This window comes from Salmo salar, chromosome ssa15 (assembly GCF_905237065.1).
Source record: "Salmo salar chromosome ssa15, Ssal_v3.1, whole genome shotgun sequence".
Lineage (NCBI taxonomy): Eukaryota > Metazoa > Chordata > Actinopteri > Salmoniformes > Salmonidae > Salmo > Salmo salar.
In genome coordinates this window covers 77,501,952-77,574,040 of record NC_059456.1, presented here as the reverse complement: position 1 = coordinate 77,574,040, position 72,089 = coordinate 77,501,952, and the positions used below count along the sequence as shown (strand labels likewise).

The 72,089-nt window shown below is 43.4% G+C and overlaps 2 protein-coding genes, 1 long non-coding RNA gene and 1 pseudogene across 4 annotated transcripts; 2 read left to right on the top strand and 2 right to left on the bottom strand.

Moving 5' to 3' along the window:
• The first annotated feature begins 34,140 nt into the window (after positions 1 to 34,140).
• Positions 34,141 to 37,960, top strand: LOC106572073 (serine/threonine-protein kinase pim-1). The gene is made up of 6 exons (XM_014145875.2): positions 34,141 to 34,560; positions 34,780 to 34,886; positions 35,035 to 35,085; positions 35,455 to 35,821; positions 36,197 to 36,373; positions 36,506 to 37,960. The coding sequence occupies exons 1-6, from the start codon at positions 34,479 to 34,481 to the stop codon at positions 36,682 to 36,684; spliced, it is 963 nt and encodes a 320-aa protein (XP_014001350.1). The 5' UTR covers positions 34,141 to 34,478; the 3' UTR covers positions 36,685 to 37,960.
• Positions 37,961 to 49,464: 11,504 nt separating this feature from the next.
• Positions 49,465 to 50,360, top strand: LOC106572286 (UDP-glucuronosyltransferase-like; annotated as a pseudogene).
• Positions 50,361 to 54,034: 3,674 nt separating this feature from the next.
• On the bottom strand, positions 54,035 to 57,909 carry LOC106572075 (uncharacterized). 2 transcript variants are annotated; one of them, XR_006759246.1, is made up of 7 exons: positions 56,990 to 57,909; positions 56,590 to 56,855; positions 56,351 to 56,477; positions 56,198 to 56,262; positions 55,596 to 55,790; positions 55,013 to 55,492; positions 54,035 to 54,867 (listed from the first exon to the last, which is right to left on the bottom strand). It is a non-coding gene; the product is annotated as an uncharacterized lncRNA (long non-coding RNA). The 2 variants fall into 2 exon arrangements; XR_001321052.2 differs by having other exon boundaries at positions 54,036 to 54,867; positions 56,950 to 57,909.
• A 4,102-nt stretch (positions 57,910 to 62,011) lies between these two features.
• Positions 62,012 to 70,293, bottom strand: gss (glutathione synthetase). The gene is made up of 12 exons (XM_014145876.2): positions 70,110 to 70,293; positions 69,684 to 69,828; positions 66,413 to 66,634; positions 64,734 to 64,873; positions 64,445 to 64,561; positions 64,194 to 64,274; positions 63,928 to 64,005; positions 63,684 to 63,750; positions 63,356 to 63,550; positions 63,148 to 63,229; positions 62,852 to 63,041; positions 62,012 to 62,626 (listed from the first exon to the last, which is right to left on the bottom strand). Exons 2-12 carry the CDS (start codon positions 69,816 to 69,818, stop codon positions 62,503 to 62,505), a joined length of 1,431 nt encoding a protein of 476 aa, XP_014001351.1. The 5' UTR covers positions 69,819 to 69,828; positions 70,110 to 70,293; the 3' UTR covers positions 62,012 to 62,502.
• Positions 70,294 to 72,089: the final 1,796 nt, after the last annotated feature.

Genomic DNA, 72,089 nt, shown 5'->3' with positions numbered 1-72,089 from the left:
CTATGAGGGGTGGCCAGTCCTCTTCTGGCTGTGCAGGGTGGATATTAAAACAGAACATGGTCAAAATGTTAAAATGTTAAAATGTTCATAAATGACCAGCATGGTCAAATAATAATAATCATAGTAGTTGTCGAGGGTGCAACAAGCACGTCCGGTGAACAGGTCAGGGTTCCATAGCCGCAGGCAGAACAGTTGAAACTGGAGCAGCAGCACGGCCAGGTGGACTGGGGACAGCAAGGAGTCATCATACCAGGTAGTCCTGAGGCATGGTCCTAGGGCTCAGGTCCTCCGAGAGAAAGACAGAAAGAGAGAAAGAGAGAATTAGAGAGAGCATATTTAAATACACACAGGACACCGGATAAGACAAGAGAAATACTCCAGATGTAACAGACTGACCCTAGCCCCCGACACATAAACTACTGCAGCATAAATACTGGAGGCTGAGACAGGAGGGATCAGAAGACACTGTGGCCCCATCCGATGATACCCCGGACAGGGCCAAACAGGCAGGATATAACCCCACCCACTTTGCCAAAGCACAGCCCCCACACCACTAGAGGGATGTCTCCAACCACCAACTTACCGTCCTAAGACAAGGCCGAGTATAGCCCACAACGATCTCCGCCATGGCACAACCCAAGGGGGGGCGCCAACCCAGACAGGAAGACCACGTCAGTGACTCAACCCACTCAAGTGACGCACCCCTCCCATGGACGGCATGGAAGAACACCAGTAGGCCAGTGACTCAGCCTCTGTAAAAGGGTTAGAGGCAGAGAATCCCAGTGGAAAGAGGGGAACCGGCAAGGCAGAGACAGCAAGGGCGGTTCGTTGCTCCAGCCTTTCCGTTCACCTTCACACTCCTGGGCCAGACTATACTTAATCATAGGACCTACTGAAGAGATAAGTCTTCAGTAAAGACTTAAAGGTTGAGACTGAGTCTGCGTCTCTCACATTGGTAGGCAGACCATTCCATAAAAATGGAGCTCTATAGGAGAAAGCCCTACCTCCAGCCGTTTGCTTAGAAATTCTAGGGACAATTAGGAGGCCTGCGTCTTGTGACCGTAGCGTACGTGTAGGTATGTACGGCAGGACCAAATCGGAAAGATAGGTAGGAGCAAGCCCATGTAATGCTTTGTAGGTTAGCAGTAAAACCTTGAAATCAGCCCTTGCCTTAACAGGAAGCCAGTGTAGGGAGGCTAACACTGGAGTAATATGATCAAATTTTTTGGTTCTAGTCAGGATTCTAGCAGCCGTATTTAGCACTAACTGAAGTTTATTTAGTGCTTTATCCGGGTAGCCGGAAAGTAGAGCATTGCAGTAGTCCAGCCTAGAAGTAACAAAAGCATGGATTAATTTTTCTGCGTCATTTTGGACAGAAAATTTCTGATTTTTGCAATGTTACGTAGATGGAAAAAAGCTGTCCTTGAAACAGTCTTGATATGTTCTTCAAAAGAGAGATCAGGGTCCAGAGTAACGCTCGAGGTCCTTCACAGTTTTATTTGAGACGACTGTACAACCATCCAGATTAATTGTCAGATTCAACAGAAGATCTCTTTGTTTCTTGGGACCTAGAACAAGCATCTCTGTTTTGTCCGAGTTTAAAAGTAGAAAGTTTGCAGCCATCCACTTCTTTATGTCTGAAACACAGGCTTCTAGCGAGGGCAATTTTGGGGCTTCACCATGTTTCATTGAAATGTACAGCTGTGTGTCGTCTGCATAGCAGTGAAATTTAACATTATGTTTTCGAATGACATCCCCAAGAGGTAAAATATATAGTGAAAACAATAGTGGTCCTAAAACGGAACCTTGAGGAACACCGAAATTTACAATTGATTTGTCAGAGGACAAACCATTCACAGAGACAAACTGATATCTTTCCGACAGATAAGATCTAAACCAGGCCAGAACTTGTCCATGTAGACCAATTTGGGTTTCCAATCTCTCCAAAAGAATGTGGTGATCGATGGTATCAAAAGCGGCACTAAGATCTAGGAGCACGAGGACAGATGCAGAGCCTCGGTCTGACGTCATTAAAAGGTCATTTACCACCTTCACAAGTGCAGTCTCAGTGCTATGATGGGGTCTAAAACCAGACTGAAGCGTTTCGTATACATTGTTTGTCTTCAGGAAGGCAGTCAGTTGCTGTGCAACAGCTTTTTCTAAAATTTTGGAGAGGAATGGAAGATTCGATATAGGCCGATAGTTTTTATAATTTCTGGATCAAGATTAGGCTTTTTCAAGAGAGGCTTTATTACTGCCACTTTTAGTGAGCTTGGTACACATCCGGTGGATAGAGAGCCGTTTATTATGTTCAACATAGGAGGGCCAAGCACAGGAAGCAGCTCTTTCAGTAGTTTAGTTGGAATAGGGTCCAGTATGCAGCTTGAGGGTTTGGAGGCCATGATTATTTTCATCATTGCGTCAAGAGATATAGTACTAAAACACTTTAGTATCTCCCTTGATCCTAGGTCCTGGCAGAGTTGTGCAGACTCAGGACAATGGAGCTTTGGAGGAATACCCAGATTTAAAGAGGAGTCTGTAATTTGCTTTCTAATGATCATGATCTTTTCCTCAAAGAAGTTCATAAATTTATTACTGCTGAAGTGAAAGCCATCCTCCATTTGCGAAGGCTGCTTTTTAGTTAGCTTTGCGACAGTATCAAAAAGAAATTTCGGATTGTTCTTATTTTCCTCAATTAAGTTGGAAAAATAGGATGATCGAGCAGCAGTAAGGGCTCTTCGATACTGCACGGTACTGTCTTTCCAAGCTAGTCGGAAGACTTCCAGTTTGGTGTGGCGCCATTTCCGTTCCAATTTTCTGGAAGCTTGCTTCAGAGCTCGTGTATTTTCTGTATACCAGGGAGCTAGTTTCTTATGACAGATGTTTTTAGTTTTTAGGGGTGCAACTGCATCTAGGGTATTGCGCAAGGTTAAATTGAGTTCCTCGGTTAGGTGGTTAACTGATTTTTGTCCTCTGACGTCCTTGGGTAGGCAGAGGCAGTCTGGAAGGGCATCAAGGAATCTTTGGGTTGTCTGAGAATTTATAGCACGACTTTTAATGCTCCTTGGTTGGGGTCTGAGCAGATTATTTGTTGCAATTGCAAACGTAATAAAATGGTGGTCCGATAGTCCAGGATTATGAGGAAAAACATTTAGATCCACAACATTTATTCCATGGGACAAAACTAGGTCCAGAGTATGACTGTGGCAGTGAGTAGGTCCAGAGACATGTTGGACAAAACCCACTGAGTCGATGATGGCTCCGAAAGCCTTTTGGAGTGGGTCTGTGGACTTTTCCATGTGAATGTTAAAGTCACCAAAAATTAGAATATTATCTGCTATGACTACAAGATCCGATAGGAATTCAGGGAACTCAGTGAGGAACACTGCATATGGCCCAGGAGGCCTATAAACAGTAGCTATAAAAAGTGAGTGAGTAGGCTGCATAGATTTCATGACTAGAAGCTCAAAAGACGAAAACGTCATTGTTGTTTTTTTTTTGTAAATTGAAATTTGCTATCGTAAATGTTAGCAACACCTCCGCCTTTGCCGGATGCACGGGGGTATGGTCACTAATGTAACCTGGGGGTGAGGCCTCATTTAACACAGTAAATTCATCAGGCTTAAGCCATGTTTCAGTCAGGCCAATCACATCAAGATTATTATCAGTGATTAGTTCATTGACTATAACTGCCTTGGAAGTGAGGGATCTAACATTAAGTAACCCAATTTTGAGATGTGAGGTATCACAATCTCTTTCAATAATGGCAGGAATGGAGGAGGTCTTTATACTAGTGAGATTGCTAAAGCGAACACCGCCATTTTTAATTTTGCCCAACCTAGATCGAGGCACAGACACGGTCTCAATGGGGGAAGCTGAGCTGACTACACTGACTGTGCTAGTGGCAGACTCCACTAAGCTGGCAGGCTGGCTAACAGCCTGCTGCCTGGCCTGCACCCTATTTCATTGTGGAGCTAGAGGAGTTAGAGCCCTGTCTATGTTCGTAGATAAGATGAGAGCACCCCTCCAGCTAGGATGGAGTCCGTCACTCCTCAACAGGCCAGGCTTGGTCCTGTTTGTGGGTGAGTCCCAGAAAGAGGGCCAATTATCTACAAATTCTATCTTTTGGGAGGGGCAGAAAACAGTTTTCAACCAGCGATTGAGTTGAGAGACTCTGCTGTAGAGCTCATCACTCCCCCTAACTGGGAGGGGGCCAGAGACAATTAATCGATGCCGACACATCTTTCTAGCTGATTTACACGCTGAAGCTATGTTGCGCTTGGTGACCTCTGACTGTTTCATCCTAACATCGTTGGTGCCGACGTGGATAACAATATCTCTATACTCTCTACACTCGCCAGTTTTAGCTTTAGCCAGCACCGTCTTTAGATTAGCCTTAACGTCGGTAGCCCTGCCCCCTGGTAGACAGTGTATGATCGCTGGATGATTAGTTTTAAGTCTAATACTGCGGGTAATGGAGTCGCCAATGACTAGGGTTTTCAATTTGTCAGAGCTAATGGTGGGAGCCGTCGGCGTCTCAGACCCCACAACGGGAGGAGTAGAGACCAGAGAAGTCTCGGCCTCCGACTCCGACTCGCTTAATGGGGAGAACCGGTTGAAAGTTTCTGTCGGCTGAATAAGCGACACCGGTTGAGCATTCCTACAGCGTTTCCCTCCAGAAGCCATGAGAAAGATGTCCGGCTGCGGGGACCGTGCGAGGGGGTTTATACTAACGTTACTATCTGTACTTACTGGTGGCACAGACGCTGTTTCATCCTTTCCTACACTGAAATTACCCTTGCCTAACGATCGCGTCTGAAGCTGGGCTTGCAGCACAGCTATCCTTGCCGTAAGGCGATCGTTCTCCTGTATATTATAAGTACAACGACTGCAATTAGAAGGCATCATGTTAATGTTACTTAGCTTCGGCTGTTTGAAGTCCTGACGAACCATGTCCAGATAAAACCTCCGGGGATGAATGAAAAAAGTCGATGACACCACCATGGCACCACACTGGTGCTCTTTCCTTATGGTCTCCCACATCGAAACAAAAATAAATCTGGACATGTTTACTTAGGCCCACACATGGAGATGTAATTTCTACTAGGTTATTGAAAGACAAATGAGTTAAAAAAGAAATGTGTATTCACATGACTAGGCCTATATTTTGTTCTCTATTATTGCGTATGACCTTTAGTTACTTTAAACCACAGGCTTCTCACATGCAGTGCCAGTCTGTTCTGGTGGTCTCAGACATAATCTGTCTACCAGACTGCCCTGTCCTGACCTACAGATATCTATTCAGTACTTCTGAATACCTGATCAGTACACCATGCTCAGCGGTAGGTAATAACATTTCTTCCCTTCTATCGTAACTCATTATCTGCTACTGGGGCAGGGGACACCGTGTTCTCATGTACATATCCTCAAAGTCTTTAAAGTGGGAGTGAATGTCTCAGTGTCCAGCCCTTGCCATACTTTCCACAGCAGTGTCTCACAAATACGAGAATAGCTTTCTCTCTGCTTTACAGTGCCAGAGTGTTCTTCATTTGGTTATATAACTAACCGCACCTCTCTATTCTCTGATCCTGCAACGTCAAATTTGTGGTGCACATAAAGGCATGAATGAGAAACAAACAAACTGGGATATAGAAACTTACCAAACTTGCTGTGCATTTCAACTCTGGCAACACTCTTCTTTCTCCATTGAAAGTGACAGTGTCAGGGCGATGCCTGAAGTCCATACATTCTTACAACATACCTGGGGGTGAAAGGTAAATCTGCTCATGCTGCTGTACCTGCCAGCATTCATTATATAACAACTTATCAAATCAAATCAAACTTTGTCACATGCGCCAAATACAACAAATGAAGACTTTACCGTGAAATGTTTACTTACAAACCCTTAACCAACAGTGCAGTTCAAGAAGAGCTAAGAAAATATTTACCAAGTAGACTAAAATAAAAAGTAATAGTAAAAAGTAACACAATAAGAATAACAATAATGAGGCTATATACAGGGGGCACCGGTACCGAGTCAGTGTGCGGGGGTACAGGTTAGTTTGTACAAATTTGTACATATTTGTACATGTTACAAATGTGTACATGTTAAATTTGTACATGTAGCTGGGGGTGAAGTGACTATGCATAGATAATAAACAGCGAGTAGCAGCAGTGTACAAAAGTCAATGTAAATTGTCCGGTGGCGATTATATTTATTGTTCAGGATTCTTATGGCTTGGGGTTAGAAGCTGTTGAGAAGCCTTTTGGTCCTAGACTTGGCGCTCCGGTACCGCTTGCTGTGCGGTAGCAGAGAAAACAGTCTATGCCTTGGGTGACTGGAGTCTTTGACAATTTTATGGGCTTTCCTCTGACACCGCCTATTGTACAGGTCCTGGATGGCAGGGAGCTTGGCCCCAGTGATGCACTGGGCCGTTCGCACTACCCTCTGTAGCGCCTTACAGTCAGATGCCGAGCAGTTGCCATACCAGGCGATGATGCAACCGATCAGGATGCTCTCGATGGTGCAGCTGTAGAACATTTTGAGGGTCTGGGGACCCATGTCAAATCTTTTCAGTCTCCTGAGGGGGAATAGGCTGGGCAAGTCGCGTCTGGGTTTCCCTTTGTAGTCCGTAATAGTTTTCAAGCCCTGCCACATCTGACGAGCGTCAGAGCCGGTGTAGTAGGATTCAATCTTAATCCTGTATTGATGCTTTGCTTGTTTGATGGTTCATCTGAGGGCATAGCGGGATTTCTTATAAGCATCCGGATTAGTCTCCCGCTCCTTGAAAGCTCTAGCCTTTAGCTCGATGTGGATGTTGTCTGTAATCCATGGCTTCTGTTTGGGGTATGTATGTGTAGTCACTGTGGGGACGACGTCGTCGATGCACTTATTGATGAAGCCGATGACTAAGGTGGTGTACTCTTCAATGCCATTGGATGAATCCCGGAACATTTTCCAGTCTGTGGTGGCAAAACAGTCCTGTAGTGTAGCATCCGCGTCATCTGACCACTTCCGTATTGAGCGAGTCACTGGTACTTCCTGCTTTAATTTTTGCTTGTAAGCAGGAATCAGGAGGATAGAATTATGGGCAGATCTGCCAAATGGAAGGCGGGGGAGAGCTTTGTATGCATCTCTGTTTGTGGAGTAAAGGTGGTTTAGGATTTTTTTTTCTCTGGTTGCACATGTGACATGCTGGTAAAAATTTGGTAAAACTGATTTAAGTTTGCCTGCATTAAAGTCCCCGGGCACTAGGTGCGCCGCTTCTGGGTGAGCATTTTCTTCTTTGCTTATGGCCTTATAGAGTTGGTTAACAGGTCTTAGTGCCAGCTTCGTTCTGTGGTGGTAAATAAATGGCTACAAATAGTATAGATGAGAACTCTCTTGGTAGATAGTGTGGTCTACAGCTTATCATAAGGTACTCTACCTCAGGCGAGTAATACCTTCTCTGTTCCTCCGGTGCATGGAAAATTCCGCTAGCTATATATTGTCCGTATTGTCGATGTTACAGTTTTTGATGTCCCGTCGGTAGGATAATCTTAATCGTAGGTCATCAATTTTATTTGCCAATGTTTGCACATAACGGATGGCAGTGGGAGTTTACTCACTCGCCTACGGATTCTCAGAAGACTGCCCGATCTGCGGTCCCTTTTCCTGCTTCTTTTCTTCACGCTAAAGGCCTGGATCTGGGCCTGTTGCAGTGAAAGCAGGATATCCTTCTCGCCGTACTCATTAAAATAAAGGTTTCTTCCAGTCCACGGTGAGTAATCGCAGTTCTGATGTCCAGAAGTTATTTTCGGTCATAAGCAGCAACATTGTGTACACAATAAGTAAAAAAAATAAGTTACATAAAATGCAAAGAAAATGTACAAAATAGCACAAATGGTTGGGAGAATGTAAAATGTCAGCCATGTTCTTCGGCACCATTCTTATGCTACACGCGTTGACAGTATGGTGCTACTACAACATACAGTGATTCCAATCCTTCGAAAATAAATAATTAGACATGCCACAACTGCCATTTTTAATAATAGCGTGTCATTTAGGCGTTAAAGGGGCGCTAAAGTGGCAAGTGGAAATATTCTCTATCAATGCACAGCCCTCTTCGTGATCAGGATAAATGATCTGAGAATATTGAGAGAGAGAGAGAGAGAGAGAGAGAGAGAGAGAGAGAGAGAGAGAGAGAGACTGGAAATGGGGGATGATTAAGAAAGCCGCCAGAGCCAAATGGGAATCTCCTGTGTCAGCCATTGACGTCTGATCATGGCTCAGGTTTCCAGCTCAGCCTGGGCTGACAGCACTGGCCTACTAACTTGATCTCTTTTACGTTCTCATACACTCAAATAATAACTTATTGTTCTCTCTCTCTCTCTCTCAAATGTTATTATATATATATATATATATACAGTACCAGTCAAAATTTTGGACACACCTACTCATTCAAGGGTTTGTCTTTATTTTTGCTATTTTCTAAATAATGGTGAAGATTTCAAAACTATGAAATAACACATATAGAATCATGTGGTAACCAAAAAAGTGTTAAACAAATCCAAATATATTTTTGATTTTTGATTCTTCAAAGTAGCCAAATGAAATCCAATGTTATTTGTCACATGTCACAAAAAATGTTTTATAAGAGTTAAATAGAAAATCGAAAATAAAAGTAACAAATAACTAAACAGCAGAAGTAAAATAACAAGCGAGGCTATATACAGGGGGAACCAGTACAGAGTCAATGTGCGGGGGCACCGGTTAGTTGAGGTAATTGAGGTAATATGTACATGTAGGTAGAGTTAAAGAGACTATGCATAGATTAGAAACAGAGAGTAGCAGCAGCAGCGTGGGGGTCTGGGTAGCCCTTTGATTAGCTGTTCAGGAGTCTTATGGCTTGGGGGTAGAAGCTGTTAAGAAGCCTTTTGGACCTCAACTTGGCACTCCGATACTGCTTGCCGTGCAGTAGCAGAGAGAACAGTCTATGACTAGGGTGGCTGGAGTCTTTGACCATTTTTAGGGCCTTCCTCTGACACCACCTGATATGATGTACTTGGCCATACACACTACACTCTGTAGTGCCTTGCGGTCGGAGGCCTCAACAGTTGCAACCAATCAAGATGCTCTCAATGGTGCTGCTGCAGAACCTTTTGAGGATCTGAGGACCCTTACCAAATCTTTTCAGTCTCCTGAGGGGGAATAGGCTTTGTCGTGTGATCTTCACGACTATCTTAGTGTGTTTGGACCATGATAGTTTGTTGGTGATGTGGACACCAAGGAACTTGAAGCTCTCAACCTGTTCCACTACAGCCCAGTCGATGAGAATGGGGGCATGCTTGGTCCTCCTTTTCCTGTAGTCCACAATCATCTCCTTTGTCTTGATCATGTTGAGTGAGAGATTGTTGTCCTGGCAGCACACGACCAGGTCTCTGACCTCCTCCCTATAGGCTGTCTCATCGTTGTCACTGATCAGGCCTACCACTGTTGTGTCGTCGGGAAAACTTGTTGACGGTTTTGGAGTCATGCCTGGCCATGCAGTTATGAGTGAACAGGGAGTACAGGAGGGGACTGAGCATGCACCCCTGAGGAGCCCCCGTGTTGAAGATCACTGTGACGGATGTATTGTTCCCTACCCTTACCACCTGGGGGCTGCCCATCAGGAAGTCCAACTGGAGGTCCTCAGATCCTCCAGTTGCAGAGGGAGGTGGTTAGTCCTAGGGTCCTTACCTTAGTGATGAGCTTTGAGGGCACTATGGTGTTGAACGCTGAGCTGTAGTCAATGAATAGCATGCTCACATAGGTGTTCCGTTTGTCCAGGTGGGAAAGGGTAGTGTTGAGTGCAATAGAGATTGCATCATCTGTGGATCTGTTGGGGCATTATGCAAGTTGGAGTGGGTCTAGGGTTTCTAGGATAATGGTGTTGATGTGAGCCATGACCAGCCTTTCAAAGCACTTCATGGCTACAAATGTGAGTGCTACGGGTCGGAAGTCATTAAGGCAGGTTACCTTAGTGTTCTTGGGCACAAGGGCTATGGTGGTCTGCTTGAAACATGTTGGTATTACAGACTCATTCAGGGACAGGTTGAAAATGTCAGTGAAGACACTTGCCAGTTGGTTAGCGCATGCTCAGAGTACATGTCCTGATAATCCTTCTGGCCCTGCGGCCTTGTGAATGTTTACCTGTTTAAAGGTCTTACTCACATCACCTATGGAGAGCGTGATCACACAGTCGTCCAGAGCGGCTGGTGCTCTCATGCATGTTTCAGTGTTACTTGCCTCGAAGCGAGCATAGAAATAATTTATCTAGTCTGGTAGGTTCGTGTCACTAGGCAGCTTGTGGCTGTGCTTCTCTTTGTAGTCTGTAATAGTTTGCAAGCCCTGCCACAACAAATGAGCGTCGGCGCCAGTGTAGTACGATTCAATCTTAGTCCTGTATTGACAATTTGCCTATTTGATGGTTTGTCAGAAGGCATAGTGGGATTTCGTATAGGCTTCCGGTCATCTGATGCAGCACTCCATCACTCTCCTTCTTTCTCATACAGCCCTTACACAGCCTGGAGGTGTGTTGGTCATTGTCTTGTTGAAAAACAAATGATAGTCCCACTAAGCGCAAATCAGATGGGATAGCGTATCGCTGCAGAATGCTGTGGAAGCCATGATGGTTAAATGTGCCTTGAATTCTAAATAAATCACTGACAGTCTCCCAAGCAAAGCACCCCAACACCATCACACCTCCTTCTCCATGCTTCACTGTGGGAACCACACATACAGAGATCATCCGTTCACCTGCGTCTCACAAAGACACAGCGGTTGGAACCAAAAATCTGAAATTTGGACTCATCAGACCAAAGGACAGATTTACACCAGTCTAATGTCCATTGCTCATGTTTCTTGGCTCAAGAAAATCTATTTTTCTTATTGGTGTCCTTTAGTAGTGGTTTCTTTGCAGCAATTCGACCATGAAAGCCTGATTTACGCAGTCTCCTCTGAACAGTTGAACATGTTGTGATGTGTCTGTTACTTGAACTCTGTGAAGCATTTATTTGGGCTGCAATTTCTGAGGCTGGTAACTCTATTGAACTTATCATCTACAGCAGAGGTAACTCTCGGTCTTCCTTTCCTGTGGTGGTCTTCATGAGAGCCAGTTTTGTCATTGCGCTTGATGGTTTTGCGATTGCACTTGAAGAAAAGTTCACATTTCTTGAAAGTTTCTGGATTGACTGACCTTTATTTCTTAAAGTAATGATGGACTGTCGTTTCTCTTTGCTTATTTGAGTTTAGCTTTTCTTGCCATAATATGTACTTGGTCTTTTACTAAATAGGGCTATCTTCTGTATACCACCGCTACCTTGTCACAACACAACTGATTGGCTCAAACGCATTAAGAAGGAAATAAATTCTACAAATTAACAAGGCACACCTGTTAATTGAAATGTATTCCAGGTGACTACCTCATGAAGCTGGTTGATAGAATGCCAAGAGTGTGCAAAGCTGTCATCAAAGCAAAGGGTGGCTACTTGGAAGAATCTCAAAAATAAAATATAATTTTATTTGTGTAACACAAGATTCCATATGTGATATTTCATAGTGTTGATGTCTACACTATTATTCTACAATGTAGAAAATAGTACAAATTAAGAAAAACCTTTGAAAGAGTAGGTTTGTCCAAACTTTTGACAGCTACTGTACATACTCTATGTCTCTAAACTGTATCTCTCTCTCTCTCTCTCTTGAAATATATGGTAAGTGCCATAATTTTCTTTGTACAGGAAAGTAAACATGGTTCTTCCTTATGTCCGTGTGTATACGCCAGGCTGTTTACCTGTGCTGACGTCAAGCCGCCAGAATGTAAACATGGGTTGGGACTACTCTGGCTCTCCCACATCTTTGTTTAATCAATGGCCTTTGTTTATGGAAGGCTGCGCACAAGAGGGCATCATGACATATTGAGAATGGAAGGAAAATTACACATCCGTATAAGTTATTGGCATTGAGGCTTAAAGATAACTTATATTCTGTTTAGATTAGGTGTTAGGCAACCTATCCATGTTAAGTAGCACTTAAGGAGCGACTGCCTTTGAAAATCCCTTTGAAAATGGCCTATGTGAAATCGATATGAGTCAGAAACAGTTATTCTAGTGTCAAAATGTACTACAAAGTGTAAATAGGATAATTTTGGTCATGAAGTCAGTCTGGTCTAAAACAGAGTTTGGAACATCCGCGCTTCACAATGGGTAAATTAAGGTTGGGTTTTGATTTGAAGATGTCCATTTGCCCACTAACATGGGGTGAACAGCTGCTGTGATTGCTCTATCCAATAGCATAGACAGTGAGACAGACCAGCTGCGACTTTGTTTACATAAGATAACACGTCGCACATTTTTTTACTTATGAAATACTGCACCCAACACCTTAGTTAGATGTAAAACTGCAACTAAAACATCCTGGGATGAATTACAGATTTTTTTTGTTATCTTAAATTCATTCTGAGGATTTTGAGGAAGTGAAATTGGCTTCCGCATCTACAGTGTCTCATGGGGGACAAAAATCATTAACCAAATGCAGAATTGGTCAGGAAACACACCTCCAAGACTGAAATAAAATGTTCTAATGAAACATGCCAATTGGCATGTTCAGTGGCTCTTTAAGATTTGTGGATAGCTGTGTTGGATCAGTGCCTGTAACACAGTGTCGGCATGGTGGAGTTAGGGAGTTGAGGAGGTACAGTGTAAAGGTTACTGCGACATAGAAGAAGGCAGATTTTTGCAACTCAGGTTCCAAGTGACAGTGACTAATGTATGACTTACAGTTAGCCAGAGCAGTCAGTGTGCAAGGTGCAGTAGAGTAAAATAGCCTAGCTTTGGGACACAACATCGGGAGTCTGCGTATTGGTTGAACTCCCTGAGTTGTGCGTCGTTCTGGTGGGTGTCGATGGAAAATAACACTACCACAATATCCCAAGTGAAGTTGAATGTCAACAAAGGCATATGTATAATCTCTAGGAATTCTATTTATCAGATGTAAAGTGAAATGTGTTCCTCTCTATCAAACAAACATCTGAATCCAACTTTTTTCCAAACCACACTTATTTAAATCAAATCAAAGTTTATTGGTCGCGTACACAGATTTGTAGATGTTATCACAGGTGCAGCAAAATGCTTGTGCTTCTAGCTCTATCAGTGCAGTAATAATACCTAGAAACCAATACAAAAAAATACTCACAAAAGTAAAAATTCATTCATTAAGAAATATCAGAACAAGCAACATCAGAGTCCAGAATATAAACACAGACGTGTTCAAATTTGTTGGTACACTTACAGCTCATTGAAATAATGCTTAATTCCTCCTGAAATGTGATGAAATTAAAAGCTATTTTATCATGTATACTTGCATGCCTTTGGAATGTCATAGAATAAAGCAAAGAAGCTGTGAAAAGAGATGAATTACTGCTTCTTCTACAAAGAGATTCTAAAATGGTCTGGACACATTTGTTGGTTCCCCTTAGAAAATATAATAAATAATTGGATTATAGTGATATTTCAAACTAATTAGTTTCGTTAAGTAGTATCACACATCTCCAATCTTGTGATCAGTCATTCAGCCTATTTAAATGGAGAAAAGTAGTCACTGTGCTGTTTGGTATCATTGTGTGCACCACACTAAACATGGACCAGAGAAAGCAAAGGAGAGATTTGTCTGAGGAGATCAGAAAGAAAATAATAGACACGCATGGTAAAGGTAAAGGCTACAAGACCATCTCCAAGCAGCTTGATGTTCCTGTGACAACAGTTGCAAATATTATTAAGAAGTTTAAGATCCATGGAACCGAATGGTAGAAAAAGAACTAAAGATAACTGGTCTGCCTAGAAGACCAGCATCCCAGAGTCTCCTTTTCACTGTTGACGTTGAGACTGGTGTTTTGCGGGTACTATATAATGAAGCTGCCAGTTGAGGACTTGTGAGGTGTCTGTTTCTCATACTAGACACTCTAATGTACTTGTCCTCTTGCTAAGTTGCGCACCGGGGCCTCCCACTCCTCTTTCTATTCTGGTTAGAGACAGTTTGGGATGTTCTGTGAAGGGAGTGGTACACAGCATTGTACGATATCTTCAGTTTCTTGGCAATTTCTCGCATGGAATAGCCTTCATTTCTCAGAACAATAATAGACTGATGAGTTTCATAAGAAAGTTCTTTGTTTCTGGCTATTTTGAGCCTGTAATCGAACCCAAAAATGCTGATGCTCCAGATACTCAACTAGTCTAAAGAAGGCCACTTTTATTTACTTTTTAATCAGCCTGACAGTTTTCAGCTGTGCTAACATAATTGCAAACAGGTATTCTAATGATCAATTAGCCTTTTAAAGTGATACACTTGGATTAGCTAACACAATGTGCCATTGGAACACAGGAGTGATGGTTGCTAATAATGGGCCTCTGTACGCCTATGTAGTATTTCATAAAAAATCTGCCGTTTCCAGCTACAATAGTAATTTACAACATTAACAATGTCTACACTGTATTTCTGATCAATTTTATGTTATTTTAATGGACAAAAAATGTGCTTTTCTTTCAAAAACAAGGACATCTATAAAAGTGACCACAAACTTTTGAATGGTTGTGTGTGTGTATATATATATATATATATACAGTGCATTTGGAAAGTATTCAGACCCCTTTCCTTTTTCCACATTTTGTTATGTTACAGCCTTATTCTAAAATGGATTTTTAAAAATCCTCATCAATTTACACACAATACCCCATAATAACAAAGCAAAAACAGGTTTTTAGACATTTTTGCAAATGTATTAAAAACCAAAAACTGAAATACCTTATTTACATAAGTATTCAAACCCTTTGCTGTGAGACTCACAAATTGAGCTCCGGTGCATTCTGTTTCCATTCATCATTCTTGAGATGTTTCTACAACTTGATTGGAGTCCACCTGTGGTAAATACAATTGATTGGACATGATTTGGAAAGGCACACACCTGTCTATATAAGGTCCCACAGTTGACAGTGCATGTCAACCAAGCCACGAGGTTGAAGGTATTGTTCTTAGAGCTTCGAGACAGGATTGTGTCGTGGGTATAATTTTTGCAGCATTGAAGGTCCCCAAGAACACAGTGGCCTCCATCATTCTTAAATGGAAGAAGTTTGGAACCATCAAGACTCTTCCTAGAGCTGTCTGTCTGAGCCAAACTGACAATCGGTGGAGAAGGGCCTTGGTCAGGGAGGTGACCAAGAACCCGATGGTCACTCTGACAGAGTTCCAGAGTTCCTCTGTGGAGATGGGAGAACCTTCCAGAAGGGCAGCCATCTCTGCAGCACTCCTTCAACCAGGCCTTTATGGTAGAGTGGCCAGACAGAAGCCACTCCTCAGTAAAATTCACATTACATTCCACTTGGAGTTTGCCAAAAGGCACCTAAAAGACTCTCAGAACATGTGAAACAAGACTGTTTGGTCTGATGAAGCAAGATTGAACTCTTTAGCCTGAATGCCAAGTGTCACGTCTGGAGGAAACCTGGCACCATCCCTACGGTGAAGCATGGTGGTGGCAGCATCATGCTGTGGGGATGTTTTTCAGCCGGCAGGGACTAAGAGACTAGTCAGGGTCTAGGGAAAGATGAACGGAGCAGAGTACAGAGTGATCCTTGATTAAAACCTGCTCTAGAGCACTCAGGACCTCAGACTGGGGTGAACATTCCCCTTTCAACGGTACAACAACCCTAAGCACACAGGTAAGACAATGCAGGAGTGGATTCGGGACAAGTCTCTGAATGTCCTTGAGTGGCCCAGCCAGAGCGCGGACTTGAGCCTAATCAAACATCTCTGGAGAGACCTGAAAATAGCTTGAGAGAGCTTGAGAGGATCTGCAAAGAAGAATGGGAGAAACTCCCCAAATACAAGTATGCCAAGCTTGTAGCGTCGTACCCAAGAAAACTGAAGGCTGTAATAGACCTTTTTTGCTTTGTCATTATGGGATATTGTGAAATAGATTGATCAGGGGGGAAAAACGATTTAATCAATTTTAGAACAAAGAGGATCTGCAGATCCTTTAATCAAGGATCACTCTGTACTCTGCTCCGTTCATCTTTCCCTAGACCCTGACCTAACAAAATATGGAAAAAGTAAAGGGTTCTGAATACTTTCCGAATGCATTGTATATTTATAATGGTGTGTACAGACAGTATTGACAGTACAGTAAATTAATAGAAAAGGTGTGTGCAGCAGTAGTTAAATATAATTAACCATGACTAGAATACAGTATATACATATAAAGTAGGTAAAACAGTATGCAAACATTATTAAAGTGACCAGTGTTCATTGACTCTATGTACAGTAGATAGGGCAAAACAGTATTAAGGTGCAGGGTAGAGTATCGAGTGGTAGCTGGCTAGTAACAGTGACTAACTTTACCAAACCACATGATCTTTGTTTTGGAGGTGTTCAGAACAAGGTTACGGGTAGAGAAAGCTTGTTGGACACTAAGAAAACTTTGTTGTAGAGCATTTAACACAAAATCCGTGGAGGGGCCAGCTGAGTATAAGACTGTATCATCTGCATATAAATAGTTGAGAGAGCTTCCTACTGCCTGAGCTATGTTGTTGATGTAAATTGAGAAGATTGTGGGGCCTAGGATTGAGCCTTGGGCTACTCCCTTGTGACAGGCAGTGGCTGAGACAGCAAATTTTCTGACTTTATACACTGCACTCTTTGAGAGAGGTAGTTGGCACACCAGGCCAAAGACAGGAATGGAATGGTCTACCGTATCAAAAGCTTTGGCCAAGTCAATAAAAATAGCAGCACAATATTGCTTAGAGTCAAGGGCAATGGTGACATCACTGAGGACCTTTAAGGTTGCAGTGACACACCCATAACCTGAGCGGAAACCAGATTGCATACCCGAGAGAAAACTATAGACATCAATAAAGCCAGTCAGTTGATTATTGATAAGTTTTTCCAACACTTTTGATAAACATGGCAAAATAGAAATAGGCCTATAACAGTTAGGATCAGCTTGAGCTCCCCCTTTAAATAAAGGACAAACTGTGGCTGCCTTCCAAGCAATGGGAACCTCCCCAGAGAGGAGAGATAGGTTAAAAAGGTTGGAGATAGGCTTTGCGATAATAGGGGCAGCAACCTTAAAGAAGAAAGGGTCTAAACCATCTGACCCAGATGGGTTTTGGGGTCAAGTTTAAGGAGCTCCTTTAGCACCTCAGACTCAGTGACTGCCTGCAGGGAGAAACTTTGTAGCAGGACAGGGGAAAAAGAGGGAGAAGCATCAGGGATAGTCGCATTAGAAGGGGTGGGAGATGAGGAAATGTTGGACGGGCAAGGAGGCATGGCTGAGACAAATAGGAATCCTGACTTAATGAAGTGGTGGTTAAAGAGCTCAGCCATGTGCTTCTTGTCAGTAACAACCACATCATCAACATTAAGGGACATGGGCAGCTGTAAGGAGGAGGATTTATTCTCCAGGTCTTTAACCATTTTGCAAAACTTCTTGGGGTTAGACCCACAGAGAGAGAACTGCCCCTTAAAGTAACTAACTTTGGCCTTCCGGATAGCCTGAGTGCACTTATGTCTCATTTTCCTGAACGAGGGTTGCCACCTGCCCTTTAGGGCAGGGTATTGGGCGGAGGTCGGCTAGTGGTGACTGTCTGAGATAGAAGCTGTTTATCAGTCTCTCGTCACAGCTTTGATGCACCTGTACTGTCTCCTCCTTCTAGATGGTAGCGGTATGAACAGGCCGTGGCTCGGGTGGCCGAGGTCCTTGACGATTGTCTTGGCCTTCCTGTGACACTGGGTGCTTCAGATGTCCTGGAGGGCAGGCAGTGTGCCCCTGATTATGTGTTAGGCTGACTGCACTACCCTCTGGAGAGCCCTGAAGTTGCAGATGGTGCAATTGCCATAGCAGGCGGCAACCCTCACAAACTTTTACAGATGCACAGTTGAGAGCATCCTGTCAGGCTGTATCACCCGCCTGGTACGATAACTGCACTGCCCGCAGCCGCAGGGCTCGCCAGAGGGTGGTGCGGTCTGCCCAATGCATCACCGGGGGCACACTGCCTTTTCTCCAGGACACTTACAGCACCCAATGTCACAGGAAGGCCAAAAAGATCATCAAGGACATCAACCACCCAAGCCACGGCCTGTTCACCCCGCTACCATCCAGAAGGCTAGGTCAGTACAGGTGCATCAAAGCTGGGACTGAGAGACTGAAAAACATATTTTATCTCAAGGCCATCAGACTGTTAAATAGCCATCACTAGCCGGCTACCACCCAGTTACTCAACCCTGCACCTTAGAGCCTTCTGCCCTATATACATAGACATGGAATCACTGGTCACTTTAATAATGGAACATTAGTCACTTTAATAATGTTTACATACTGCTTTGCTCATTTCATATGTATATACTGTATTCTAGTCTACTGTATTTTAGTCAATGCCACTCCGACATTGCTTGTCCTGATCCGACATTGCTTGTCCTGATATTTATATATTTCTTAACTCCATTCTTTCACTTTAGATTTGTGTGTATTGTTGTGAATTGTTGTGAATTTTTTGATATTACTCCACTGTTGGAGCTAGGAACACAAGCATTTCACTAAACCCATAATAACATCTGCTAAATAAGTGACCAATAAAATTTGATTTACAACCCGACAGGTTGCTCTCAACAGTGCCTCTGTAGAAGTTCGTAGGGGCCAAGCCGGTTTCTTCAGCCTCCTGAGGTTTGAGGCGGTGATGCACCTTCTTCACCAACTGTCTGTGTAAAAGGGACCATTTCAGGTCATCAGTGATGTGCACGCCGAGGAACTTGAGCTTTTGACCCTCTTCAGTGTGGCCCGTTGATGTGGATGGGGGCGTGCTCTCTCTGCTGTCTCCTGTAGTCCACGATCAGCTCCTTCGTTTTGTTGACATTGAGGGAGAGGTTATTTTCCTGGCACCACTCCACCAGGGCGCTCACTTCCTCCCTGTAGGCTGTCTCGTCACTGTTTGTAATCAGGCCTACCACTGTTGTCGTCAGCAAACTTGATGATTGAGTTGTGTGTGGCCACACAGTGATGGGTGAACAGAGAGTACAGGAAGGGGCTGAGGACGCACCCCTGTGGGGGTGAGGATCAGAGTGGTGGAAGTGTTGTTTCCGACCTTCACCACTTGGCGTTGGCCTGTCAGGAAGTCCAGGACACAGTTGCAAAGGTAGGGGTTCAGACCCAGGACCCTGAGCTTAGTGATTATTCCTGCTGTGTAGACAGTGGTAGATTTTGTGGTAGGAAGTGGTAGGAAGTATCACGTGACGTGTGTGGTCTAATGGCAGCCCACTGTCTAACTCAGCACAAATATGGTGCAGTTTGGACAAAAGTTGGATTCTGACGTTCATTTGATAGCAAGGACACATTTCACTTTACGTCTGATAAATAGAGATTCCTAGAGGGTGGGATGGTATGTGTGAGTGGCCCATAGCATGTGTTTACATATGTGTGGCAGGGGAAAGGAAACTATTTTGGAGTGAAGCCGGCTATATTGTGGTAGCATTGTTTTCCGTCAGAACACACCAGAATTATGCACAACTTTGGGAGTCCAACCAATACACACTCTCAATGTTGTATCTCAAATATAAGAATCACCATGTGTCTATGCCACCACATTAATACTTTGTTCAACATTCCCAAGCTACATTTTAGCAGATGTTCTTATACTGAGCAATTTACAATACTGAGTGCATAGAGTTTTATCCTGGACCCCAATGGGAATCAAACCCACAACCCTGGCATTGCAAACAACATGCGCTACCAACTGAGCCACACAGGACCCCAACCTATACAGGCTGTTCTGTGGAAACACCAGCAGAACTCTGCCACAAGCACAATTTCATATCATACATTTCCCCTATTTGCATTTTGTATTTGTCATCTTATGATGATGTTGCATTTGCATATTTTCTTTTACCATAAATCTCTTTCAGTCAAAAGATTTTAAATGTTACAATTTTGTGAAGTGAATGTTTTTACATTTATAAAATCAGTTATATCAACCAACATATCAACAAGTTTATATACATGTTTGAGATTAAATTAACATTAATGTTTTTTCACTTGGTCCTCATTGCCCCACCCCTCTCTCATTAGGCCCCTCCCCTAACCCAGCAGCAGCTTTTGGCCCACAGTGGAAGGAAGATGATTTGTGTTGCAATTACATTCACCATGTGCTTCCTCTCCCATTTTACCCAGAGAAAGACTCTCAATGTCACCCTGACCATGAAGAGGCTGGTCAATGGAAGGAAAATGAAAGTGAGATGCCATGTGCTTCCAATAAACAGAGAGAAGGACAGATCAGAAGAAAATAAATGGGTCCCTTTACTCAGAAGGGAGGCCCCCCACATTAACGCTGCTTCCACATTCCTCGTTAGACTCCTCATTAGAATGGGCCATGCCATAAAACATGGTGCCAATTATATGAGAAACATTATTAACCCTCCTGAACATTGATGCAGGAGTGCACAATAAATGGTGTTGTATGTTCTGTTTTGTCCATAAAAAATATATAACCACACAAAAAAATATGCTTTTTTTCAGTCCATTCAGAAAGATGGAAAATGAAACAGGAGGAATGAAGAGGAAGCCTATTATGATATGGCAGCAGAACGTAATCATTAGACAAATACTGTTTGAGAATGTGGTCCTTGAACTCACACCCTGCTCACAGGGAGAGCAGACTACTTTGCATGCTCTTCCTGCCATTGCTAACTATTAGCATGGCTCCTGGGTCCCCATTCAGGTCTGGGAATGGAGGTGTGGGATGGTGCTTGTGAGTGGCCCAGAGCATGTGTCGAGGGAAAGAAAGCAGTCAGAGGCAGGCCCAGGTGATGGGGTGTTTTCTGCTGAGCTATTCAAAGTTTAACCCACCTATCAGGGAGAAGAGAGCGAAAAAGGAGATGGCACATACATGATCTTCATTTGATCACCCTGTGAAAAGAGAGCTTACCTGCAATGCAGGAAATGTAAAACTTGTAGTGTATTTGAAGTTTACAAAGTCTTCTGCAGTTTTGACATTTCAGACTTGATTTTCCCTTATGAAAACTATATCAACCCCTACAAAAATGTCCATTCATTATAATCCACATAATAATTCACATTTCCTGTTGTCTCAGGATTATTTTCCTGCTGTAACAAACTGGCTCAAATTAAAATCCAAAACAAGAAAACACACACTTAATTATACATTGGAATATATAAGGAAAATATTTTGAAATTAAGTTTGTGTATTTTTTGCACATTCAAAATACACATTTTTTTATTTTATCTTTATTTAGCTAGGCAAGTCAGTTAAGAACAAATTCAGCCAAGGAACATTTAGTTAACTGCCTTGTTCAGGGGCAGAAGGACAGATTTTTACCTTGTCAGCTCAGGGATTCAATCTAGCAACCTTTCGGTTACTGGCCCAACACTCTAACCACTAGGCTACCTGCTGCCCCAAAAACATAATATTAACACATAATATTAATACATGTTAATACATGTTAAAAAGTTGCAATTAGAATGCTGTGAATTAGTTCAATGCCGTATCATTTCCCCTGCTACGGTTCTCTGCTTTAATAATCAAGTCAAAACATCATCTGAACTTCCTGGTGTGGGATTTCTCGTGTATGCGGTGGTTTTAGGCCATGACATCACCATCACACAACAAGGAGGTTTTCATACTGAGCATAGACAAATAGGACTCAGCCTGGGAAAACCCCACTACAGCATGGAAATCAATGGTAAACATTGGGGGAGGGGAGGAGGATGCAACAAACAACACTGTCACACAGATGGATTGAGAATAGTTTTTCTGATGTAAAGTAAGGGCAAATAGAAAGGGTAAACACATGTTTCTTTGAAACATTTCCTTTTTGGAGTTTGTGAAATTATATATATACATATAAACCCCTCCCCTAGCCTCTTTAACCTCTGTGGGGGGTGACATGAACACTCCTTCTCCATAGTTCAGTACATTCCTCGCCATGCCTAACTCAATCACATTCCAGAAGATCACTTCCCTTTCCCTGACGCTCACACTCAAACAGAAGAGGAGGAAGGACAATGCTGTGATTGGTGCAAAGCCAAGCGCTGGCGATCGCTGAAGCATTTTATTTATTTATCACAAATGATAGAACACAGACAGCATAAACCACTAACCCATAGATGATTACCTTACCTGATGAATTAGTCCCAAATGTCTATTGCCCCAAATAAATGACATTACATTTTATTAACTATATTATATGTACCAGTGAATTAATAATATAATCAATGACTAGAAGTAATAGTAGAACACATGACGGAAATAGAATGTTATTAGTTTAACAAACTGTTAACTGGGTAACACCATAGTTATTAAATGTTATACAACGGGTGAGTCTAATCCTGTATGCCAATTGGTTAAAACCGCATTCCAGCCGGTGTCTATTCCACAAGTTACCTCCGGTTAAATCTATGACGTTGAAATGCCTATTTACTCTGTTCCATCTAACTGCGCAATCCAATGTCTCATCAGCCTAGCCAGGCAATTTATAAACTTGATCTCCACTATAAAAAGCATCTAAACATTATCTCCTATTTCTTTAAGACTCGCATTTGGTTTCCAACAGCAGAGATTTGCATAAACCTTTGCTGTTTGTTTCTCTGACATTTGCAACATTGTTCCAATATTGAAATTCAATCTCCAACTGTCCCATAGTAATGAACATGTCAGGATTCAGGACGAGACAGACAGGCAGACAGCTTTTCTCAGCCAGTCAAAATCATGAATCAGCTGGTATAATTTTTATGGATATATACAAAGAAATGTCAATAGAAAACAGGTAAAACTAAATGAAATGCAACTAGTTTTCAGTCATTCCAGCTTCAGTTTGAAGTGATTGTGTTAGCCTTGTTGTTGGCTAGCTCCTCTGAACAACAGTGCCCTGACGAGAGAGCACATTTTCTATGCCAGGCAAGATCGCGCATCATTAGCTCATTGTGATGGATGTCTACAATAAATGTCAGTAGAAAACAGCTTAAACAAACGCAAAAGCAGCTACTCTGCTGTTATTCTGGCTGCACTTTTTGTTGTGACTGTAAGTTAGCTGTAGTTGGCTACCTAGAAAGCAAGGCATTAGACCGTTGCCAGCCAGTATGTCAATAGAACATTTAGATCGAATGACTGGGTCGCGTCTATAGATACAGAACAAAAAGACTTAACAACTGGGTCACGTCTCTGGCACCCGAACCGAACGAATGGGTAGCAACCCTAGATTTGTGTCGGACTATCTCATGGAAGGATGAAATAGTATGAATAAATTCATCAAAATAATGCCAATATATCCTCCAAACACCGGCTTCTCGGGCATTATCACTTAATTATCTGATATTATGTCATTTGGCATGCATTAGTTTGCTTATAAAAAGTTCCCCTGGCAATAGTATGTCTACATGTCCTCAAGAAGGAGAGGGGCAAAGGACAACAAGGAAGGTATTGGTATTGGAATGGGGCCTCCTTTTCTTAATGCAGCAGAGACAGAGAGAGTTTGATCCTATTACTTCATCATTCCTCTCATAAACAAAGGGCAGCCTTTCAGTAGCAGCTCTCTAATTGAGACAAGTGAGGGTAATTCCCTGGAAAAGTGCCTTGGTGCCCCTGGACAGGTATGTCTGTGCTGACATGAAAGTTGACCCTGTGTGACCCCTGGGAACTCACAGACCCTTTCCCACATAACCCCAGGCTTTAATGTCCACTAGGAGTCTTTCCCATGGCCCCTTCTGTCAAGACCTTTCAAAACATTAACTAGAAGGGTCAAGCTACCTGAAGAGAGGTCACACTGGGGGCACTGAGACTACTCAACAAACTCTCTTCCTTTTATACACCTCTAAAAATATTGCTCTGCTCACCTCCTTAGCGGGAGGTACTTTATTTATTAAACAGTGTGTGGTGGGGTGGGCTGGATGGGTTAGTGACTTTCTGGTCCTCTGACTTCCAACTTTCTCATCACATATTTTTTCAGGATGAAAGAAGAGGGAAACAATGTTGACAAATAGGCACACAATTATAAACTGATGAGTCGTATAGAAAAACAATAGCTTGATAAGAGTTTAAGAATCCAAATAAGGTAAAATTGGGCACATACAATGTTCAGAAAACCAGAGTCATCAGAAAACATCTTATTCATACAGCCACAACAGGAAATGTCATTAGATTGTCAGTCGGTAGAGTGTCAGGGCAGAGCAGGGCTAAAGGTTCATGCTCTGGGGTCATGGTGACAAATTGACTATTTGACAGTCTTGCAGCATCTACTATTGCATAAAGAGGAAATTACATAACAAAGTCAAATAGATTATAAATACATTGAGAAATATTCACACAAGCAACAAAAAAACATCTTCTTTTGACCCAAAAAGAAAGCAAAATATATTACATTTTTTCTTCATTGTTGTCAAACAAGTAGGTAGAGGAGATAATCCACAGAGGTAGTCCACAGCCTACATATTCCACAGAGGAATTCTCTTTTTCTTGGACCATTTCTGTTGCAGAGAGAAGTGTTTGGCCCTGAGTGACCTATGGAGATGAGAAAGCACTAGTGATGCTGTTTGTTCACCCGCACCTGCCCGCAATTGTTAATAACCCATCCGCAACCGCCGACTACGTGATAAAGTGAAAATCTGAGAATTAATTATTTTTTAAGCCTAATTTAGATAGGCCTATGTTTCTGCTTATAACTTCCAACATTTTGGTAGGCAATTTGTTAGTCAACTTGTCTATAATTACATACATGCAGCTTCTCTACTGTCATGACTTGTTGCCCTAAAAGACCAAATAAACCCTTACTCACCAGAAAGTATGTCATACATCGATAGAATGAATGCTTCAATGTTGCTGACATCGGTAAAATTATCTTTTATCTCTGCTTCTCTCACGCCGCAAAGACATTTCGGGACCAGGGAGAAAATGCAATAAAGATTTTTCATGCAAAATTTCCAAATTACTTCAGTTTAACCGGTTTTAAGGGAATTAGAAGCTGTGAAAATGACCCAAAATGTTTCAGATAAGATTTCAGTTCGGCTTTAATGCATATTTTATGTGTTTGAAATACTATCAGCTTTTCTGATGCTGATAAAGATAACACCTTTACAGGCGGTCCCTTATAGACCTACAGTCAGTGTCCAGATTTCATTTGGGCTACTTTTCCATTTAACCCATCTGAACAGTACAGTTCCCTTGACTTGCCATATTTTAAGTCCCCATCTTGTAACTTTATAGCGCCTCACAATCATCATCTTTCCCAAATAGGCTACTGTGTTTCTTTCTCTTTATTTTCAACTCTCCATTTCTCAGCTTTTCTCTTATTGAGTTAATCTCCGACATTGTCCTTTTTGCCCAATGACTCTATATATGAATGGACTAAGCCATTGATCACATGACACCAGTCATTCCAATGTGAAGACTCAATAGCGCATTGAAGCCAAATGAAGTCGGTTAAGATGGTGTCTCATCGAGACATAACATGCGCATTTTGAGCAACTCCAGGAAGTGACGTTGCAGGCTTGCTCAGTGCTGCCCCCTTTCATTGAGTAACTCAAGTTGAAGGCCAACCAGGGTACTGCAGTCTGCTACTAGCAACTAAATTACTCATTCTGTGTGCGATATTATAATAATTGGTTCATGACATACATCTATTATTACAAATAATTATTGGTACCATGATTGTTTTAGAATTGTTTTTTATTTACACAAAGATTAACCACGAAGTTTGCCATTTTTCCATTCATTATAATGGGGGATCCTGTTTTCTGCGAACAATGCCTGCAGTACCGTGGTCAGCCTTTAACTTCCGTCAATGAGAGGGGGCAGTCGCTCTCCCCAGTTTTTGCCTCAGTGGATCAATGTTTCCTTTTTCTGCCCAAGTTCCCAAAAGCATTTGGCAGTTGGCGTGTATTTGGCATGCGTACAGTTAGGCCCTAAAGCTTATGTTTACGCACTGACAACAGATAAAAAATTATGAAAGCCTTTAGATATGAATTGCACAAGAATGATACATTTATGGATATTCTTATGCATTGTTTTCTCATTATTCAACCCGCGCGCCACCTACCCGCCCTTCATCCACACAATATTTCATGACCCTAAACCCACCCACACCGCAGATATAACATCGGGGGCTGTGGGTTATGAGTCAACCCGCGCATCACGAAAAACCACCACTGTCAGCAATAATATCTGAGCAGGTTTAAGGAAAGAAGGTTATCAAATGACACCTCATGGTCGGGTGAAGGGAATTGAGTTTGGACATTGGACAGGGCAGATGGAATACTGCATGCTTCCAAGAGTAGCTAATAAAAGACAGTGTCGCTTTTGACAGATGGGGCACTATGTTCACTGTCACTCGAGCTTTGCTGATCGGGCTCCTTAGTAGTGTCACTGAGAAGTGCGGCCATTACACTGGCATTATATTGCCCTCCTGCAGCTCCGTTTTCGCACGCCTGCTCACACTCCTAAACCCATGCCCTTGCCAATTTAGTATGAAATAAAATGAAAGGCCCTGCTCTCTACCCTGTAGCATTGGACAGTGGACACCCTAAAGCAGGGGTAGGCAACATGATTCAGCCGGGGTCGATCAGAGCAGATGATCGGGGGGCCGGAACACAATTAGAATGTACACTTCAAATTGACCACAACTAAGCCCAAAAAGAGATTGTATTTGAAAATAACAATAATTTCAAACCTTGATTACATTGAGACATGGTAATATGTATTTTTCTAATTAGTGGAAATACTTGGGAACAGGTTTTCTAAATTAAACACATTTTTCGACCAAAAAAGCCCCAAAAAAAATCATAAAAGACTGTAACACATATGAGATCCTTATTAGGTTTACCTAGTAGGCCTACCTGTTCAATGTTATTGCACATTACATAAGCAGAAATAGGTGTTCTAAGAAACTAGTTTAGCTACACCCGCAATAACATCTGCTAAATATGTGTATGTGACCAATACAATTTGCTTTGAATTGGTTAAACAATACATTTTATGCAGTCCAGTGCATCAGTGCTTTGCATTGATAAATAAACAATGTCCCTAGAGAATTATACTTTTTAACAAATACACTTTTGCTTCTTCCTTTTCTGTAAAAATCTAATAGCAAATGTATATATAGAGTGCTAGAGTTTTATATATAGAGAGAGCATTTCCTACTGGTGTCATGCCCTGATCTGTTTCACCTGTTCCTGTGATTGTCTCCACCCCCTCCAGGTGTCGCTTATTTTCCCCAGTGTATTTAACCCTGTGTTTCCTGTCTCTCTGTGCCAGTTCGTCTTGTATGTTTAGTCAAAACAACCAGCGTGTTTTCCCCGTACTCCTTTTTCTAGTCCTCCCGGTTTTGACCCTTGCCTGTTTCTGGACTCTGTACCCGTCTGCCTGACCATTCTGCCTGCCTTGACCACGATCCTGTCTGCCACTCTATACCTCCTGGACTCAGATCTGCTTTTGACCTTTTTGCCTGTCCACAACCATTCTCTTGCCTACCCCTTTGGATTATTAAACATTGTAAGACTCCAACCATCTGCCTCCTGTGTCTGCATCTGGGTCTCGCGCGTCCACCTCCAAGGGAATCCGGAAGTTTCTGAAGGCAGCTCTTCCGAGAGGATTCGACGCCACCCGAGCCCTCTCGGGAATCTACGACGGTTGAGTTGGATACTCATGAGCCTATGCATTTGGGAAGAGATAGGTTATCAGTTGGGGAACGCTCACGAAGGATGAATAATAACTTGTCTGTACTTTGGAGGGGCAGGACATTTTTATAGCTACCTGCCCTATAACGAAACCCTTGTCTCTAGTGGGTACTAGTACTATGATGAGTCAGACTGGGAGTTCCCTAATTCCCATCACCCGCACACCCCAATCTAAGTCTCTCCGAGTGCTCATTGACTCTGAGGCTGATGAATGTCTTATGGATGCCACGATAGCTTCGGAGCTTGGTATTCCCGCTCAGCCTCTCTCTGTGCCCATGGATGCTAGGGCACTGGATGGCCGCTCTATAGGGGTCACCCAAAGTACTGTGCCCGTTCAATTACGGGTTTCTGGTAACAGTGAGACCACAGTTCCTCCTCATTGCATCTCCCCATGTTCTGGTTGTTTGGGGATTTTCCTGGCTTCAAAAGCCCAATCCGATGATTGATTGGACCACAAGCTCCATCCTGGGTTGGAGCCCATTTTGCCATTCCCATTTTGCCTTCAAGCAGCACAGCCTTCCTCCAGTCATCTTCCTCAGGATGTTAGCGAGACTGTAGATGTCTCTGCTATTCCTACTGAATACCATGACCTCCTGGAAGTGTTCAGTAAGGCACATGCTACTTCCCTTCCCCCGCACCATCCTTATGATTGTGCCATTGATCTTCTCCCAGGCACTACACCACCTCAGGTCGATTGTATTCTGTCTGGACCAGAGACCAAAGCTATAGAGGAGTCTCTGGCCACTGGGGCCGTCCGTCTGCATCTCCTGCCGGCGCAGGGTTTTTCTTTGTGGAGAAGGACAAGACCCTGCATCCATGCATTGACTACCGGGGACTTAATGACATTACTGTCAAGAATCGTTACCCCCCCTCTCCTCACGTTTGAACCTCTCCAGGGGGCCACCATATTTTCCAAGTTGGACCTTCGAAATGCCTACCACCTGGTTCGGATACGCAAGGGGGGATGAGTGGAAGACAGCCTTCAACACAGCCAGTGGACATTATGAGTACCACGTTATGCCATTTGGACTGTGTACCTTGACGACATCCAGGTTTTTCCCCCGATCTGCACAAGAACATGTCCTTCAGCATCTCCTGGAGAAACAACTGTTCGTGAAAGCCAAGAAGTGTGAGTTCCACCGCTCTACAATCACATTTCTGGGATATGTCATTGCTGCGGGCAATGTTCAGATGGATCCTAGAAAGGTGAAAGCAGTGGTGGATTGGCCTCAACCAACGTCCAGGGTGCAGTTACAGTGGTTTCTTGGGTTTGCAAAGTTCTACCACCGTTTCATTCGGGACTACAGCACCCTGGCGGCCCCCCTCTCGGCACTCACCTCTCCCAAGGTACCGTTCAAATGGTCTCCAGCTGTTGACAAAGCCTTTGTGGACCTGAAGCATCGGTTCACAACAGCACCCATCCTTATCCATCTGGACCCCTTGTGTCAATTTGTGGTGGAAGTGGATGCTTCGGATGTTGGAGTGAGGGCCATCCTGTCCCAGCAATCTGCCCAGGACCAGAAGCTTCATCCCTGTGCCCTCCTGTCCCATCATCTCAATCCTGCTGAGAGGAACTACGATGTTGGCAACCGAGAACTCCTGGTGGTGAAGATGCCATCTCCTACCGCCCAGGGTCAAAATGTGAAGCCTGACACCCTCTCCCACCTATACAGTTTCTCTGCCACACCCTCAACCTCCAAAACCATTCTCCCTACCTCATGCCTTGCTGCCACTGTAGATTGGGGTATTGAGAACCTGGTCCGCGAGGCACAATGCTCCCAGCCTGGACCTGAAGGGGGCCCGACTAACCGGCTGTTTGTCCTTAATGCAGTCCGGTCCTGGAATGGGCTCATTGCTCCAGGGTCCTGTCATACACTAGCCTTCTTCCGACAACGTTTCTGGTGGCCCACAATGGTCCCAGACGTCTCTGCCTTCGTCGCCACATGCACAGTGTGCTCAGACAAAGACTCCACGGCAAGCTCCTTCTGGCCTCCTTCAGTCACTACTGGTCCCTCATCGTCCCTGGTCTCATATCTCTAGACTTTGTCACTGGGCTCCCTCCGTCTGATGGCAACACTGTCATTCTGACGATAGTCGATCGGTTCTCCAAGGCCGCCCATTTCATCCCTCTCCCTAAACTACCTTCTGCCAAGGAGACGGCCCAGCTTATGGTGCAGCATGTCTTCCGGATCCATGGACTCCCGGGAGACATGGTCTCCGATTGGGGTTCTCGTCTCAGTTCTGGAAGGCATTCTGCACTCTTATTGGGTTGTCAGTCATCCCGATTCCATCCCCAAACTGTCAGTCGGCGCGAGCCAACCAAGACCTGGAGACCACATTAAGGTGCCTGGTCTCAACCAACCCCACTACCTGGAGACGTCAACTGGTCTGGTTGGCGTATGCCCGGAACACCCTTCCCAGTTCTGCCATGGGACTCACCCCATGGAGCACTTGAAAGGGGAATCAGCCTCCACTCTTCCCGGAACAAGAGCAGGAGGTCAGCGTACCCTCGGCCCAAATGTTTGTCCGAATAGCCAGGGCAGCTATTTAAGACCAACTCCAGGTATCGTCAACAAGTGGACCGTCGCCGGACTCCAGCTCCCTGCTACCGCAGAGGGTATGGCTTTCCACTCTGGATCTGCCCCTTCGGGTAGAGTCCCTCAAGCTGTCTCCCCAGTTCATTGGTCCTTTTCCCATCTCCAGAGTCCTGAGTTCTACTGCTGTCCATCTTGTGTTACCCCCTACCCTCCGTATTCACCCTACCTTCATGTGTCTAGGATTAAGCCCGTGTCTCACTGTCCATTGTCTTCTGTCTCCAGGCCCATCTCTCCCCCCAGGTTATTGGTGGCCAGCCAGCGTATACGGTGAGACGCCTCCTGAAGGTTTGACCACGGGGCAGGGGTTCCTAGTACCTGGTTGACTGGGAGGGTTATGGCCCGGAGGAGAGGTGCTGGGTCCCGGCTAAAGACATCTTGGACCCAGCCCTCATCGCCGATTTCTACCGCCGACACCCCAGTCAGCCAGGTATGCGCCCAGGTAGGACGCCAGTTGGCGTCCCGGGGGGAGGTACTGTCACGCCCTGATCTGTTTCACCTGTTCCTGTGATTGCCTCCACCCCCTCCAGGTGTCACTTATTTTCCCCAGGGTATTTATCCCTGTGTTTCCTGTCTCTCTGTGCCATTTAGTCAAGTCAACCAGCGTGTTTTTCCCGTTCTCCTTTTTCTAGTCCTCCCGGTTTTGACCCTTGCCTGTTTCTGGACTCTGTACCTGCCTGCCTTGACCACGAGCCTGCCTTGCCCACGAGCCTGTCTGCCACTCTGTACCTCCTGGACTCTGATCTGGTTTTGACTTTTTTGCCTGTCCACGACAATTCTCTTGCCTACCTCTTTGGATTATTAAACATTGTAAGACTCCAACCATCTGCTTCCTGTGTCTGCATCTGGGTCTCGCCTTGTGCCTTGATAATTGGGGCTATTTGCTATGAATTACCATATGGCACAACATGACAATCATAATTTTTCATATTTGTGTTTTCAGGTAAACTTTTACATTTAAGCCTGATAGTAGCATAATTATAGTCAACAAAGAAAATGAATAGTAAAAGAAACCATAACTCAGAGAATGGGTTCAAACAATATGCAGCGCGGGAAAAGACAGGGCTCCGGAGGGGAGGGTAAATGGATTTATTTCATCTCGAGTTTCCCACATCCTGCGAACGACTAAATGCAGCCACCAAATTTGAAAGAATGCATGGTATGCGGCTATATTACATAGCGCTTTACTGTCGAGTAGACAGACATGTATTGTTCAAATAACTGATTAGTTCTCAACTCAATAGGCATAGGCCAACACTTCAGTGTCCTAATGTGAAAATAATAGGCTAGCCTATAGCAGGGGTTAAAATCATAGATCCTGATACAGAAAGGGCTAGGCCTTCATTGTATCCCTGCGACAGTAGAGAACTTTGATGTTTTTGTAAAGACCTAAAAATGTAATCTCGCAGCATAGCATGACATCAGGATAACATAATGCATATAGGCTGAACTCTGGAATAGCCTATTTACAGATTACAAAAAACAAGCAAGACATGTCACGGATACCAACGCCGCCCAACTGGACCAGCAAAACACTTTTTTCTTCTCACACTTCAAGTATAACAACTCTGAGCTGCCGAGGAGAGCCCTTTAGGACAACGAGCTATGTGCTTATGGTCTCCACGGAAGACGTACTTAAGTCATTCAAACGTGTTAACACTCGCAAGGCTGCCGGCCACGCCCTTAGAGCATGTGCAGACCAGCTAGCTGTTGTGTTTTATGACATTTTCAATCCCTCTCCAGCTCAGGCTGTTATCCCCACCTGCTTCAAGATGTCCACTATCATCAACGTGCCCAAGTATGGGAAAGTAACTAAACTGAATTACTTCCAACTGGTGCAGCAGGCTAAGGCACTGCATCTCAGTATACGAGGTGTCACTGCAGTCCCTGGTTCGAATCCAGACTGCATCCCATCCGGCTGTGATTCGGAGTCCCATAGGGTAGCGCACAATTGGCCCAGCGTCATCCGGGTTTGGCCGGGGTAGGCCGTCATTGTAAATAAGAATTTGTTCTTAACTGACTTGCCTAGTCAAATAATGGTTACATTTTTTTTTTTTACTTCCAACCTGTAGCACTCATTTCCATCATGAAGTGCTTTGAGAGGTTAGTCAATGACCACATCAACTCCTCCCTCCCCAACACACTCAATCTTCTCCAATTTGCCTACCACCCCAACAGATCCTCAGACTATGCAATCTCCATTGCACTGCACACTGCCCTCACCCACCTGGACAAAAGGAATGCATATGTGAGGATGCTGTTCATCGACTACAGCTTGGCCTTTAGCATAGTGCCCTCTAAGCTCACCACAAAGCTCACGGCCCTGGAACTGAACTCCTCCCTATGCAACTGGATCCTGGACTTAATGACGGCCCAGGTGGTGAAGGTATGCAAAACACTCCCTTCTCAACATGGGGGCCCCACAAGGGTGCATCCTCAGTCCCCTCCTGTACTCCCTGTGTACCACAACTGCGTGGCCTCACACAGGTCTAACTGCAAGTTTGCTGATGACACGACAGTAGTAGGCCTGATTACCAACAACGACGAGATGGCCTACAGGGAGGAGGAAGGCAATCTGACGGCGTGGTGCAAGATAAACAACCTCTCCCTCAACATCAGCAAAATAAAGGAGCTGATTAATTACTTCAGGAGGAACCAGGCTGGGCATGCCCCCATCCTCATCAACAGGGCCGCTGTGGAGACGGTCAAAAACGTAATGTTCCTCAGCGTACACATCTCCGAGGAGCTGAAATGGTCAAACCACACGGGCAGGAGGAGGTTGAAGAAATTTGACCTGTCCTTGAGGGCCCTCAGTGTTCTACAGGAGCACCGTGGAGAGCACACTGTCGGGCTGCATCACAGCCTGGTACGGCAACTCCACCACAATTGGGTGCTCACTGTCTGCCCTCCAGGACAACTACTACAACACCATGTGTCGCAAGAAGGCCAAGAAGATAATCTGGGACCCTAGCCACCCGAGCCATGGACTGTTCTGCCCGCTTTCATCACTCAGATGTGGGCAGTATAGGAGTATCATGGCAAAACCTGAAAGACTGGCTTCTACCCCCAGACCATCAGGCTACTGACTAGCCACCACTAGTCAGCTACATACTCCCACCCCTCCCCTCCCCCACCTTGCCGCACCCCCATGGACCCCCCCCCCCCCCCAACCTCAATGGACAATTACCCTGCCCCCACCAAATTGACATTTTATAATTAGCCACCACAAATCAGATACCCCCATTTACCCTGTCCTTTTATTATTATTATTCTATTGTTTCATTCCTCCCTTTGACCTGCGCTGTTGGAGCTGAGTTGGATGTACATCTCCAACCCTGTGCATGTCACTAATAAACGCGCTAAATCTCAATCTAATTTAGGGTAGCCAAAATCGTCTATTTCCTATAATATAAAAGGCAGTTCAATTGATATTTTGTTTTATTTTTTCAAAACTATGTTGCACCAAAGACTGAAGCATGAAACAATATAACTGAGTAACAGCAAGTAACCACGCATTAACGGGCAAACTGCATCTCTCATTCAAGTGGTTAGCCCCACCTAGATCTTCAATTTGCATTTACTTTTAAACTGCAGGAAAATGTGGCTTCTTTTGGCGCGTTTTAATTCCCGCCACGGCTAGTCCAGCCGGTTACACGTTATTCTTTATTTTTATTATATGATTGACGTGCGTTTGTATAGTCTATAATGGTTCCCATTGGTGGAGACTGCGTGGTGGGCGGAGAACAGAATGACGATAGAACTCGTGGTGGCTACTCCCATTTACTATGGATATATATTTGTCCTTCCCCTGCCCTTCCTCAAATTCAAAGAGCCGGTGTCCTAGCAAAACGTGAGGAGCTGTTTTTCTTTTCATTTTACAATTTGGCTTACTGTTTACAAGTAATTGTACAGTATATCAACAGTCATATTGTATTATTAGGCTACTCGATATTTCAAATCATTGGATACGGAGTCGTTTACGTTAAAGGACCAAATAACGAGTCTTCGCAAGACCCGGATGAGACGAGGATTGGTGCCGCATTTTTTTCCTACAGCAACGTGGGTCACGCGCCAGATATAGTTCAACTGGATACCACATCGGAATATTTGCAGAATAAATCGTCCAATTTCGTGGATTACAGGAATGCTGCTGTCTAAATTTAACTCATTCGCTCATATCTCCACCGTTGATATGCCGGCGAAAATCCAGCTTCAAGTTCACCAAGGTTAGATGACGCTTGTCTTGTAAATGGAGGTTCGCTATTAGCTAACGAGTAACATTATGCTACCTTGCTACTAGACTACCAATACTGTATTTTTCATTTTAACTAATCTACAGTAACCGTTTCCCTTTCGGGTATTTCAATTATTTGTATTCACACATGTAACATTACACTAACTGTGTGGAAGAGTTGTATTAATCGTATGTTGTTGTATATTTACAGGGAAAGAGAGGGAGCCTTTCGAGAAGCTTTACCAGGTCGGCTCTGTGCTGGGAAGTGGCGGTTTTGGAACGGTGTATTCCGGCACAAGAATTTCAGATGGAGCACTGGTTAGTATTTCTTACATTTTATTGTCAACAGTCGCATTCTTTAAATATATCTTTTAAATACAAGTTGGTTTATCAATTCATATCTTTGCATATTTTCTCGTCTCTAATATCAGGTTTAATTGATCTGATGCTTTTTTTCCACACACAGGTTGCTGTCAAACACGTGGCTAAGGATCGGGTCTCACAGTGGGGAGAGCTGGTAAGGATGCTTTTGGTTGTGCATTTTAGTTTAGAGACATGTATAGTATGTTGTTGTCCAGGGGACTGTGGGTCTGGTTCCATTCGTTCGTACATTAGTTCGTCACGCGCGATATCTCAAGACAGCACTGGCACGATTTTAATGAAACTGGTGAATGATGCATATTGCCATAAAGATCTGGCATCATACAAAATGAAACTGTTTGACCCAAGGCGGGAGCTATAGTAACATGTGACCAACATTAATGTTGGTCACATGCCATATCACAATTGGCCCGGGGGGCTGCATCATTCGTGGGGTACGACACGTTTATTATTGCCTTCTCACAATTGGCGGCAGAAATTAACCAGATTTCAATTTTATTTTCAGCCAAATGGCTCTCGTGTCCCCATGGAGGTTCTACTCATGAAGAAAGTTGGAAATGGAGCTCGGGGCGTGATAAAGATGCTGGACTGGTACGAGCGACCTGACAGCTTTATTATTGTCATGGATCGGCCGGAGAAGGTCAAGGACCTTTTTGATTTCATCACTGAGAAAGGTGCTTTACCAGAGGAGCTGGCAAAGAACTTCTTCCGTCAGGTTCTTGAAGCCGTTCGACACTGCCACAACTGTGGGGTTGTACACAGGGACATCAAAGATGAAAACATCCTCATTGATCTTCAGACGGGCGAAATGAAGCTTATTGACTTCGGATCCGGGGCATTGCTCAAAGACACTGTTTACACCGACTTCGATGGTAAGCATCCTCGTTGATATACTCTAATCATAGTCCGTGTTAGTGGTTAGCTGGAGGTGTTGATTTTGGCGCCACCCTTTGGAGGGAAAGTGCATTTTTACAACTCAAAGTTTATAAACATTGTCACATGTCAGGCTCTCCTCCCACACACTCAGTCTCTCACACACCTACTGTCACGCTCACTGGCGCTTGACCTCAATAGAAGGCACGCAGTGATTATTTATCAATGTTTAATCCATATAATCAGATTTATTAAATCAGTACTTAATATTAGTTTTGTGTGTCCATTTTTGAAAGCGTTCTGTGCTAGTATTTCTTCATAGAAATTGAGCACATCATTGAAATGAACCATTATTGTTATTTCTCTATCAAAAGGCACTAGAGTGTACAGTCCACCTGAATGGATCAAATACCATCGGTACCATGGGCGGTCAGCAACAGTTTGGTCTTTGGGTGTCCTGCTGTATGACATGGTGTGTGGAGATATCCCCTTCGAGCAGGACGAGGAGATTGTACAAGGCCAGGTGCTCTTCAGACGAAGAATCTCCACAGGTGAGCCCCAATAACTGGAACAAAACATCCTGAAACCTAATAAGCTACACCGGTGGACTATATTGCTCATGTATTAGTCATTGGGTGACCAGTCTAAGCACTGACTAACCATTATCCCCATTGTTCTTCCAGAGTGCCAGCAGTTGATCAAGTTGTGCCTGTCCCTGAGGCCTGCTGAGAGGCCATCGTTTGAGGACATCATCAATCACCCGTGGATGCAGAGCACAGTGTCCTCAGCCGAGCAGAGCACAGAGATCAGACTGCACAGCATCAGTCACGAGCCTACTGCTTTCACCACCGTGGTGGCCTAATGACTGTATCACTGCACTGACAGACTAGTACAACACAAAGGACTGACGTGGCTGTACACCAAAGACAATATGGACTATACAGAAGGACGTTACATTTTATTTAAATATCTCCCTCTTTCTCTTGTGGCCAGACCCCACCTGTTCACTCTCCTTTTGGACTTCATGAAAACCAAACATCCTTAATGGCTACTTAATTGGACACTGTAATATCAAAAGCTATTCTCACCCCGACGAAGGACTTGCTCTGTAATATTGGCTGTGGTGTGAGAGTATGTACACCAGAAAGGACGAAGTCCATCCCTACTCATGTGATCTGTTCTGCTGAAGGCATGAACAAGTGGACAGTCTTTGTTACATAACTAGCTAGCTACCAACCAGCCATTGTACTCTGCCCTGCCTCACTGATGAGTGGGTGTCAGAGGAAGCAAAGAGGAGCAAATCGAAGTGCCTTTGGTGTGTCAGATTGTTGAGGACCCTGGAAATACTTGAATTTCATGAAGCCAACATATCTTTTTTCTTTCTTTTTTTTACTTTACAAGGTTTTATTTCCTGCTTTTGTCTTATAGGACTAGATCAGTAAAGACTTTGCCATTTTCCAATATCGACAGCGGCCAGAGAACCTCCTATAGTACACACAAACCTGTGCAAACAAAAACCGGAAGACTTACCTCAGTTTCCTGCATCCACCTCCGAGCTTTTAGCACCTGTCTACACACAACTACCACTCACCCAGACGTGAATGCACACTGCAATGCAAAGCTCCACACTAAAATATTAAATGCTTTTTTTGTTTGAGTAAACATGTCTATCTTTCACCTCACAGGCTAGGAATAAGGCTATTGTGAATAATATTTGTGTGATTTTTTTTTTTCTCGAGCTGTGTGGAAATGTTTATTTATTTATAGAGAATTTCGGCTGTATATTTCATTCCACAGTTGTTGAAGGGCCCATATATTATTTAACTATTTTGACCATATTTATGGCTTAATCTTCGGAGCAGATGTGTATGTATATATGTGTGTGTAAATAACCTTCAAAGCACTTCCATTTGAATGTATGTTGAAAGTTCCTGATGGTAACTGTTAGTTATTTGTCTGCTGTTAATTTGGATGTATTGACAATGTTCTGAGTAAGCAAGTGTGTTTGTCATACATCAACATTGTTTTCACCTCTTGTTGCATGTTTGCGGCTTGGATTGTTTTGTTTTCATTCAAATTAGAATTGTAAATTGTTCACTATTTTTATACGATTTCAATAAATATTTTTGTTACCTTGACTTTTGACCAACTTGTTTTACTTCACGAGATAATGTCTACCATGAGCCTGGTATTTCAACTACAAACACAAGAGAAAAAATGCGTTTGAGCCAATCAGTTGTGTTGTGACAAGGTAGGGGTTGTATACAGAAGGTAGCCCTATTTGGTAAAAGACCAAGTCCATATTATGGCAATAACAGCTCAAATAAGCAAAGAGAAACAACAGTCCTGTAAGACATGAAGGTCAGTCAATACAGAAAATGTAAAGAACTTTGAATGTTCCTTCAAGTGCAGTCGCAAAAACCATCAAGCACTATGATGAAACTGGCTCTCATGAAGACCGCCACAGGAATGGAAGGCCCAGAGTTACCTCTGCTGTAGAGATCATTAGAGTTACCAGCCTCAGAAATTACAGCCCAAATAAACTCTACACAGATTTCAAGAAACAGACACATCTCAACATCAACTGTTCAGAGGAGACTGTGTAAATCAGGCCTTCATGGTTGAATTGCTGCATAGAAACCACTATTAAAGGACATCAATAAGAATAAGAGACTTGCTTGGGCCAAGAAACACAAGCAATGGACATTAGACCAGTGGAAATTTGTCCTTTGTTCTGGAGTCCAAATTGGAGATCTTTGGTTCCATCCGCCGTGTGTTTGTGAGTTGCAGTATGGATGAACAGATGATCTCCGCATATGCTAATCTGGGGCACCACGGGAAAACGTATTTAATGCGTTACTATCTCCTGAATGAAACTCTTATAAGATATATTCATATATGTAGATAACAGTCACTTACTAATGTATTTTTACTGCATAATCCTATAAATCTGCATAAACCCTAGTCTCCATGATGAATCAGCGATACACAATTGACTTATTTATTTACTAACTAACTAAATGATCACACAGAATTACGTAAACACACAAAGGATAGATTACACATAGATTACTACATAATGCAATTACTACATAATGCAACCCGATACAAAGGATCAGGTTACAGTGAGTCTGCTCTACACCGCCCTCTCTCTCCCGCAGAGGGGGAGACGGGTGAAGTTGGCCGTTTTATGAGGGTCGTAAATACCTTTTAGAAACTCTGCCTTTGGGCTCTGCAGGATTGAGGGGAAAGAAACCTTTTGTTACACGGAGATTCCTCCCGCCAAAACTACAACATCAAAAGGCTGGATAATGAAACAATATTTCTGTAATCCAAACATCCAAACACATATTTAAAGAATAACCATGTCCAACAGTTGTTGTTTTGTGATATCATGAAGGACGGTATAACTAAATAACTGTACCTCTACAAATGTATACGTCCCAGTTATCAGATTCACATCTAAATGTTGTGGAAGTTATATGTTTAAATATGAACTTATTTGTGAGAAGATGTAATGTGATGTTAGCCTTCTAAATGAGAGTATTCGTTTTCATGTAAAGTCTTAACCAGTCAGTGACCACACCCACGTGAGTACAGACATTATGTCGACATCATGGAACGCCCCTTTTACATTTACATTTACATTTTAGTCATTCAGCAGACGCTCTTATCCAGAGCGACTTACAGTAGTGAATGCATACATTTCATTTCATGCTTTATAATTTTTTTGGGTGCATAAAACCCTTTGTGTAGAATTAACATATCAGACCAACATATTTGTCTCTCCCTTTCCCTCTCTTTTGAATCCGCATTTTGTGTAACAAGCCATCATATCGGTTTAGTCCACTAGGGTCTTTTCTTTGCATTGTTAGTAATCAACGTATAATCTATCCTGTGTGTGTGTTTATGTAATTCTGTGTGATTATTTAGTTAGTTAGTAAATAAATAATTAAACCATAACTATCGCTGAGTCATCATGTAGACTAGGGTTCGTGCAGATTTGAAGTCAATGACATTCAGAATGAGACTGATATGTGGTAAAAATACATTAATAAGCGGCTGTTATCTATAGATATGAATATATCTTATAAGAGTTTAATTCGGGAGATAGTAACTCGTTAAATACGTTTTCGCGTGGTGCCCCAGATTACTACTTAATTAATTGTTATATGATTAATTTAATTGCATAATAATTGAACGTGGTATGTAATTATTTTATAAAATAACAGTCTAACACATTAATGATAGTCAAGGCACGACACCATCCCATATAGTTTAGGCTTGGTGGGACTATCAATGACCCAACACACCTCCAGGCCGTGTAAGAGCTATTTTACCAAGAAGGAGAGTGATGGAGAGCTGCATCAGATGACCTGGCCTCCACAATCCCCCGACCTCAACCAAATTGAGATGGTTTGGGATGAGTCGGACCGCAGAGTGAAGGAAAAGCAGCCAACAAGTGCTCATCATATGTGGGAACTCCTTCAAGACTGTTGGAAAAGCATTCCAGGTGATGCTGGTTGAGAGAATGCCAAGAGTGTGCAAAGCTGTCATCAAGGCAAAGGGTGGCTATTTGAAGAACCTCAAATATGAAATATATGTTTAACACTTTTTTGGTTACTACATGATTCCATATGTGTTATTTCATAGTTTTGATGTCTTCACTATTATTCTACAATGTTGACATTTGTAAAAATAAAGAAAAACCATTGAATGAGAAGGTGTTCTAAAACTTTTGACCGGTAGTGTATATTACTGTAAATATTGATCACATTCCTTGTGTATGATCATATATTTTGATACATTGAATGTTAATATTGTGAACCTATGTTATATATTTTTACCTTCTGTTTCAGGAAGTGATGTCAATGAGTACTGCCCCTATATATAGGACCTTTCACCCCCACCTGGGATATTGATGCCTGATAAAGACCTAAGGGTCGAAACGTTGTTATAAATAAAATCAAACGGGAGCATGAGTAGCAGTGTGCAAAGTTGACAAGGAGACATGGTCCAGATTTCATTAGTCTGTTTATAAGTCAAGCTAAAAAACTTTGATTTATGTTCTTAAGGGTTTATCTAGAAAGCAGGTTACGTTTAATAAAAGGCGATTATACCGCGGGGGTCCTGGCCTCAGTCTGCAAATCTGTTATCAGAACTTTACTAAAATCATCTCAGAAGGCAAAGTAGATGCATTTATGAAGGTCTAGTAGTCCATATCTGTAGCGTTTGCCTTTTGTATTTCAGTAGAAACAACATAGAGGTAGACAATTTTGTCACAAATTTTGGCTGTTTGTTTAGTAAGTATTCAAATACACCTACGTAGCCAGGCATGCCCTCATCTTAATTCCTTGAGCAGAGATGGCCCAGCATGTGGTCCTCTGCCCTGCCCCCTCTCCAGGCCCCAGCTTTGCCAACCTGGCCCCTCCTCTCTCCCCACCCACCATGGGGGTCACGCTCCCCAAGCCTCTGTAATCCTCTGCCTATCCTTGCTCACTATACCTGATTGGCTTATGCATGCTTCAGTATATGTCCAAAGCCCAACGAGAGGACCTGTATGACCATGTGGGCTGGGTATTACTGTAAATGCACACTGTATTGTGGTTTCTAAGCCATTGCACTTTGGTTTATCTCACTGACATATTTCTCAACACTTGTCTAACCCTCTATCTGTATGCATCCTCTACCTGGAAAACATTTGCCTGTAGTAGAGATATCATCAAAACCACAGAACATTTCCTTTAGATGGCATAGTTATGCAAGCTCTGAGAATCTGGGTGTGTACTACAATTGACATGTGGGTGGCTGCTTTGAATATTAACATCGTACAGCAAGGCAATGTATTTTTAACTCCAACAAAGTCTATAATGTCAAATATGATACACAAGTGGAATCTCTGCCATGAAACCTTTAATCTTGCCACCATTTTTGTCTTGCCCCATAAAGTGCTGCTGTCCTCCTTGTGATGGGACTGATAGGACTCAGTCAATGAAGTAGCCTACTCATTGCCTGAACTCAGGAAGGCAAAATCATGCAAACCTGTTTTACAATGAGAGTCAAATAAGGGTGTTGTATTTGCATGGATGGAGAATCGATGACTCATTCACTCCTCAGCTATGGAGCTCCTTTGAATGGGGAAAATATGCATTTTGGATTGAGTCATCATAATATCAGGACAAAGCCAATCTACAGTGAAGGACTGTTTGAAAATAAAATAACCCAATTTTCTCTCAGGTAGATTATTTCTGTAAGTATATACTGTGCAATGTAAACTTTTCCAAAATATGTTAACTCAGTTATGATTGTACCATATTCAAACATACAGTGCATTTAGAAAGTATTCAGACCCCTTGACCTTTTCCACATTGTGTTACAGCCTTATTCTAAAATGGATTAAATTGTTTTTGTTTCTTCAATCTACACACAATACCTCAGAATGTAGAGCTATTTTCAGGTCTCTCTAGAGATGTTCGATTGGGTTCAAGTCCAGGCTCTGGGTGGGCCACTCAAGGACATTCAGAGACTTATCCCGAAGCCACTCATGCATTATCTTGGCTGTGTGCTTAGGGTCGTTGTACTGTTGTAAGGTGAACGTTCGCCCCAGTCTAAGGTCCTGAGCGCTATGGAGCAGGTTTTCTTCAAGGATCTCTCCGTACTTTGCTCTGTACATCTTTCCCTCGATCCTGACTAGGTGTGCCTGGGTTCCTCCAGACGTGACGTTTGGCATTCAAAGAGTTCAATTTTGGTTTGATCAGACCAGAGAATCTTATTTCTCATGGTCTGAGAGTCCTTTAGGTGCCTTTTGGCGAACTCCGAGTGGGCCGTCATGTGCCGTTTACTGAGGAGTGGCTTCCATCTGGCCACTCTACTATAAAGGCCTGATTGGTGGAGTGCTGCAGAGATGGTTGTCCTTCTGGAGGATTCTCCTATCTCCACAGAGGAACTCTAGAGCTCTGTCAGAGTGACCATCGGGTTTTTGGTCACCTCCCTGACCAAGGCCCTTCACCCCGATTGCTCAGTTTGGCCCGGCTGGCTAGCTCAAGGAAGAGTCTTGGTGGTTCAACACGTCTTCCATTTAAGAATGATGGAGGCCACTGTGTTCTTGTGGACCGTCAATGCTGCAAAAATGTTTTGGTACCCTTCCCCAGATCTGTGCCTCGACACAATCCTGTCTCAGAGCTCTATGGACAAGTACTTGGACCTCATGGCTTGGTTTTTGCTCTGACATGCACTGTCAACTGTGGAACCTTATATAGACAGGTGTGTGCCTTTTCAAATCATGTCCAATCAATTGAATTTGCCACAGGTGGACTCCAATCAAGTTGTAGAAACATCTCAAGGAGAATCCATGGAAACAGGATGCACCTGAGCTCATTTCCGAGTCTCATAGCAAAGGCTCTGAGTACTTACAGTTGAAGTCGGAAGTTTACATACACTTAGGTTGCCCAAGGAAGTGAAGGTAACCTAACTAAATGATTACCGCCCCGTGGCACTAATGTCGGTAGCCATGAAGTGCTTTGAAAGGCTGGTCATGGCTCACATCAACAGCATCCTCCCGGACACCCTAGACCCACTCTAATTCGCATACCGCTCCAACAGATCCACAGATGACGCAATCTCAATCACACTCCACACTGCGCTTTCCCACCTGGACAAAACGAACACCTACAGTTGAAGTAGGAAGTTTACATACACCTTAGGTTGGAGTCATTAAAACTCGTTTTTCAACCACTCCACAAATTTCTAGTTAACAAACTATAGTTTTGGCAAGTCGGTTAGGACATCTACTTTGTGCACGACACAAGTACTTTTCCAACAATTGTTTACAGACAGATTATTTCACTTATAATTCATTGTATCACAATTCCAGTGGGTCAGAAGTGTACATACACTAAATAGACTGTGACTTTAAACAGCTTGGAAAATTCCAGAAAATGATGTCATGGCTGTAGAAGCTTCTGATAGCCTAATTGACATCCTTTGAGTCAATTGGAGGTGTACCTGTGGATGGATTTCAAGGCCTACCTTAAAACTAAGTGTCTCTTTGCCTGACATCATGGGAAAATCCAAAGAAATCAGCCAAGACCTCCGGAAAAAAACTGTAGACCTCCGCAAGTCTGGTTCATCCTTGGGAGCAATTTCCAAACGCCTGAAGGTACCATGTTCATCTGTACAAACAATAGTACGCAAGTATAAACACCATGGGACCATGCAGCTGTCATACCGCTCAGGAAGGAGACACGTTCGGTCTCCTAGAGATGAACATGCTTTCGTGCGAAAAGTGCCAATCTATCCCAGAACAACAGCAAAGGACCTTATGAAGATGCTGGAGGAAACCGGTACAAAAGTATCTATATCCACAGTAAAACAAGTCCTATATCAACATAACCTGAAAGTCCGCTCAGCAAGGAACAATCTAGTGCTCCAAAACCGCCATAAAAAAGCCAGACTACGGTTTGCAACTGCACATGGGGACAAAGATCGTACTTTTTGGAGAAATGTCCTCTGGTCTGCTGAAACAGAAATAGAACTGTTTGGCCATAATGACCATTGTTATGTTTGGAGGAAAAAGGGGGAGGCTTGCAAGCGAACAACACCATCCCAACCGTGAAGCACGGGGGTGGCAGCATCATGTTGTGGGGGTGCTTTGCTGAAGAAGGGAATGGTGCACTTCACAAAATAGATGCCATCATGAGGCGAGAAAATTGATATATTGAAGCAACATCTCAAGACATCAGTCAGGAAGTTGAAGCTTGGTCGCAAATGGGTCTTCCAAATGGACAATGACCCCAAGCATACTTCCAAAGTTGTTGCAAAATGGCTTAACAACAACAAAGTCAAGGTATTGGAGTGGCCATTACAAAGCCTTGACCTCAATCCCATAGAAAATGTGTGGGCAGAACTGAAAAAGCGTGTGCGAGCAAGGAGGTCTACAAACCTGACTCAGTTACACCAGCTCTGTCAGGAGGAATGGGCCAAAATTCATCCAACTTATTGTGGGAAGCTTGTAGAAGGCTACCCAAAATGTTTGACCCAAGCTAAACACTTTAAAGGCAACGCTGGCAAATACTAATTGAGTGTACGTAAACTTCTGACCCACTGGGAATGTGATGAAAGAAATAAAAGCTGAAATAAATCATTCTCTCTACTATTATTCTGACATTTCACATTCTTAAAATAAAGTGGTGATCCTAACTGTCCTTAAACAGGACATTTTTACCAGGATTAAATGTCAGGAATTGTGAAAAACTGAGATTAAATGTATTTGGCTAAGGTGTATGTAAACTTCTGACTTCAACTTTATGTAAATAATGTATTTCAGTTTGCATTTTTTTTCCCTAAAACCTGTTTTGGCTTTGTCATTATGGGGTATTGTGTGTAGGTTGAGGAAGATTTAAAAAAAAATAATCAATTTTAGGATAAGGTTGTAATGTAACAAAATGTCTGAATGCACTGTATGTCATCTGTGGCTTATTTTCCCGCTATACTCGACTTGAGTTTGTTGAATCACTCATGTGATCTTCCTGTCAAGTTTTGTGTCCCCTCGGGCCTATGTGGCGGGGGAGATCTTCGTGGGCTATATACTCAGCCTTGTCTCAGGGTGGTAAGTTAGTGTCCTGTTGACTCTACCTTGTCTCGGACCTGCTGCTTCGACTCTCTCTCGCTCTCTCTCTCTCTCTCTCGGAAAATGCATGTGTTAATAGTTTTGTGTTAACAGTATTGCTCATCTTAAATAGATCTGTACAACTCTGACCATTGTTTATGGCTGATTATTTGCAGCTACTACAGGAGGTTGGTGGCACCTTAAATAAGGAGAATGGGCTCGTGGAAATGTCTGGAGCGGAATTGGTGGAATGGTATCAAATACATCCATTCCATTCACTCGTTTCCAGCCATTATTATGAGCCGTCCTTCTCTCAGCAGCCTCCACTGCCTTCTACATGCTCATTCCTGTTTACCACTCCCTGCAAAACAGTTCTTGGGAAACAGAGAGAAACTCCAGCTGTTGCAGGAACTCCCCCCTCCCAAATCTTTCTCAAGAACATCTTCGGAAGAACTCCAGAAACACATATATATACCATATTTCCAAACACAGGCAACAATCCAAAATTGATAGTCATAATATGGCCTGACGAGTCCTGGCTGTCGATTGTTTTGGACATCATACACAACATGAACACAGGAACACCCCTGTATGATTAGCTGCTTGACATTTACTTTAAGGGATGTGCTTTCACAAGGTATGTTTAGTATGCTGCCCAAAACATTTGTTTTTCACTCACACACACACACACACACACACACACACACACACACACACACACACACACACACACACACACACACACACACACACACACACACACACACACACACACACACACACACACACACACACACACAAACCGCACTGAGGGAGTAGAAGTCATTCTGTTGGAGCACAGTGCTCTGTAAGGTCAGTGTGACCCGTCTCTCCCTGTATAGCAGGGTGTTCTACTAGTCAGTGATCCTGGTCCTCATCACTGCCTGCGTGTGTGGCCTGGATCTCAAATACCCTCTGCAAAGCGTCTGCTCTTAAAAAAAAACATTCAAAACTGTTTCCCACCATAAGCGTATCAAATGCGGCGATATATATTTGGCTCACATCTCATGTTTTACTCTTCTCTGTGAAAGTTAGATATAATCAACTGCACCGCAGAGTTTCTAGCTGCACTTGTTCAAGGCATGGCAGTTGTTCTCACATTTTTGTGAATGAGTCAGACAGACTAATTAGAGAGGGCGGACAGCTATCCCAGCTATCCACTCCAGCACTTTCACATCTGTGACGGATCCAATAGTTGGCCAGCCAGCCAGCCACCCTCCTACTGCAACAAGCCAGTACATGGGAGAGCTGCCTGAGAGGAAGGCTGGCTATAGTGTGGGAGATAACTAAGTCAATGTTTGCCTACAGCATGCCTCAGGGGTTTCCAAGGCAGGAATGAAAAGTCTCAGGGTGACCCTGACTCCTTGGGGCTGGCGCTACCTGCAGTGTCCCCATCCCCGCCTGCGGGAGTGCAGCATTCCTGCTGCCTGACTCAAAGCTCCACACATTGTGTTGGCCAGAATGGCTATTAAGGGAAAGGTCAGCTTTCTCTCTCAAGCAAACAGGCAAACAGGATGACATGGAGCGCAGGGCAGAGGGGAGGGCGTGGTGACCAGACCACAAGCAGATTCCTGTCACTCCCCTTCTGAGGCAGAGGGAGGGAGGGAGACACACATCAATAGTCAGAACGGCAACTGTCAGCATGAGCCTGTCGACTCACCCCTTGGACTCACCCATTAGTAAATAACATTGTTTATACACAAGAGGAGATGTTATTGACGGGTTGTCTTGTCTTTTAGATCTTTGTTTATGTACAATTGCTTTGGAAAACTCACTGAGGGCTCTGTTCAATCCGTATCATGGAAGTTCAGAGTTACAGCATGATTGAAATTTAAAGGTAATGTTCTCCCTTTAGCGGAGACCATGTTCACGGTAAAGGCTGCATATGCCGGCTCAATCGGAAATTACCTTTACATTTCTATTGCGCAATCTGTAACACTTCAGTAATATAGATTGAATAGAGTCCTGAGAGAGTTTTCAGAGTTTTGCATGACAGTGAACTCCTAAGCTGTATGAACATGATGTTTAGAACGGCTTTTGGTGGCATGCTGGACACATCAGCAAAACACCATATTGAACCCTAGAATAGTCTTTGTTGGAAGGAAGGCCTGCTGGGGCTGGATTCAATCCGTATCGTGGAAGATCCGCATTAAAATGTAAAGGTCATTTCATATTGAGCCGCCATATGCAGCATTTACCGTGAACCCAGTCTTTGCCAACGTGGGAACATTGCCTTTAAATGTGTATTGAGCCATAACGTGGATCTTCCGCCATAGTTCTGCAATACGGATTGAATCCAGCCACTACCACACACAGAAACAAATATGGATATCAAATCCGACTTTACTGTGCTACAATCAGAGGAGACCAGTGAGAGGAGCTATATGAGGACGGACTTATTGTAATGGCTGGAATGGAATCAACGGAATGGTATTAACCACATCAAACACATGGACACAATGTGTTCGACTCTGTTCTATTGATCCCATTCCAGCCATTACAATGAGCCTGTACTCCTGTAGCTCCTCCTACCAGCTTCCTCTGGCTACAATTGTTTAAGGCATTCTACCTCACTATTCTCTCTTCCTCTCTCTCTGTTGAAATATTTGTCATAGTCATCCCCATAACCACCCCCATGCATTCCCATCAACCCCTCCCACTAATTTCCCGTAAACTAGTGCATCACTCACTTCCTCATTCCTGTGAGAGTAGTTGAGGAGATGCCGATGTGTCAATACTTGCTTCTGCTTGTTGTTGTTCATTTGTGGCTTTCACAGTCAAGCTAACATGTACTTTGTCATACAATTACATGACTATTTATGATAAGTATGTATGCAATGTCTTCCATGTATGCAAAGTCTTCCATGCATGCAAAGTCTTCCAAGGAATGTGCCTCTGTAACTGCATTCTTAGGCTTTTTGAGTTTTCATTCAAGTCTTTTATTACTCATTAAGATAGTGGAAGAGGAAGTTGGGGTTAGGAAAGTTCCAATTTACAATAATGAAGAACTTAAAAGTTGACAACAGGAATTGAACCTTGACTCGTGTGACTGTAACACATTTGTTCCTCTGAGGCTACAGCCTACCTCCAGTACACATTCAGGTCAATGGTAGTGTGATGGGCCGGATGGGTTCCTGTCTGTCTTCTGCTTGCATGTCGTTCTCCTTTCAGCCAGCCGCTCCAGTCGTTAGGACAGGATGTTATCACACTGTGATGACTGAGCAAAGAGAGTGAAGCGCGCTGGCACAGACCTTTGTCTCCACGGGATGCAACCATATTATCTGCACTTAACAGATCTACTCTAAAGGTCTTCTGCCAAATCACTGGGCATGAACACGTGGACAAGGAAATGTGCTAGTGTCAGGGGGAGAACACACAATAAAGGGAGATAACGTAGTAACAGCGCTTTGAAGCTAAAGAATAAGAGAGATCCAAATCCCTTGGTGTTCTAGTTGCTCTGTTGTCTGTGCTGGACTTTACTCCCATGACAGAGCCCTGTGTGTAGACTGTGGGGGAGGTTCCCTGAAGTGTTCCTTATTGACATGCTGACAACTGGCATTACTAACAAGACTGGTGGCCTTTCTTCAAAAATCAAACAACATATTAGGAAACACTAACATTCCCAATATGCATTTGTTTTCAGGAAAGGGAGTAAACTGGGCATATCGGTAAATACAAACGGCTGATTCTGATTCAGCCCATTGCAACACATCATCCTAAACTCCACTTCAATTTGAATGTGTGTAACATGTATTCTCCTCTCAAACTCTTGACAGAACTTTTTTCTATTTAAATCCACAGTAACACAGTGAAACTACATTGTCAATTGTCGGCTACTGTTCACTCCCGATTCTAACTGTCTGTTTGTATAGTTCCCTCTATTCTGTAGTATAACCAAGTGAAGTGACCACTCTATCCTATGGCTGAAGGAGGAGTGTTTCTGAGGGCAGCTGCTCTGCCTCCATCTGGACTTCCCTCAGGTTGGGAAGCTGCTTGATGCCCATGGACGGCAGCCACTGGACTGGGATGAGGAGCATAGTGGAGGAGCTTGGTCGGAGGGGACACAGGGTGGTGGTGGTGATTTCAGGGGTAGCAGCAGGGGGCCTTCGCAGCACTACATCACCCTGACCTCCCTGTGTGGCATTACTACCAAACCCTGACAGTGCTTAGGAACAAACCTCCTATATAACAAGAAGCTGATGCAAACCCTGACTGATCCCTTTTAGCCTGTTGGTGTCATCGTTGGAGACTCTCTCTTCATCCATAACTGCCCCCTGTGTGGTGTAGAGTTTGAGGCCAGCCAGTGCCCATTCCCTGCCTCCTATGTCCCCTCACACTACACAGACCACATGACCTTGAGACAGAGGAGTGTCCCTGCTTGAGCCCCTGTCTTGCAGATACCTGTACTCAGGAGTCAAGGCCTTCATCACACATGGAGGGATCCATGGGATCCACGAGGGGATCTGTAACGGTGTGCCCATGGTGATGATGCCCTTGTTTGGTGACCGGTGTGCCAACGTGCAGCGCATGGCAGCACAAGGCGAGGGAAAAGTCCTCAGTATTAATGATGTGACCTCAGACAAAATTCTGAAGGCCCTTAATAAGATAATCAATGACAAAACGTACAAGGAGAAGATTACGAAGCTTTGGGCCGTGCATAAGGACTGTCCTGTTAATTCCTTTTCCTGGCGATCTTCTGGAGTGAATTTATTAAGAGGCACAAAGGAGCAGATCATGTGAGGGCAGCGGCCCATGAGTTGAACTGGATTCAGTACCACTGCCTGGATCTCTTCATCCTGCTCATCATCTTAGTTATAGCTGTTGTCATGGCAACTGCCAAACCCTCAGATTCTGTTTCCACCAGTGCTGCTTTGAGAGGAATCAGTAAATAGTAGCCAAGTAGGGTTTTCTGTAAGGTGTGAATAAAATAACATAGGTTAAATGAAAGTAAAGCCTGACAGAGGTTTGCCGAAAACACACTTTATTTTCAAAAGAGGGTGTAGAATAAAAAATTAAGTGATTCGTAGTAAATACATTTGATTTGACAGTTTATTTTTTACAGTCTATGGACAAAACAGAGTGGTGTAGGGATTGCAGCAGGAAAGTGAGTCAGGCAGGGAAGCTACTCCGAGTCCTGTCTCAGTGTTGTTGTCCTTCCCTGTCCTCCCATGCAGAGCCGGAGCACTGTGACCCACTTCCACCCTGTCATGACCCACTTCCTGTCATTCCTTTCTGACCTGGCGCCTCTGTCTGCAGTCTCTGCCACTCTCACCACAGTGCACTGCTATCTGGGCCACTTGTGTAACCAGCTTGTTAACTCCAATAGTTTGCTTTTAGCCCGTGATCAGAGTTGAAGGCTAATCCACTACAACCATTCTCTCAAGCGTTCTCAACTACCTTTGCCAATAATTTGTCCAAGAATGTGAGCAAACTGGCAAGGAAACAAACAGTGGAGTCATTCATGGAGAAAATAGGTACAATTCTTTGTGAGCTTTTGGGAGTCATGCGGAGCCATTTCTGAGAAAGGAAACCTATGGCCAAAAACTGTCTGCTTAGTGATCACCGGAATAATACATATCCTGACCCCTAGAGCAACTTTTGTCGGGAACAAACACAGTTCATTTTCCACTGCTGCAGTCCAGGAAGTAAAGTGGAATACAGCCAAAGCCTTGCGGGAAATGCAGCCCATTGAGAGTGACCTGTGTGTCCATCTGTTTGATGACCCAACTCCTGGAATGTGTGGCACCGGGCGAACAATAACAAAGAGCTCTGATGACAGCAGGATAAAACACACAGGCAGAGTAGACAACAGCACTGCCAGGGACAGAGAGGGCGAGATAACATCCAGGTCAAACTGGCTGTTGTGTGTGTTTGTTGTTAAAGGATAGTCAATCTGGCCCCATTGTCTCCTCTAGAGAGTTGGTAGATCATGAACAAAGAATGGAATGGCTAAACATAGGTATAGGCTACCTTATAAGGATCAGTATTAGGACCATACATGAGTATTTTGATGGCTAATACAACAGTTGCATATCTCAAGTATATTGGTATCGTTTTCAAAAACTATCCATTCATTGATAAGCACACAGTGTTATACCCACTATTTGACCTCTGCAAAAGGCCCAAATGAGAATGATGAGAGATACTGGTTTTTCATAATCATTCTAAAAACCTTTGACATTTTATTTTTTGGAAAGTCCAAGACACCCCGGCCATCCTACAATCTAAGCTTGATGCCCTCAATCTCACACAATTTATCAATGAACCCACCAGGTACAACCCCAAATCCGTAAACACGGGCACCCTCATAGATATCATCCTAACCAACCTGCCCTCCAAATACACCTCTGCTGTCTTCAACCAGGATCTCAGTGATCACTGCCTCATTGCCTGCGTCCGTAATGGGTCTGCGGTTAAGCGACCACCCCTCATCACTGTCAAACGCTCCCTAAAACACTTCAGGGAGCAGGCCTTTCTAATCGACCTGGCCCGGGTATACTGGAAGGATATTGACCTCTTTCCGTCAGTAGAGGATGCCTGGTTATTCTTTAAAAGTGCTTTCCTCACCATCTTAAATAAGCATGCCCCATTCAAAAAATGTTGGACCAGGAACAGATATAGCCATTGGTTCACTCCAGACCTGACTGCCCTTGACCAGCACAAAAACATCCTGTGGCGTACTGCATTAGCATTGAATAGCCCCCGCGATATGCAACTTTTCAGGGAAGTTAGGAACCAATATACACAGGCAGTTAGGAAAGCAAAGGGTAGCTTTTTCAAACAGAAATTTGCATCCTGTAGCACTAGCTCTAAAAAGTTCTGGGACACTGTAAAGTCCATGGAGAATAAGAGCACCTCCTCCCAGCTGCCCACTGCACTGAGGCTAGGAAACACTGTCACCACCGATAAATCCGCGATAATTGAGAATAAGCCTTTTTCTACAGCTGGCCTTGCTTTCCACCTGGCTACCCCTAACCCGGTCAACAGCCCTGCACCCCTCACTGCAACTTGCCCAAGCCTCCCCCATTTCTCCTTCACCCAAATTCAGATAGCTGATGTTCTGAAAGAGCTGCAAAATCTGGACCCCTACAAATCAGCAGGGCTAGGCAATCTGGACCCTCTATTCCTAAAATTAACCGCCAAAATTGTTGCAACCCCTATTACTAGCTTGTTCAACCTCTCTTTTGTATCATCTGAGATCCCCAAAGATTGGAAAGCTGCTGTGGTCATCCCCCTCTTCAAAAGGGGGAGACACTCTAGACCCAAACTGCTACAGACCTATATCTATCCTACCCTGCCTTTCTAAGGTCTTCAAAAGCCAAGTTAACAAACAGATCACCGACCATTTCGAATCCCACCCTACCTTCTCCACTATGCAATCTGGTTTCCGAGCTGATCATGGGTGCACCTCAGCCACGCTCAAGGTCCTAAACGATATCATAACCGCCATCGATAAGAGACAATACTGTGCAGCTGTATTCATTGACCAGGACAAGGCTTTCGACTCTGTCAATCACCACATTCTTATCGGCAGACTCAACAGCCTTGGTTTCTCAAATGACTGCCTCGCCTGGTTCACCAACTACTTCTCTGACAGAGTTCAGTGTGTCAAATCGGAGGGCCTGTTGTCCGGACCTCTGGCAGTCTGTATGGGGGTGCCACTGGGTTCAATCCTCGGGCCGACTCTTTTCTCTGTATACGTCAATGATGTTGCTCTTGCTGCTGGTGATTCTCTGATCCACCTCTACACAGATGACACCATTCTGTATACTTCTGGCCCTTCTTTGGACATCGTGTTAACTAACCTCCAGACGAGCTTCAATGCCATACAACTCTCCTTCCGTGGCCTCTAACTGCTCTTAAATGCAAGCAAAACTAAATGCATGCTCTTCAACCGATCGCTGCCCACACCTACCCACATTACTCTGGACGGTTCTGACTTAGAATATGTGGACAACTACAAATGCCTAGGTGTCTGGTTAGACTGTAAACTCTCCTTACAGACTCACATTAAGCATCTCCAATCCAAAATTAAATCTAGAATCGGCTTCCTATTTCGCAACAAAGCATCCTTCACTCATGCTGCCAAACATATCCTAGTAAAACTGACTATCCTACCGATCCATTACTTCGGCAATATCATTTACAAAATAGCCTCCAACATTCTACTCAGCAAATTGGATGCAGTCTATCACAGTGCCATTCACTTTTGTCACCAAAGCCCCATATACTACCCACCACTGCGACCTGTATGCTCTCGTTGGCTGGCCCTCGCTTCATATCCGTCGCAAAATCCACTGGCTCCAGGTCATCTATAAGTTGTTGCTAGGTAAAGCCCCGCCTTATCTCAGCTACTGGTCACCATAGCAGCACCCACCCGCAGCACGCACTCAAGCAGGTATACTTCACTGGTCACCCCCAAAGCCAATTCCTCCTTTGGCCGCCTTTCTTTCCAGTTATCTGCTGCCAATGACTGGAACGACATGAAAAAATCACTGAAGCTGGACTCATATCTCCCTCACTAGCTTTAAGCACCAGCTGTCAGAGCAGCTCACAGATCACTGCACCTGTACATAGGCAATCTGTAAATAGCCCATCCAACTACCTCACCATATTATTTATTTTGCTCCTGTTGTGTCGCACTGCTTTGCTTCTTCTTGGCCAGGTCGCAGTTGTAAATGAGAACTTGTTCTCAACTAGCCTAGCTGGTTAAATAAAAGGTGAAATAAAAATAATAGAAGAAAATTGACTACTTCAAATTGGAGATTGCCTCAATAGCACTGCCTGTGTGCTAATGTCTTTCTCTATGGAAATATCTTACCCTTTACTGTCACCTGGTGTTCAAACTAAGGAACTGCATTTCATACATCCTAATACCATTCTCCATGTTTGAGTAACAGCAGTTATTGTGATATACTTTCCAAATCAATTACCGCTGTATGAACTCATCATAATTCTACATTATTAAACTTGGTTGATCCCTGCCAGTCATTTGAATAAGTTGAAGAAATCAACAGCAAAGTGCTAATGAAAACTGATGATTATTTCTACTTTTCTCGCTCGGTCCGATTCCTGCATTTCATTGGATAGGCTATTCATTTAATCTGTACCATCAGACAGGCTATGTGAACAATTCCACATCAAATTCAACATAACAGCACATACATCCTACATACATTATGGGCATAGTTGGATGACAGACATTACACTCATCCTTGGATAGTATGGATCCATTGGCTTAATTTATAGACCAGTCAAAATACACTAGTATCAAAAAGGACAGTGACAGTCAGATGAAGAGTGGGTTGTCTTGGACTGTTACTCTGGCAGCCACACCTCCATCAGAGCGCTCATCACTCTTGGTCCTCAGCACACTTATTCAGCACCATGTGACTGCTCCTATGAGAAATCAAATCCAGAGATCAGTGCAAACACAAATAACATTTGTGGGAAATTCTGCCACCACAACACCATCCAGGACATTTATGTATCAGTCAATTAATAATATTGTGACAAAAATATGCATGTCTGTCTGTATGTATACCTGGCATAAGCTCCAAATGTGCCCAGTTCACATATGCAAGTGCTGAGTTTTAGCAGAGTCCCCCGTTACAGGATGTAGTCGTGCACAGGCTGGATCTTGTCCATCCGGATGTAAGCTGCCCTCTATATGTCACACCCTCCAGTACCTGACAGATCTCAGCTCCATAGATGTGGTTGCCCACAGGAGGAGGAATTCTACACATCAACAGACAGGCCAGAGCATGACGGTGTCAGGGTCACAAGAGACTAGGTGCATTCGTTTTGCCTCACCTGGGGCACAGAGTGGGTAGAGTTTGTACATTGTAGACCATTCCAATGGTCCTAAAGTGAAATCTCAGCTCACCCGGGGCACCAGGCGACCTTTAGTTAATGCACTCATTGTAAGAAGAGCTGAGGTCCTTTTACCCCCACCTTCCCTCTGTGGCTTCAGGACAAACTGGTCTGGTTTTGCCAAAGCCACAGTCTTGTCACCTTCTGGTCCCTGTTGTGACCAAGTAAGGTCATTGAAAAAGAAATGCTAACCATTTACAACAGCATTGTAAAGAGAAGAGGTAATATGTTAACATTTAACCAGGTTCTCTTACCATGTCTAGACTATACAGCCCTGCAAAGGTGGCCCAGATCTGATCCACCACGTCAGGTTCACCAGGAAAGAACCTCTCCAGAACACCAGGTCTGGCCAGTTCCTGTTGGACCTTCTTGGTGCCAGCCAGGTGGGTACTGATATCTGGACACTTCACAGCCATAGAACGTTCCATCATGAGGCCAGCCTCCCAGCTCTACACAAAATCATACAGGGAAGATTATTACTGCTGAATCAAAGGGCCAAATCCAATCCAACAGTATCATTATCATCATAGATAGAGGAACTGGGAAGTGGTCTCTGAATCAGTCTTGTGAATTTAAGGGGTACATACATTACAGTCAATGATAACCTTTCTCAGTAGTCCGTGTAAAGGTTAAAATTAAATAAATGCTGTAAGCCCTTTATTTAACTAGGCAAGTCAGTTAAATTCTTACTTACAATGACAGCCTACCGGGGAACAGTGGGTTAACTGCCTTGTTCAGGGGCAGAATGACAGATTTTTACCTTGTCAGCAACCTTTCAGTTACTGGCCCAACGCTCTAACCACTAGGCTACCTGCCACCACAGGTGAAGTACAATGACAGGATGTTACCGTCTAACCTGTTCTGTGTAGTTCTGAGGAATGTACCCATAGCGGAAATATACAATAGCAACCTCTTCCATCTCTGCAGAGAGAATGAGAAACAACAAGAGATATGAATAGAGTTTGACTTGCTTAAATGCAAACAAGCTTCATGTCAGGAACATAATTACATGTTTGTTAGAAATCTAACAATCCATTTGGTCACAACAAGTAACTATAGAACAAATATCCTCGTTTTCAGCAAGGAATCCCATCTTAGATACGTCGTCAAATCGTCTTCGTATAACAGGAATTCTTCTGCAAAAAAAAAAAACATTTTGCAGACAATATGTGGACACTCATGACTTCATTGTGTGAGAACAGATAATTCACTTGACTAATAAGCACCTAGGAATCCAACCAAACTTACCTGTTCCATAGCTCATTCTCAATATATCTATGGCCCAAAAAATACTTCAACCAGAAACGGGACCACTGCCCTGCAGTGAATGAATGTTAGATAGTTAGCATTGCCAGTTGGAGCTTGAATCATTTACATTTAAAGTGATATGAAAACCTTCTGACGCCCATCTTTCTGAGCCGTAGAGGTCCCAGGCCTTAGCCAGACTTGCAGAAGGGTTGTTGTCTAGGACATGCTTGCTTTCATCCAGCTGACCAGGCCTCTTCAGAATGTGCCTAATGATGAAATAATAATAGGCCTTATTTAGAAAAAAATACTTCACAGGGGATATTTAAAGAAATCATTTGATAGCTAGTTATGTGAACATACTGGTGGACGTCTGGTGTGCATGCAGAAACACCACACCCACCGGCAGCAATGATGTTGATCTCTGTTTCAGGGAGCCATTCTGGTCCAACATGTAGTCTGAGCGATTCAGACCCAAAACTATGGACTGGACATTTTTCATAAAGTAGTGTGAACATCCTATCTTAATTGTTCCTAAATTAGATTAATACAAATGTTCTTAATATCTGATATAGTTCATTAACATTTAAATAGAACTACAACACCCTACCTGGTTCCTCCCAGTGAAAAGCGGTGGAATTGCCCTGTCGCCCTTTCCTGCAGTAAATGACCTAGTGACCTCATGTTATTCAGAGTTAATAAACATTATTTCAAAAACCAACCGAAAAGCCAGTGTTTCTATATTTCTATCGTCTGTGATGTACATAATGTGTAATATTGGGATGCAAACTAAAAATGTAATACATTTTAACTCTATATCTGACATGGTACAGGTGTCTTCCTTTTTTTAAGCCCATAACCATGTGTGTGAGGTGTATACTTTTGTTTCAAAGTAGATTTGTTTAAGACTACCAAGAAACACTCTGTGTGACCCTGATTTAGCCCACTGCAGTAAAAGGTTAATTTAAACTACAAAACCTGAGTCCTCCCCTCTTGTATGACATGTCTGTATGTTGAATAAACTGCCAGTGAAATCTACTTTGATAGTGCTATTAAAATGTTAAAAAGGAGCAGATCCTTAAATTGTCTACAATCCCTCTATTGCCCTAGTCTTTTCTGCTTGGTCATACAGCTCTCTGTATTACCTGGCTAGAGCCTCCTCCAGGAAGCTTGAGTCCTGGCTGAACTTGTCCACCAGTCGGTTGTAGTGCGTTTGTACTGCTAGAGCCTGGTGGAAGGTAGCCTCGGGCACTGGTGAGGGGAAAAGTGTGAATAGGTGCAAAGGTCACCACCTGAAACCAGACAAAATGAACAGCAGCTCCGATGACTATTTGTTAACTTTAGATAAAATGGACACATTAAAAATAGTATGTATGCCAGCAAACAGACACAGTTCTAGACATGTGACAGCCTCAACTGTTATTGTGTAGCATGCTAGTGTGGTGAAAGCTAAACGGTAAATGCTTAGTGAGCTAATGCTGTCTTGAGATGCAAAGATGACCCAGGTGCAATATCTAGATCAAATATATATATATTTTTTTATTATTATTATTATTATTATTATTATTATTATTTTATTTATTTTTTTCATCAGGGCTCTCCAACCGTGATCCCGGAGAGCTAACTTCCTGTATGTTTTCGCTCCAACCCCAGTTATAACTAACCTGGTTCAGCTTATCAACCAACTAATTATTAGAATCAGGTGTGCTAGATTAGGGTTGGCGTGAAAACCTACAGGATGGTAGCTCTCCAGGAACAGGGTTGGAGATAAAACCTACAGGATGGTAGCTCTCCAGGAACAGGGTTGGAGATAAAACCTACAGGATGGTAGCTCTCCAGGAACAGGGTTGGCGTGAAAACCTACAGGATGGTAGCTCTCCAGGAACAGGGTTGGAGATAAAACCTACAGGATGGTAGCTCTCCAGGAACAGGGTTGGAGATAAAACCTACAGGATGGTAGCTCTCCAGGAACAGGGTTGGCGTGAAAACCTACAGGATGGTAGCTCTCCAGGAACAGGGTTGGAGATAAAACCTACAGGATGGTAGCTCTCCAGGAACAGGGTTGGAGATAAAACCTACAGGATGGTAGCTCTCCAGGAACAGGGCGTGAAAACCTACAGGATGGTAGCTCTCCAGGAACAGGGTTGGAGATAAAACCTACAGGATGGTAGCTCTCCAGGAACAGGGTTGGAGATAAAACCTACAGGATGGTAGCTCTCCAGGAACAGGGTTGGAGATAAAACCTACAGGATGGTAGCTCTCCAGGAACAGGGTTGGAGATAAAACCTACAGGATGGTAGCTCTCCAGGAACAGGGTTGGAGAGCCCTGATCTGGATGGACACTTGCATTTTGTCCGGTAAGCACTTAAAGGGGCAATCTGTGATTCAAACAAAAAAGCCGTCAACCCACCACTTTTTTTGGGGTAAACAGCTGAGGGACAGCGCTGGAGAAATAAAACCACCCTCAAATAAATTCAAGGACTGACCATCCATAAGATCAAAATTATATAGCCATGTTTATACAGTGTGTTTACAATTATATTGTTTACAAATAATGGTGTAAAGCAAGCATATATTTTGGGCTCTGATGGGGTGAGTGAGACATTAAAAATATATTATTTTAGAATCAATGGTTATATATCATTAATTCCAAAAATGGATGTAGCGTTGCAGTTCTTTTGCAGTTCTTAACACAAACCGTTGCACCGGCACCTATTGTACTACCATACCCTGTTCAAAAGCTCTTCAATCTTTTGTTTTGCTATTCACCCTCTGAATGGCACTCACACAATCCATGTCTCAATTGTCTCCAGGCTTAAACATCCTTCTTTAACCTGTCTTCTCCCCTTTGATCTATACTGATTTAACAGGTGACATCAATAAGGGATCATAGCTTTCACCTGGATTCCCCTGGTCAGTCTCTGTCATGGGAAACACAGGTCTTCTTTTGTATACTCAGTGCATTTCCACACTGAGGTTGGAATAACACTGAAATGTTTTATTATTATAATGCCTTTGAAGCGTAAGAGCTGTTTGAAAATACATGTAGTTTTGGCACGTCTGATGACATCACCAGGCGATAAATTAGTTAATAGACCAAAAAAAGAGGGTTCCAAACCTCTCTGCCAATAACAGCTAGTTTTCCCCTCCCCTTGTTTGAGAAATTGCTCTTTGCTAGAAGCATTTTTTTTTTACCCCTTTAGTTGAAAACAATCACAGTAAGGTACTTAATTGTTACCCAGAAATTACTTGACACAGATAAAAAAATTAAAAAAACAGCTACACTGGATCTTTAAGTCTAGATTTAAAAACATTAAATTTACACAGCCGTGGTACCAAGACAGAATAGATTCCCAGTAACTCAATCGGACAACATTCCTCTCATGGCTAAGCACACCAGCATAGGTCCAATGGCTGACCTGCTACTTCTCAACTCGACAGGACAGTAGTGAAGGTGGAACATTTTATGTTCCTCTGCGTACACATCACAGACAAACTGAAATGGTCCACCCACACAGACAGCATGGTGAAGAAGGCGCAACAGCGCCTCTTCAACCTCAGGAGGCTGAAGAAATTTGGCTTGTCACCAAAAACACTCACACACTTTTACAGATGCACAATCGAGAGCATCCTGTCGGGCTGTATCACCGCCTGGTACAGCAACTGCTCCGCCCACAACCGTAAGGCTCTCCAGAGGGTAGTGAGGTCTGCACAACGCATCACTGGGGGCAAACTACCTGCCCTCCAGGACACTTGCACCACCCGATGTCACAGGAAGGCCAAAAATATCATCAAGGACAACAACCACCCGAGCCACTGCCTGTTCACCCCGCTACCATCCAGAAGGCGAGGTCAGTACAGCTGTATCAAACCTGGGACCGAGAGACTGAAAAACAGCTTCTATCTCAAGGCCATCAGACTGTTAAACAGCCATCACTAACATTGAGTGGCTGCTGCCAACATACTGACTCAAATCTCTAGCCACTTTAATTAAAAATTGGATGTAATAAATGTATCACTCGTCACTTTAAACAATGCCTCTTTATATGTTTACATACCCTAGATTACCCTACATTACTCATCTCATATGTATATACTGAACTCTATACCATCTACTGCATCTTGCCTATGTTGCACGGACATCGCTCATCCATATATTTATATGTACATATTCTTATTCATTCCTTTGTTGTTGTGAAATTGTTAGATTACTTGTTAGATATTACTGCATGGTCGGAACTAGAAGCACAAGCATTTCGCTACACTCGCATTAACATCTGCTAACCATGTGTATGGTTTGATTTGACTTGTTACTTTATGAACTAGATCGCATTATATGTACTTGCCTAGTTATATATATATTTAAATAAAAAGATTGATCTATCTATAGTAGGGGATGCCCTCTTTCCCTCAGATGAGTTGGGGGTCTTTTTAGTCCTTATCAAGACTCCATTTTGAAGGGCAAAGTCTTTAGCTTCTTCCACTAAGTCCTTTATAAGTTCAGTGTTCAGCAACACCTCCTCTGGAACCCCACTCGGACTGGTAGCCATTGCAGTTCACCTGTGTTCAAGATGTTAGTGGGATGGCTGAGCTGCAAAATTTGACTCAAGTGAGCATAAAAGCACCAAATTTGGGCACAGGGGAAGATTTAGATTTAGATCTGGACCGCCCCACTGTGTTAAAGTGTACGAGCTGGAGAAAAATAAAATGTTATTCTGGAGTATTATCTGTGACTGTTTTGTTCTTTGTATCCCCTCGTTTGAAATATGAAAAATTTCAATCATTTAGCAGACGCTCTTATCCAGAGCTAGTTACAGTAATGAGTGCATACATTTTCATATTTGTTCGTACTGGTCCCCCATGGGAATCAAACCTGGCATCGCAAGGTCCATGATCCTCAGTGAATGGTTGAGCAAGCTATTGGTGGTAGACGGTAATCATTTTAGGTGCTCTTAAGGTTTCGCTATATGAATACCTTAGCTCTGCCGTACAATTAATCCAAGCAGCAGTTTGACTAGTTTACTGTATGTCATGACATCCAAGTGTTTGAGAATGCAAAATGACGACATACCTGGGCCATAACCTTTACAGTTTAGGTAATAATATATGCCATTTAGCAAACGCTTTTATCCAAGGCAACTTAGTCATGTGTGCATGCATTTTACATACGGATAGTCCTGGCAATCTAACCTACTGTCCTGATGTTGCAATCGCCAAACTTTACTAACTGAGCCACAATAAGTAACACCTCCATGAATATGCAAATCACTACATTATTTTCCCATGTCCCATCTGGTGTTCATAAAATGGAACTGAATTTTATGTCATAACTTTATCCATCTGTCTAATGCCAATATAGTAACCCACTGCATCAAATCCCATCAGTTTATTATGAATGCATATTAAAAAAATAAATACAAAAGGCCGGAAGTAATAAAACAATTTATTACTATTATTCCCATGAACAATCTATTTATCTTTATACTATTATTTACTCTAGGGATATTACCTCGCAATTCTTCTCTTCTTTCCTGATTAAAACAGTTTCTCCATTTGATTGTTCAATATCTGGAATACTAGTTTTTGGTGTGAAATAATCATAGTTCTGTATTTTATGTTTCCATTCATTTCTTGGCTCTGTTTAAGTCTACCCAGCAGTGATAGAAATGTATTGCGGCAGTAAGACTTCATAGTGTCGGCACACAGCTTTTCTTCGTCCATCAGGCTCATTCCTGATCTGCACAAGCTCTAAGAGCACACATTTGATTCTACAGTAAAAGTACAAAATAAACATCTAAAATAGATGGGGAGCAGCAATTTTCTCTGCGGTCAAAGAAGAGCACTTGTGTGTTTAACTTTTCTTATTACCATGCTTCTGTGCAGTTTCACTATTAATGTGACAGAGGGCAGTGTCGGTCAGACGAGGAGTGGATTGTCTAGCACTGCCACTCCAGCAGCCACACCTCCATCAGAGTGTTCATCACTCTTGGTCCTCAGCAGATGTCCAGCACACTCATTCAGCACCATGTCTTGCCCATGCCTGTGTGGACACAGAAATCATGACACACACAACCATTCAGGGAGGAGACAAAAGGCATCTCTTTTACTCTGCAGGAGTACATTGTTATCACCACATCTTGACGCAATAGTTTTCAGTGGGCCAAAATGTATACCACCTCCAATTACAGTATACTTCATTTCAACTCACATATACAATTTCTATAAAGTTGTCAAGACAGGAATGTATACAGAAGGGTCTTTGTACCTGACGTAGGCCCCAAATACACCCAGCTCACTAAGGCAGGTGCTGAGTTTGAGTGGCGTCCCCAGCCTAAGGAGGTAGTTGTGTACAGGGCGGGGCTGAACCTTGTCCATCAGAATATAGGCCATCCTCTCTGTGCTCTGCTTCACACCCTCCAGTACCTGACATATCTCAGCTCCATAGAGGTTGTTGCCTACAGGAGTAGAGGAAATCTACACTTTAGCAGACAGGCCAGAGCATGACAAGGTTAGAGGTCAGGATCATGAGAGATGTGAAGCAAAGAGCCGAGGTCCTCTTACCCCCACCTTCCCTCTGTGGCTTCAGGACAAACTTGTCTGGTTTTGCCAAAGCCATAGCCACAGTCTTGTCACCTTCTGGTCCCTGTTAGTAAGATTGAATAAGAAAGTTGAAGCAGAAAAGCAAACTGCTAGGAAAGGCTTTATAAAGAAAGAGTTATGTACGTAAACATTGTCGAGACTCCAAAAGAGCCCGGTTTTGTTCTCTTACCATGTCTAGAGTATACAGCCCAGCAAAGGTGGCCCGGATCTGGTCCACAACGTCAGGTTCACCAGGAAAGAACCTCTCCAGAACACCAGGTCTGGCCAGTTCCTGTTGGACCTTCTTGGTGCCAGCCAGGTGGGTACTGATATCTGGACACTTCACAGCCATAGAACGTTCCATCATGAGACGAGCCTCCCAGTTCTACAAAAAAAAAAAAAATCATACACATTGTCATAATAATAAGTGATTGCATCAGTTTCACGATGATAGATTTTACAACCCCAGCAAAGCTCTGAGAACGTGAAGAAAAAAATGAAGATGATTGTGTTCAAACCTGTTCTGTGTAGTTCTGTGGCATGTACCCATTGCGGAAATACACAATAGCAACCTCCCGTCCATCTCTGCAACAACAAAACAAAAAACAAAACAAAAATGAAACAATGAGCATGGCATTACATTGAAAGCAAAGCAATGTTCAACAGTCTTCATCAGTAACAGATGTTGCAAAATCAAAACATTAGTATATGTCGAGCACGCAAATGACCGTAACAAACTTTCTACAAGAAAGTAACACTTACACAAACAGCCTCTTATCCTGATCAAGGAATCCCGTCTTAGCTACATCTTCGAACTGTCTTCGTATAACAGGAATATTTCTGAAAACAAGCAGAAATATTTTATGTCGCGCCATTTTGATATACCAAATGGTAGTCAACTACATTTGTCTACCATGGCTACAAAAATGATAGGAGGAGGCTCCATCACAGCATCACCAACAGGATAAAAATCGGATGATTGCGTCAGAGTTGATTATGATGCGTTTGACCAAGCACCCAGGCCTTACCTCTTCCATAGCTCATTCTCCACATATCGATGGTCGAAGATGTTTCTTTGGAGCTCTTCAACCAGATACAAGACTACTGCCCTTTAAGGACAGAGAATTATTAAAAGCTCAGCAGTGGTATCTACTTTGTGTTCTGTTACTGACAGACAACCAACAAAACGTCCTAGTTTTCCGTATCCTCTTTTTTTCTTTGTACAAACTGACGGATGTCAAATGCATTCACACATCTGAATCCTAACCAAGAAACCCACCTTTCTGAGCCGTAGAGGTCCCAGGCCTTAGATAAGCCCTTTGCCAGACCTGCAGAAGGGTTGTTGTCTAGGATACGCTTGCTATCCTCCAACCGACCAGCCACCTTCAGGATGTGTCTATTGATGCAGACATAGACAGGGTCATTCACAGGGCATTCAATTGTTTACAACTTTTCTTCAAACCAAACATACTTCGCCAATTCCCTTCTCCATCCTCCCGTATATTTTACAGCAGCAGAATAAAAACCTTCAGCAGGGAAAACCGACAGTATTGTTGTGGTTCACATACCGGTGGACGTTTGGCGTGTGTGAGGCAAGACCACCAAAACTGGCAGCAATGGTGTTGATCTCGATCTGCTTCAGGGAGGCACTCCCATCCTCATTCTGGTCCAGCATGTAGTCTGAGCGATTCAGACCCAAAACTATGGACTGGAAATGCACAATGAATAAATGAGCATGAGCAAAGTCTTTGACCTCATCCTAAATGTATTTGATTGTTGCAACTTGAAATGCATTCAAACATAGCATCTGATATTGCTCAGCCTTCAACACCATAGTACCCTCCAAGCTCGTCATTAAGCTCGGGGCCCTGGGTCTGAACCCCGCCCTGTGCAACTGGGTCCTGGACTTCACTGATCCTCAACACAGGGGCACCACAAGGGTGCGTGCTCAGCCCCCTCCTGTACTCCCTGTTCACCCATGACTGCATGGCCGCGCACGCCTCCAACTCAATCATCAAGTTTGCAGTTGACAACAGTAGTAGGCCCGATTACCAACAACGACGAGACGGACTACAGGGAGGAGGTGAGGGCCTTGGTGGAGTGGTGCCAGGAAAATAACTTCTCCCTCAACAAAACGAAGGATCTGATTATGGACTTCACGAAACAGAAGAGGGAGCACGCCACTATTCACATCGACGAGAATGCAGTGGAGAAGGTGGAAAGATTCAAGTTCCTTGGCGTACACATCACTGACAATCTGAAATGGTCCACACAGTGTGGTGAAGGCGCAACAGCGCCTCTTCAACCTCAGGAAGCTGATGAAATTTGGCTTAGCCCCTACGACCCTCACAAGCTTTTACAGATGCACAATTGAGAGCAGCTTGTCAGGCTGCATCACCGCCTGGTACGACAACTGCACCGCCCACAACCGGGCTCTCCAGAGGGTGGTGTGGTCTGCCCAACACATAACCTGTGGCACACTGCCTGCCCTACAGGACACCTACAGCACCCGAAGGAAGGCCAAAAAGATCATCAAGGACATCAACCACCCGAGCCAAGGTCTGTTCACCCGCTATCATCCAGAAGGTGAGGTCAGTACAGGTGCATCAAAGCTGGGACCGAGAGATAGAAGCTGTTTTTCAATCTCAAGGCCATCAGACTGTTAAATAGTCATCACTAACACAGAGGCTGCTGCCTTCATACAGACTCAAAAGCATTGGACGCTTTAATAAATGGATCACTAGTCCTTTAATAATGCCACTTAAATAATGTTTACATAGGAGATGAGTAATGTAAGCTATGTATATACTGTATTTTATACCATCTATTGCATCTTGCCTATGCCGCTCGGCCATCGCTCATCCATATATGTATATGTACATATTCTTATTCCATCCCTTTAGATTTGTGTGTATTAGGTAGTTGTTGTAGAATTGTAAGATATTACTGCACTGTCGGAACTAGAAGCACAAGCATTTCACTACACTCGCATTAACATCTGCTAACCATGTGTATGACCAATAAAATTTAATCTCATGTATATACTGTATTCTATTCTACTGTATTTTAGTCAATGCCACTCATCCTAATATTTATATATATTTTTTATTCCATTATTTTACTTTTAGATGTGTGTATTGTTAGATATTACTGCACTGTTGGAGCTAGGAACACAAGCATTTCGCAACACCTGCAAAAAATGTGTTACCAATAACATTTGATTTGTTAGAAAGCAATAATACCCTACCTGGGTCTTTCCTTCCTGTAAAACATGTCTGTATATATTGAACAACCTCCCAGTGAAATCATCCACTTTGATGGTGCTGGCTAGAGCCTCCTCCAGGAAGCTTGAGTCCTGGCTGATCTTGTCCACCAGTCGGTTGTAGTGCGTTTGTACTGCTAGAGCCTGGTGGAAGGTAGCCTCGGGCACTGGCGAGGGGAAAAGTGTGAACGGTGCATAGGTCACCACCTGAAACCAAACACAATAAGGGTGCCTTTGTAAATTCCCCATGACAATCTACTCTGATTTGAGAGTGGCAGAGTGCAGAATAATTGAGGAGTTTGCGAATGCCCTAAACTCTTGTTATGGCAGATATGTAAACATCGGCAAAGAAACTGAATTCAATTGTTGCCAGTAACCCAGTTAGCCACCAACGCTCTAGATAACATGAAAACAGCCTAACCAGCTCTGCTAGGGCGAGTAAAATGTTCAAAGTGAGGTGTTAAAGCTTCTTCCAGACACGAAAGAGAGCAAGCTTATATTATTTTGGATGATATATCGATACTTTGAATCCAAGTTTCAATTTGCTAGGTAGCGTTAGCATGCGCTAATCGGCTGTACCTTTGCCAAAACTATGGAATTTTTCCTCCTATAGCTTGTTCTCCATCTTCTTTTTAAATAGTGAGTCAATATGTTTTCAGCACTTATTTCAACGACTGATCAAAAACTCTGCTGCAGATATATATAGTGAGCAATGTTTGGAACATCAAATTGCTATAAAATCACAGTATCAATTCAGAAAACATATAGAATCGTGAGAACAGCCATATATAGTACCAGTCAAAAGTTAGGACACACCTACTCATTCAAGGGTTTTTATTTTTACTATTTTCTACATTATAGAATAATAGTGAAGACATCAAAACTATGAAATAACACATGTAGTAACCAAGAAAGTGTTAAACACAAAATATATTTTATATTTGAGATTCTTCAAAATAGCCACCGTTTACCTTGACAGCTTGCACACTCTTGGCATTCTCTCAACCAGCATTACCTGGAATGATTTTCCAGTCTTCCACATATGCTGTGCACTTGTTGGCTGCATTTCCTTCACTCTGCGGTCCAACTCATCCCAAATGATCTCAATTGGGTTGAGGTCGGGTGATTGTAGAGGCCAGGTCATCTGATGCAGCACTCCATCACTCTCCTTCTTGGTCAAATAGCCCTTACACAGCCTGGAGGTGTGTTTGGTCATTATCCTGTTGAAAAACAAATTATAGTCCCGCTGAGCACAAACCAGATGGGATGGCGTATTGCTGCAGAATGCAGTGGTTGCGATGCTGGTTAAGTGTGCCTTGAATTCTAAATAAATCACAGAAAGTGTCACCAGCAAAGCACCCCCACACCACCTCCTCCATGCTTTATTGTGGGAACCACACATGCGGAGATCATCTGTTCACCTACTCTGCGTCTCTCAAAGACACGCACATTTGGACTCAGAGAAAAAGACAGATTTCCGACAGTAATGTCCATTGCTTGTGTTTCTTGGCTCAAGCAAGTCTCTTCTGCTTATTGGTGTCCTTTAGTTGTGGTTTCTTTGCAGCAATTCGACCATGAAGGCCAGACGTGTCTGTTACTTGAACTCTGTGAAGCATTTATTTGGGCTGCAATTTCTGAGGCTGGAAACTAATTAACCTATCCTCTGCAGCAGAGGTAAGTCTGGGTCTTCCATTCCTGTTGCGGTCCTCATGAGAGCTAGTTTCATCATAGCGCTTTATGGTTTTTGCATCTGCACCTGAAGGAACTTTCAAAGTTCTTCACATTTTCTGTATTGACTGACCTTCATGTCGTAAAGGACTGTCGTTTCTCTTTGCTTATTTGAGCCGTTCTTGCCATACCATGGACTTGGTCTTTTACCAAATAGGGCTATCTTCTGTATACCACCCCTACCATGTCACAACACAACTGATTGGCTCAAATGCATTAAGGAAAGAAATTCCACAAATTAACCTTTAATGCACACCTGTTAATTGAAATGCATTCCAGGTGACTACCTCATGAAGCTGGTTGAGAGAATGCCAAGAGTGTGCAAACTATTTCATAGTTTTGATGTCTTCACTATTATTCTACAATGTAGATAAAAGTAAAAATAACAAAAAACCCTGGAATGAGTAGGTGTGTCTCCAAACTTTTTTTTGTGTGTGTATGCATGTATGCATGTATGCATGTATGTATGTATGCATGCATGTATAAAAAGTTACCTTTATTTAACTAGGCAAGTCAGTTAAGAACAAATTCTTATTTACAACGATGACCTAAACCAGCCAAACCCGGACGACGCAGGGCCAATTGTGCGCCACCCTATGGGACTCCCAATCACAGCCGGTTGTGATACAGCCTGGATTTGAACCAGGGTGTCTGTAGTGACGCCTCTAGCACTGAGATGCAGTGCCTTAAACCGCTGCGCCACTTGGGAGCCCTATATGTCATGATCGTGAGGTACCTGGAAAGTCCCAGCCCCAGTGCTTGATTGCCGCCGAGGTCAGAACGCTAGGATCAACCCTACTCCTCGGCCAGAGCGGCCAGTGAGCGCTCTGAACGCTCCAAGAGTCTAACGCTCTGAATTTACGAAAGGACAATCTGACAACACCCTGAATTTACAAACGACCAGAGCGCATGTACAATAGTACAGGTATGCAATTTAATTGCATTAACTGTCTTGGCATTCTGCTCTCTGAACATTTAAGATGGTAGATTAGATACTTGGTATAGTGAAAAATAAACAGAAAAACATGTAACATGACCACTGAGACAGAATATATTCCCACAGGGGCGCAACTTTGGTTTTGGAAGTGGAGGGGGGGGATACTTCTAAAACCAGTCAGATAACCACTCCAAACAGCCTACCCGACCGCTCGGAGGCATCCGCATGTTCCTAAAGCACACCGCTGCCTCGTTTTGTATCAAATTCCAATGATAAAACTGGAGGGGGAGGGACAAAAATGCAATTTCATACATGAAAACCGCCCCCGCGTGGTGAAAGTTGCGCCCCTGGATTCCCACAAATACATTCAGACAACACAGGCTCAAAAGAGAGAATTCCTGGCATGGCTGGGCATTACAAAGGCATTTTTGAACAGTTCCAATGGCTGCCCAGTTTCTCCTTCTCCCACTTCTCCATTGAATTAACCCAGACAGGTGATCTTCACCATCTTATAGTAGAGAATTCTATTGTTAAATCAAACAGTTCAGTGTGTCTAAAAGGTTTAGCCTAATCAAGCAGAATAAGGTTTACCTCTGATGAGTTGGGTGTCTCTTTAGTCCGCATCAACACTCCATTTAGAAGGGCTGAGTCTTTTGCCACCTCCACTAAGTCCTTTATAAGATCATTATCCATCAACACATCCTCTGGTATCCCGTTGGCAGCCATTGCAGTTCACCTGTGCAAGGTGAGACCAACATAACGTACTTGCATTGTAACCATGACAAAGCAGATTATTGATTTAACCTTTATTTAGACAGGGATTCCCATTGAGATTAGCTTCGACCGCAACTGGATTCTGATTCTGACGGGACATTGGGCTGATACAGAGATGTAACGTTACAGACTAAAGTTAGCAAGATACTGTAGCTAGCTAGTTAACGTTAGCTACCAGCAGCATCCACATACACTCTGGCTTGCTATCAACCTAAATGCACCACCACATTTTAAATGACAAACCTGTCCTTCTATACGCCGATTATGCTCAGATGATGTGCTCTGGAATGGCAATCCCCCCCCCCAAAACACAGATGTTTTTCCCTAGAAGAATGAACACCGCGGATAAACATGGATTTGGGGGCAAACCAAAGATTACGCCTCTTCCTCTCTCTTCAGAGCTCACTACCGTGAAAACGTCTTCTTCTGTGGATTTTATATGGCAGTTGGCAACCAACTTTAAGGTGCATTACCGCCACCAACTGGACTGGAGTGTGGACCAGCGATAGCGAAGGTCAAAATCCTGCCCAATATTTTCGTCTCCCTAAGGAAACGAAATACATAATTCAATACTATATCCCCTGAAGATTTATCCAGCAATTCAATTAATCCTGGCTCTTCAACCCCATTACTCCTAAAATTTAATAACAATCGCTCCCTTTCCCTCCCATATTTCTGGCACTGAAATAGAACATATTCCACTGTTTCCATCTCCTCCTGACAGTGATCACACCTCCCAGTCAGATGTTTCCCCACCAATTACAATGTACTATTGAGCCTTGTGCCCCCCATTCTCAGCCTTGTGACTACACTTCCCTCCCTTCTCTCTCAGCCTGAGGACCTCCCTTCCCCCACCTTTGCCTGGATCTAACTGTGTACAGGTGTCTTCCCTTTCTCTCCCTGTTCCACAACTCTTGCCATTTGTTTTTAACCACTGTTCTTATCGACCCCTTGGCTTTACTGCTTGACAATTCCATCTCACCATTAGGATGTTTAAGAGCCTGCTTGGCGATAACACCCACCACCTCATTCCCCTCTACTCCCACATGAGCTGGTACCCAGAGGAACATCACAAATACCCCCGTCTCATCCTATACAAGCACTGCAAAACCTCATACAATACATCATGTCTGCTCTGAGACACAAATGTATTTAAGCTCATCAGTGCTGCACAGGAGTCAGAGCAGATGACTACTCTGTCTGGCCTCAACCTCCTCCACCCACTCTGCAGCCAATAGTATGGCCAACAACTCCATTGTGTAAACAGATAAACGATCCGTTGCTCTTTTAGTCACTGCCACCTTAAACTCAGGAAATACTAAAAGCTGCACCGGTCCTCCCTGTTTTAGGGTCCTTAGATCCATGTGTGATTATATTCAATAAAGCATAGTATTGTGTTCTTAAATGTTCACTTACAACTGAATCTACTCCTTCCTCAACATCTCTTACCCTCTCAAGCAACCAAAGCGGGATAACAGGACAAACCACAGAGGGGCTAAACTCCCCCCCAAACAACCCCATCTCTCTCGCCATGCAATTGCCTATCCACCCAAAGCTTGTATTAAGATTTTGTTCATGTTCCCAGCACTCTAGGAGTACCTTTTTTTAGGATGCATAATTGTATGTCATTGTAGATTTACCCAATATGTCATGGCGAGCTGTTTTCTTCTTAACTTTAACAAATCAAATCAAATGTATTTATATAGCCCTTCTTACATCAGCTGATATCTCAAAGTGCTGTACAGAAACCCAGCCTAAACCCCCAAACAGCAAGCAATGCAGGTGTAGAAGCACGGTGGCTAGGAAAAACTCCCTAGAAAGGCCAAAACCTAGGAAGAAACAGCATCTCTTCCAGCATCGCTGCCACCGGGGAGGTCCTAAGGGCTCCACAACATACTGTATTCTTAGGGCTTGGGCCTGGATTACATCTAGCTTTTTTAAAGATGTCTGAGCGGCTGATCCATATGCTATACTTCCATAATCCAGTGATGACCTTAACAGTGCTATATATAGCATTTTCAACACCATTCTATCTACCCCCCACTCCATTCCTGACAAGCAACGCATCACATTCAATATTTTCTTTCCTTTGACAACTACTCTACTACTACTACTATTATTAATAGTAATACTACTACTACTATTAATATGCTCCGCCCGTGTCATTCGAGTGTCAAGCCAGACCCCCAGGAACCTAAAACCCTCCCACCGTCTCCAGATTCC

What these genes read in the sequence shown, in the direction of transcription:
- LOC106572073 (XM_014145875.2), top strand. Translation starts at nt 34,479, where the DNA reads ATGCTGCTGTCTAAATTTAACTCATTCGCTCATATCTCCACCGTTGAT. An exon ending in GAATTTCAGATGGAGCACTG is followed by an intron (nt 34,887 to 35,034) that starts GTTAGTATTTCT and finishes TTCCACACACAG; the next exon opens with GTTGCTGTCAAACACGTGGC. An exon ending in CAGACGAAGAATCTCCACAG is followed by an intron (nt 36,374 to 36,505) that starts GTGAGCCCCAAT and finishes TTGTTCTTCCAG; the next exon opens with AGTGCCAGCAGTTGATCAAG.
- gss (XM_014145876.2), bottom strand. Translation starts at nt 69,818, where the DNA reads ATGGCTGCCAACGGGATACCAGAGGATGTGTTGATGGATAATGATCTT. An exon ending in TACAGGAAGGAAAGACCCAG is followed by an intron (nt 64,874 to 66,412) that starts GTAGGGTATTAT and finishes GTGCATTTCCAG; the next exon opens with TCCATAGTTTTGGGTCTGAA. An exon ending in GTATTTGGGGCCTACGTCAG is followed by an intron (nt 62,627 to 62,851) that starts GTACAAAGACCC and finishes GTGTCCACACAG; the next exon opens with GCATGGGCAAGACATGGTGC.